Source organism: Myotis nattereri (assembly GCF_964212035.1).
Source record: "Myotis nattereri genome assembly, chromosome: 8".
Lineage (NCBI taxonomy): Eukaryota > Metazoa > Chordata > Mammalia > Chiroptera > Vespertilionidae > Myotis > Myotis nattereri.
Window position 1 is genome coordinate 23809469 of NC_138083.1, and position 72089 is coordinate 23881557.

At 41.4% G+C, this 72089-nt stretch overlaps 1 pseudogene across 1 annotated transcript; it reads right to left on the reverse strand.

Annotated features, from left to right (window-relative positions):
- Window positions 1-19525: 19525 nt before the first annotated feature.
- Window positions 19526-42635, reverse strand: LOC308523686 (RNA-binding E3 ubiquitin-protein ligase MEX3C-like; annotated as a pseudogene). Its single transcript has 2 exons — window positions 42593-42635; window positions 19526-20919 (listed from the first exon to the last, which is right to left on the reverse strand). The product of its transcript is annotated as an RNA-binding E3 ubiquitin-protein ligase MEX3C-like (transcript).
- Window positions 42636-72089: the final 29454 nt, after the last annotated feature.

The following is a 72089-nucleotide window of genomic DNA, read 5'->3' on the forward strand; positions in this document are numbered from 1 at the left end:
ATAATAGATACAGAGGCAGAGCTGCCTCAAACAGATTGTCAAACTGCAGCGGGAAGACCAGGAAGGGTTGGGGGGCAGGAGGGAGGGGGAGTATGAGATCAACCGAAGGACTTGTATGCATGCATATAAGCATAACCAATGGACATAAGACACTGGGGGGTAGGGGAGGCCAGGGGATTGTCAAGGGCGGGGAAAAAAAAGGACACATATGTTATACCCTTTGTAATACTTTAAGCAATAAAATAAAATTTAAAAAGAGAAGATATAAGCTCACGTGTCTATTTTAATGTATTGTGTCTTTGAGCACATCAATAAATCTATCTTAACATCTTTATCTACAAAACTAGAGACCTGGTGCACAAAAATTTGTCCACTCGGTGGGTGGGTCCCTCAGCCTGGCCTGTGACCTCTCGTAGTCTGGGACCCCTCAGGGGATATCCACTTGCCAGTGGGGAGCAGGCCTAAACTGCAGTCGGACATCCTTAGCGCTGCTGAGGAGGCAGGAGAGGCTCCCACCACCACCGCTGTACTGGCAGCCATCAGCCTGGCTTGTGGCTGAGCAGAGCTCCCCCATGTGGGAGTGCACTGACCACCAGAAGGCAGCTCCTGCATTGAGCGTCTGCCCCCTGGTGGTCAGTGTGTGTCATAGTAACCAGTCATTCCCAGTCTTTCTGCTGTTAGGGTCAGTTTGCATATTACCCTTTTACTATATAGGATAGAGGCCTGTTGCACGGGTGGGGGCCGGCTGGTTTGCCCTGAAAGGTGTCCCGGATCAGGGCAGAGGTCTCGCTTTGGTGCCTGGCCAGCCTGGGTGAGGGGCTGATGGCTGTTTGCAGCCAGTCACACCCCCTTCAGGGTGGGGGTCCCCACTGGGGTGCCTGGCCAGTCTGGGTGAGGGGCTGAGGGCCGTTTTCAGGCTGGTGGGCAACTGAAGCTCCCAACCTCTCCTTTTTTTCTTTTTTTTTATTCTGGGATTTATTTACCTTCTATGGCTGTCACTGGAGCTGAGAGCCAGCTCCAGCTCTGAGGCCCAGCTCCAGCTTAAGGCCTCAGCTGCTGAAAGCAGGCATCTGGGGTTTGTTTGGCTTCTATAATTGAAACACTGTTGCAGCTCCAGCTCTGAGACCTCGACTGGCTGAAAGCAGGTATCTGGGGTTTGTTTAGCTTCTATAATTGAAACATAGTTGCTTTCGGAGCTGTTGCTTTCAAGCTCAGAGGCAGGCAACTGCAGGCAGGGAATCTTGGCTTCCTCCATCACTGGAGCAAGCAAACCTCCTGTTCACTCCAGCTGTGTGGTTGCCGGCCGCCATCTTGGTTGGCAGTTAATTTGCATATCGCCCTGATTAGCCAATGGGAAGTGTATCGGAGGTACGGTTAATTACCCTATTTGTCTTTTATTAGATAGGATGGGACTATGCATCTATATTTCACAGGTTGTTTGAGTATTAAAATAGGTATTTATAGGTAAAGACTGGAGGCCTGATACACGAAATTCGTGTAAGAGTAGGCCTTCCTTACCCCGGCTGCCGGCACCTGCTTCCCTCTGGCACCTGGGACCCAGGCTTCCCTTGCAGCCCGGACTTCATCTGGAAGGTTGTTTGGTCTAATTAGCATATTACACTTTTATTATTATAGATGCTTTGTAAAATGTAATATGCTTTTGCCCTGGCTGGTGTGTGGCTCAGTTAGTTAGAGTGTTGTCTCAGGCACCTAAGGGTTGTGGGTCTGATTCCCAGTCAGGGCACATACCCAGTTTGGGGGTTCAATCCCCAGTCAGGGCACATACAGAAGGAAACCAATTGATCAATGTTTCTCTCTCACCTTGATGTTTCTCTCTCTCTCTCCCCCTCTCCCTCTCCTTTCCTCTATCTCTAGAATCAATGAAAAACATATCCTTGCACAGGATTTTAAAAAATGTAACATGCTCTTGAAAATTATAATAAGGTGTTATAAATTATTGTGCATTAAGTACAGAGAACTTCCCAAGGATATATGCATTTTAGATTAATTTTTAAAATAAAAAAATAAAGGAAATGTTTGATGCCTGCCTTCTGCATCCACCGCACAGTAAAAAAATGAAGACAAGCACTCCAAGGAAACAGCCTTGGCTGAAGATGGCACTGCTCTCAATCAGTTATTCCTCAGAACAGTTCTCTGAAGAGAGTGACACCAGGTACTGTTTAGAGAGGTGTCAGTTCTATAGCATTTTCTCCTTTTATTCTGTGAAATCAAAAGTGATCCCAGCATAAAGCATTTGCAGCTGTGTTGGGAAATGAGCTAGTCACGCCCCAGCAATTTATGGCCAATTTTCTATTAATAAGAGAAAATGGAATATGGTTCAATCACTTTACAAACCAAACACTTGTTCTTAAGAATTGGGGAGAGAGAATACAATAGTTTTGTTCTGTTTCTGAAAGAGATTTAACTCAATATTGTGTACCTTTGAAGAAAAACATTTAGATGGCTTTAAGTTGTAGGGAGGTAAGTTTTACAGGAAAATACTCATAAAGACATGGATTAGAAATACCACCTAGAGTCTACATGTGACAGAAGAGCCTGAGATCATGACCATAGAACAAGTAAGAGGAAGGGTAGGGAGAAATAGAGAGAGTATTGGAAGTGGGAAAGGAAGTTTCAGGGTCTAAATCCAGGACAGGGGCCTCAGCTAAGGAGTGATTCCTATAGTTAGGTGCCCAGAACCACAGGTAAATCAAAGATCTAGGTGAAGCAGAGCTAAGAATCAGGATGGAAACAGAAATTGGAGGACAGATAATGCCAAAGGGCCAGAATGACCAGTTTGTAAAGTTCAAGGCAAATGGAGAGTTAAAAAGATGAACGAGGGGTACAAGGACTGACAAGACACCATTCAAATTCTTGTCCCAGCCAGAAGTTTGTAACATATTCCCCAAGATGTGTCTTCCTTGCAACAAGGAAGGCAAAACGTTGGTTGCAAAGAAACACCATTTGTGTAGAAAACATGGGTGGAAATTATATGACAGTCTGAGGAGGGAGAGACTAAATTAGATTTCCTAGAACAGTGGAAGGTTTCTTATGTAGCTTCCATTTCTTCCACTCACCTGATTGATTCTCTCAGTTCTCTTTACACATATTGAGTGGTTCTTTTCAGTTCAGGTTCCCCAAAAGAAGACCTAGAGTCAAGAATTTGGATGCAAGTTGGTGATTTGGTAGGTCATACTAGGAAGACCCATGAGTGAGTGGGGAAGGGAAGCCAGAAGAAGAAGCCAATAAAGGGGCAATTAATGATCAGGTGACTTACACTGGCACTTGAGAACTCAGCAGAATCTGCCTCAGAACCATCCCCCTGAGCACAAGAAAGCTGCAGTATTTACCCATCAACCCCCATCACCTGTAAGTCTCAGTCATTATGGGTGGCTCCTGGGGTGCTGGCCCTCCAGCACTTCCCGACTCTCCTTAGGTAAAGAGGCATGGCCCAAGAGGCAGGAAGACACCAAAGCTCCAGGTGACATCTAAAGTGACCCCAGAACCAAGGTGGGCACCGCCAGCACCTGCCACAGAGCCCCAAACATCCACACCCCTCATTCAAAGGCCTCTCTCTAGTAAACCATTGCACTTCTACTGTCACTTGATTGATAAATTAGGAATTATTACCAAGAATCAGCTGTTTATGGTCAAACATGTTAGAATTATAATTGGCATTGATATTATGTTAGCAAATTAATCTTAAATAAATTAAATCTATGCAATCAGTGAATTATTGAGTGCACAAGAAGATGTGTCAATGAAAAATCAGTTGAATTCTTCAGAATGGTTTAATGAAAGCAAGCCATTAAACATTTATAGAAACCATTGAATTAGGTGGGGAGAAGTATTAACAATCAAGGGAGATTACTCAATCAGATTGCTTTGCACGTCACTTTAATTCTTGCTCCCATGTAAAGAAACTGAAGTTTAAAATCTTAGGGGAAGCATTATGAATGTGATTTCTTGAGAAACAACATATAATGCCAATTAGGAGAAAAGATTGGTACATGAATGTCAATTTATATGTTTTAAGTTAAAATAAAAATGTTTAAAGTATATATGAATCATTTTTATGACTCCTTGCTTTCAATGATTTTTTCTTAATAATCAACCAATTGCTAGCCTTGCATGTGTTGCAAAAGAAGCACCTCAACTCTACTCCAAGGAAAATACTCTGAGATTAAAACTCGATTCCTCTTACAAAGTCAGCTGCCAGGAGTTTTTAAATGTCCCAGGAAAATTGAAATACAAGGAACTAGCACTTTCTAGGCAGCTCAGAAACTAGGATTAAGGTTCAAAAAAGCTAGTTCAATCTGCGAAGTGTTTAGCTCAATTACAAAGAGTAATAGGAGAGAACAGCTAATGAAGTGAAGACTTAGGAAGGTGAATATTTGAGCTGCAGTTACAAGGGGCCCAGCATTATAGCTTCAAGGATGAAAAGGGGAAGACCCAACAAACAAGCTTTTAACTAATCCTATCTAATAAAAGAGAAACATGGTAATTAGCGTATGAATGCTACCCTTCCCATTGGCTAATCAGGGCGATATGCAAATTAACTGCCAGCCAAGATGGCGGCCGGCAGCCAGGCAGCTGGAAGCGAACATGAGGCTTGCTTGGTTCAGTGACGGAGGACTCCAACGTTCCCCGCCTGCTGCTGCTGGCCTCTGAGCTGCAACTCTAAGCAACTATGTTACAAATATAGAAGCTAAACAAAACCCCAGAAACCTGCTTTAGTCGCCGGGCTTCAGCCAGCAGGATCGCAACATTATTTCAAATACAGAAGGTAAACAAAGGCCAGAAACCTGCTTTCAGCAGCGGAGGTCAAAGAGCTGGAGCCAAGACTCAGAGCTAAAGCTGGCCCAGAATAAAAAAAAAAAAAGAAAAGAAAAAAGGAGCGGTTGGGAGCTTCAGTCACCTGCCAGCCTGAAAACAGCCCTCAGCCCCTCACCCAGACTGGCCAGGCACCCCAGTGGGGACGCCCACCCTGAAGGGTGTGTGACCAACTGCAAACAGCCATCATCCCCTCATCCAGTCTGGCCAGGCACCCCAGTGGGGACTCCCACCCTGATCCAGGACACCCTTCAGGGCAAACCAGCCGGCCCCCACCCGTGCACTAGGGCTCTATCCTATATAGTAAAAGGGTAATATGCCTCCCAGTACCGGGATCAATGTGACAGGGGGCAGTGCCCAAACCCCCTGATCACCCTGCGGCTCTATGTGTGACAGGGGGCGGGGCCACAACCTCCCTATCGGTCCTGCTCTGTTCGTGACAGGGGAAGGTGCCCCAACCCCCTTATCAGCCCTGCTCTGTGCGTGACAGGGCGTGGCGCCGCAACCTGCCCATCGACCCTGCCTTGATTGTGACAGGGGGCGGTGCCCCAACTCCCCAATGGGCCCTGCTCTGAGCCCGACCAGGGGCTGCACCTAGGGATTGGGCCTTCCCTCTGCCACCCGGGAGCAGGCCTAAGCCAGCAGGTCGTTATCTCCCGAGGGGTCCCAGACTGAGAAGGCACAGGCAGGGCTGAGGGACCCCCTTCTCCCGGAGTGCACAAATTTTTGTGCACCGGGCCTCTAGTCTATATATATAAAAGGCTAATATGCTAAGTGTCCCTCCCTCCACCCGACTGGTTGCTATGATACACACTGACCACCAGGGGGAAGATGCTCATGCAGGAGCTGCCGAGCTGCAGCAACTTGGCAGCAGTGGTTCTCGGGTGACACATCCCAAACCAGAGAGGAGGGAGCCCAATTCCTTGTGGCATGATTCCACCTTTGGCCATGGGTTATGTTGTTGCTGGGGCACTGTTGGCCCTGAATCTGGTTGATTGCACACTTGCGTTTGCTTTCCACACCCTGTACAACAGCAACTTTGCAGAGTGCGCTCTCACACTCTGGGACCCTGAGGGGGATGTTGGAAAGCCAGTTTCAGCCCAATCCCTGCAGGCCAGGCCAAAGGACCCCGCCTGCCAGAGGGACCTCACTCACTCTGCAGATGCATTTCGAGCCACAGCACCACCACAGGAGGTTGGCTTCAGGGTGTGTCCAGCCCGTCTCACCCAGTCCCGCCCCACCAGCCACCTTCTAATTAATTTACTTTCAATGTGCATGAATCCATGCATCAGGTCACTAGTTTTCAAATAAGAAAGAAACCGAGTTCCTAAAGGCCTGAGAGGCAGATGCTTAAACTTCAGAGACTCCCTGGAGTTCTGTCTTCTTGTCATTTAACACCAAAATCAGTTCATTTAAGTTTTGGCTACCTGGACACTTGTCACTTTAGAGAAATTCACTTCATGCCTCTTCAGGTGGACAAGACTGACAATCACTGAGGTTGGGTACCAAGCGGGAGAACAAAGAGCCTGCCTTCCCATCCTTATGTTCTTATTACCCTGGAAATGTTCTAGCAACATCAAAATAAGTGTAATAGATTTTGTTACTCAAAGGGACTCAAATTTTCAGGATAACTAGGTAACTGTAGTACCAAAACATGGGCCATCCTATATGTGATTAACTAAAATAAAAATGCAATACTATATTTCTGAGCTTATATGTATAAAGAATAACATTTCCAGTAAAGTTGATTAGATTATTTTATTTATTCCCCATTTTGTCTCAGAAACAATTAAAGCCAACCTATAAAGCAGTATAAAATGCAGCAAGAGATCAGAAACATCTATGATTTCATTTCTCAAAAATATCAAAGAACTTAAAGGATTTGGGTTGAAATGTCAATTAACGTTCTTTTAACTAAAAATTTAAAACATACATCCCCTTCTTCCTATTAAGTGGTATAGACTGTCCTTAATGCTGTGAGACCTTCTGGTTCATAGGCCAACAATAAACCACTAAGCCATGTCAGCCGGGCATGCTCTACCCAGATCTCTTAAGGCCAGTGCCTCCCCCTTGACTTCCCAATTGAGTGAATGAATAAATCCCTAACTTGGTTTCTATCATTTCTATATTTAAAAAAATCATGACTAATATAAGAAGTTTCTAATTAATATGGTCAGCATCCCTTGTATAATTTATTCTTTCTGTGTATTAACCCTGTCATTTTAAGGAATGGAAATTATCTAATTGGAAAAATACTTGTACCATTCTAGGAAGTATAAAGAAACACAATTTTAAAGGTTTGTATTTTTTCTTAAGGGATTCTAGAACCTGTTGGTATAATTAGCCAGGAAAAAGCATCTCTCAGTGGCTGAGATTGTGTACCCCAGAATTCTGTGCCTCCTTTCACCTTACTTTCACAATTTGATTAGACTACTCTTATGAGTCTGAGGAGGAAATATATAACTATACCCCAAAGACGCATTATTCATGATTACTTATGGTTATGGGGGCCATTTCCATGGTTATATTAGATGTTATATCATATATATTATGTGAGAATACTCTTTGGGAACATTACTGATTTTCAAAGGAAAGGTATTTTGCCAAGATTTTTCCTAGCACTTCAATGGAGTGTAATATCATTGTATTAGAACAGTTTTCCAGTAAGATACTCAGAAGTCATGTCAGAAACAAGACTCCTTCGCCCTTGGGAAAAATTGGACCAAAGGTAGATCTCTCTGAGACCATGAGCTAGGGACTTTGTTAACAGCAAAACCAAAAGAACAACTGTTTCACAACTTTTCATTCATATCACGACTTGATACAAAGTTCCTGGGTAAGGCAGCAGGAAGTACTGGGGATCTTCCTCAGGAAGTGAAATGTGCAGTTCTCCTAATTCTCACCTGCATCTTCACAGACGCAGAGGGAAATGAAGTACCTTCTCTTCCTCCTTCCTCTGTTCAGAAGAACAGCCAATAGAACTTTAACCTGAGGCTATTAGTAGGTCCTATTAAAAATGCAGTCTGAAGCCCTGAAAGCCTGGCCAGAGTGGCTCAGTTGGTTGAACGTCATCCTGTGCACCTAATGTCATCCATTGCTGGTTTGATTCCTGGTCAGGGCACATGACTTGGTTGTGGGTTTGATCTCTACTTGGGGAGCTTAAGGAGGGCAACTGAGTATGAAAGATCCCCTTCACATATAGAAACCTCTTTCAACATCTGTCCATATTTTAGGTTAATTGGGAACATTTTTTTAATACACTATAATTTTTAAAATATATTTTATTGATTGCAGAGAGGAAGAGAGAGGGAGAGAGAGAGAGAGAGATAAAAACATCAATGCGAGAGAGCAAGCCCACAAACCGGGCATGTGCCCTGATCAGGAATTGAACCATGACCTCCTGGTTCATAGGTCTACACTCAACCACTGAGAACACTGTCCAGGCTACATTTTTTAAAAATCATTGCAATATTTCCTTGCTACTGTTAATTGTGGATGGTTTACTTGCTGTCCAAATGGAAGCAGAGGGTTGGAATATACCATCACTCCAAGTCCATTCCAATGACATTAATTTGTGACAATAAGACCAGGTAGAGATAACTGAGAGTGTTCATTCTAGTCCAGTTACAATGGAACAGAGATTTGTTCACCTCACACAAGCCTATAAAATGGTGGAAAACAACACAAATTAAGTTAGAAAGGCTTTCTGACAATATTAACAATTGACCTTAACTTTGGAAAAATAAAGAGAAAGTATTGTGAAGTGTGTGTGTGTGTGTGTGTGTGTGTGTGTGTGTGTGTGTGTTTCTAGGGTGGGCTGCCTTAGATTAGGCATATATAAATGTTGGCTGAAGGAAATTCTGGCTTTTGTTTCCAAGACTTAAATCCAATGAGGGGAGACATGATTAGAAACAATAAATGGAGTGATCTGAAGAAGCAGGGTACTTTCCTATCCAGATGAGCTAAATAAAAGATTCCCCCTAAGCTTTGAAGGAAGGTAGATAGAGGTGGGTGGGTACAAGTATTTGTGAGCTGAGATCTCATTAGATTTGGGTGGGAAGCATCTATGAGGTTATCGACGTGAGTAGGGGGTAGTCTAGCCAGATTTTTCTCTACCAACATTGAAGCAAAGGCTTCAAAAAGTTGGGTTTTTTAATCCATGGTGAGAAGAAATGGGGAACCAGTCTAACATTTACTCCACCTTCTGGCCCTGAGGTGCAAACAGCTTCAGTTTGATGGGCTCTGTAGTAGAGCCTCGTCCTACTTTCTTGTTTTCTCTGTTGCACTCGTCCCCAGACCCCACTCCCGTTCCTTGGATCACTTTCCACAACAAACTCCCTGCACTCAAGCTCTTTCCTCGGGCTCTGGTTGAGGGGAGCAGGGGGAAACGCAGATCAGAACAACAGCAGAGGTAAGTTTGACTTGAGTAGCTTTCAGATCCATTTTTAAAATATCCGACTTTACCACAAATCACTCTTTGCTCTTGTTCTATATGGTTTCCCAAAACTCTAGTCAATTTGGAAAGTCCCTTCCTGGATGTCAAATTCAACCAGTTGCTCTCAATTTCCATTCTCCTTGAACCTCTTCAGTAACTGACAGTAATGACTTGATAACTCTTTAAATTGTGGTCTTCTTTGCTTTGCAGCACAGGGTAAGACTGCACTTCCCCTCTTCTCTCCCCCCCAACTCCCCCACCCCCATCCTAACATGCCTCCTCTGGCCTCTGTCTTGTTCCCATAATCCACAAGAATGGGCTCTTGAACCTAATCTCTCTTTGACTACTTTCATCCAGTTTGGCGTCTTGAAACCTATCACTGTCTTTTTATGAGTGGGTTTCAAATGCGGATTTCTCTAGGAACCCAGATATTTCTCCTTGCACTCCAAGCCCATATGAATGCCCACCTGATGAAAATTCCACCCTGAACATTATATACAAACTCAGTGTATCCAGAACTAAACCAAAAAAAATTCTAACTAGAAATGAAAAAATTTAAAACAACAACAAAACAAGGATGAATACAAAAGGAAAAAAAGACTGAAATAAATGGCACATGCAAAGGTCTAATGTTAGGAAAAGATAAGAGGCAAGGAAATGGAAAGAATTTTAGGTAGAATGTTGCAGGCTGGTAAATTGGAAGAATGGTGACATTTTTGGAGAGGGTTAGGGGAGTTGAGAGAAAAGTAATTTGAGGATGAAAGAAAAAATGAAGTGTTCTGTTTGGATTGCATTAGGTTTCTGTACTGCGTAATTTTTCAGCTCAGTTTTATATGTATCAGAAGACCTGGGCCCTTCCCTATTTTTCTTATTGATCTTGGTCACACATGACCTCTTTGATTTCTACATTCTTCAGTCTCACGGAGATTTCTTGAAGAAAATAAATGTCACCAACTTCCAAAACAGTATTTCCTTTAGTTCTCTCCTGGAGCCAAACTTGTTACTTTTGTAAACAAAACAGAAGAAATATATATAGGCAATGAACCGCATCCAGCATGGCCAGGGTGAAGCTGAGGAGGACCGGTGAAGGATTAAAGAAGACAGACAAGAGAATACAGTTGGGGCTAGGTAGGATCACTGTGCCTGGATGAGTCACAACCTGTAAGCTGAAACTTTATTTTGTCAGAGCACACAAAGCAAAACAAGGGGAGTGGTCAAGATGTTTACAATATTCTTGCTAATTTCAAATCTATTTCATTATTCAAGCTTTGTTTTGGCAGCACTTGCTGCACCTCCCACCGCACATTAGCTACCTAGGAATAACAGACTATAAGGTCAAGCTTAATTGTGCTAGAAGGGCTCTGCCTGCCAAGCTGGGACTTGTTTGTGGCCCTGCCACAGGTCAGTCCAAGGCTTGACTCTATAGCCATTCTCTACAATGTAATATATAGAATATACTAGAGTCAGAATAGAATCAAAATTAAAAATAATAAATATTAAAATATACAACATATAAAGTAACAACTAAAACTTCCAACTAGAATCTTATAGCAATCACATCTTCTAAAACCACTCCTTACTTCCAAGAAATGACTTAAATGTTTGCTTTCTATTATTTTAATAGTGAGATACACCAGTAAAATGCCATACTTTAAGCGTTTCAACTAGACAATGTAAGGCCAGAGGCAGAAAGCAGGTCTTCAAATACACATGAAGAAATTATATATTTTCTTTTATTTTTTAAATCCTTCATGCCTCCTACTCTGTTTGGAGGTCTGAAAACAGCCACCTTCCTAACAGCCTGTTTTACTTGTCACCCACCTTTGTGACATTGGAAACCTGTTCATTGCTGTCTTGGTAACAAAGGGAAACACACCATTGTGCCACTAATAAAACAGTGTGAATTGCTTCCCCTCCAAAATATATATAATGGCTTTAATTGATTTCATTTTCTTCCAAAAAGAAACAGAGAGGCACAATCTAGTGAGGTCTGCCCCCACTAATGGAGATGCATTACTGCTTTAAGATGAAAATTGAAGTCTGGTAAATATCCATCATGCAGCTTCCCAGCCTACAACATACACAGAATCTGGTGTGTGAGCTTCTCTTATTCCTCTCCCCACTCAGCTTACCCCCTCCTGGGATCCAATAAAGGACTTGGGAGCAGGTAAAAAGCTGCACATTATTCTGTAGCTTTATCCTGGCTGCACTTTGGAAAACAGATTTGCAAGCTCTGAACCAACAGGCAATAAGTCACTCAGCCCATTTACTCGGGATTGCGGCTGCACTGTTACTGTTTGCTTCCCAATAACTCTACAGCCAGGATGGTAACAAATACGCAGAGACGTTTTCTTCTCTGCACGTCAGAAAGCTGCGCCTCCATGAATATCTCTTCCTTAGCTTATTTCCTAATCTGATTTTTTCATGTCAGAGCTAGGAATTTGTGTGACAGGGTATTTGGTGCATTTCTATAAAGCAAGGATCAGCCACATTCACGCTGATTCCAAGCAGCTTGGAGTTACAGCTTCACAGGGTGAGCCTGTGATCATTAGCTGGATCCTCAGATCTGGGAGTGGTCCTATTACTGAGAGCCAGACTATAAAAGAAAACTGAGGGACAACTATTCAGGGTGAGAATCAGATACAGTCCTGTTTTGAGCTGTTGGAGTTATGTGATAGAAGTTTCATCCGTTCAACAAGTGTTTACTAGTATTGTGCACCAACTCTGTGTTTATTGAGCACCTACAATAATGCCATGTGGTTATAGAGCTGTAAACAAGTCCCTTGCATTCCTGCTCTCCTGGAAATTGCACACTGGGCAGGGAGTGAGATTAAAATTATGCAGTTAAATAAATGCATTAACACAGCGTCCAGGTAATGGTGCCATGAGGAAAATCAGAGAGGTACTGTGGTAGATAGTGATTCTGGGGGGCGGACAGGGCTGCTCAATAGGAGATGTCCAGGCAGAGCCTCTCTGAGGAGCTGACACTCAAGATGATGTGGAAGTTTCAAAATGTGGTCTCCAAATTCTTTTATACAAGAGATGGAGTCTAGCCCTAGCCAGTTTGGCTCAGTGGATAGAGTATTGGCCTGCAGACTGAAGGGTCCTTGATTTTATTCCAGTCAAGGCCACATGCCTTGGTTGCAGGCTCCTCCTCGGCCCGGGCCCTGGTCAGGGCTCATGCAGGATGCAACAAATCGATGTGTTTCTCTCACATCAATATTGTCTCTAAAAATCAATGGAAAAATATCTTCAGATGAGGTTTAAAAAGAAATAAAAAGAGATGGAGCCCTTGTCCCTTGAATCTGGGTTTTCTAACTGCTTGACAAAAATATGCTTGACAACATAATAAAGCAGAAGTGCACTGTGGGAAGCCGCCTATTGTCTTCACTAGCAGAGAGGTGTGGACAAGGAACCTGGAAGGCTGGTGACCTTTGAAGCTCTGGCAAAGGTCAGAGCTATGCACCCACTGTTTATCCAGACAATGGTAGCTGAAGCAACTTCCCCACCAGATAGTCATGTAAATCCTTACTGATAGTCTGTTACTGGAATGTGCCTGCCTAAGGGCTATGGGTGTAACCCAAACTGAATAAAAAGATGGCAAGGCCTGAGCACAAGTGGAGTCCATCCTCTTGGGATGGGCTCTCGCCTGGCTCCCCAATTTCCAAATTATTATTACTTGTCTCATCTCTTTTATTTGTGTGCGGCCCCTCTTCCAGATCCTGAACCCTGAACCACACGGGACGTGGGGGGTAATACAAGCATACACACTTACACAGTGCACCATGCCAGTTCCGGAGCCTGGGCCTTAAGAAACTGGCAGCTTCCGCTTCCTGTGTCTGGGGAGGTGCTTGCTCTTAGACGTGGTCACCGCGCTGTGAGAAAGCCCAAGCAGGACACCATGAACATTCTACCTTCTAGAGATCAGCCCCACATTGTGGTTCCCTGCCACATGTCACCTCCAAAAGCGGAGTTCACTGATTTATATAGCCTGCCATTGATTTATACAGCCCCTTCCTAACCAAAATGCCACTTATCAAAGTCGTGTAGAAATGTACTTACCGAGATGTAATTCTGTCTTCCAGCCTATTTGATACATATTGGACCGATTTATTGGTCGAAATATTTATGGTCCATCAAAATGTGTTATTCTTTGCATAGAAAAAGGACACTGTAACCCTGCCACCACTGGGTTATAAACTTTGAGTGGCAGGCAAGTGACAGGTCAGCATAAGAAATACCTTGAGGTCAGACAAGCCCTTGAGCAGCCTTCAGAGGTAAGGCCCCTTGTCAGCAAATGTGTGCTTTCCTACAGTACATCCATGCTCACCTCGGGGATAAGACAAAGGGAAGTCAAACCCAGCTGCCTCTCCTTCTTGGAATGTCATAAGTTGAATGCTTTGTCAGGATTTTAAATGGTGACTCCAGACTCTTTTTCATCTATTCTAGGATGAGCTGATTAAGTCATTTTGCTTCATGAGCAATGAAGGGTTTAGGGTTGATTTTTCTCCTGGCAATAGTTCATTCTGGTGAAACAACATCATGAAGATATTGACAGAGAACAGCAATATTAATCCATCACACATTGTTTATTAGTGATGGGTTATGTAACAAATACAAGTCATAAATTTAATGAAATGCAATGTCATTAATCATTCACCATTTATAATGAAGGCCCAGAGAACTTCATTTGAACATTCTCACAATTTGCTTATTACAAGCTCCGCTGTAGCTGCCTTTTCTATTCTGTGACAAATCCCCTTTCCTTCTTCACTTCCTAATTACTAATCCTCCTTTACAATTCTAAGGAAAGTAACTGCTTTCTCTGTTGCCATGGCTTCCCAGCCTAAAGCAAGCTCTTTATGCTGAGAATAACAGGATTATTTTTTCCCCAGGCAGCAATGCGCCCAACCTCCAAAGGACAAATCCTAATTGGTCTAAGCCAATCAAAAACCCTTTCTATTTCACCTGTGCTTTGTCTAGAAGTAAATAATGTAACAAGTTCTAGCCAATAAAATGGAAGGAAAATTATGCTGGGGCATTTGGGTAAGATTTTCCACCCTGAATAGATAATATTAGGTAAAAAAAAAAAACCCTTTTGATACCTCCTTGCTTCTTGCTCAGGGCACTATCATGGGACAATGTGATGTTTGGAGCTGAGGCATCTTGTGAACACAGGGAGAGCCATCTCTCCCTCTGAGGATGACAGATGAGAAGGAAGGAAAGTGTCTGAGTCGTTGATACTATCCTGAGTTGCCCAACCAACCCTGAGACTGCCTGACAACAGGATTCTTATCACAGAAGCAGTACTCTTCATGGGTTTAATCCATATTTATTCAGGTATTTGGACTAATGAGATTGTATTCAGCAAGCCCGGTGAGAGCAAAAAAAAAAAGGCAGGGCTATTTCTATTACTTGTGAGACCCAGGCCAGGAGAGTAACAGTGGCAAATATACCATATGCCTAAGTCTTAAAAGTTACAAATTAAGTTACTAACTGATAAATAAAATATGTTTTGTCCTCATGCCTTGGAAAATATTATGCTATCATATGACCTGAAAAGTAACATTGACATTTTAAATGTTTGGAATCCTTTAGGAGCATCGTGCTAGAATATGGTAGTCATGCTGGAACATGGTAGTCATGATAGAGCATGGTGGTCAAGTCAGCCTGTTGTAATGTACCCCTCGAATCACAGAAGGACGCCTCAAGAAGTTGAATTAAAGAGTCACATTTATTGCAATCTGAGACTATGAGGGGGCATCTTGCTTTCCCAAATCTCATAGTACCAGCTCCAGGGTTATATAGGCAAAAATCACAAAGGTATTGATTACATCCCAGGGTTTGGAATGAGGAACCTGGTTAGCAAAAAAGCGGTTTACAGAAGCAGAATTCAGCATGTTAATTATAGTTTTGGGTCTCCGGATCACTGAGTTGATAGAAACACATTATCTGGGACCGCTGGGTTGACAGGAACATATTATCTAGAGCCCTCGGGTCTCAAGACCACTGATTTGCCAGGAATTTATTATCTAGAGCCCTCGGGTCTCAAGACCACTGAGTTGTCAGGAATTCATTATCTAGAGCCATCGAGGCAATTTAGAGTAATTGCGCTGTCCTGGTCTTGGGACCACTGAGTCAACTGGAACGCATTATCGGTGGCCACTAAGACAATTTAGGATAATTGTGCTGTCCTGTTCCCAGGTACAGAAGAATGTGCTTTCTAAAACCAGTAAGATAACAATCAATGGGATAGTCATAGTTAAACTATAGTTTCTACCTGAGATGATAGCTACCATACTTCAAGCCTGCCCCAGTCCCAGAACCATGGGTCAGGCTTCTTCCTTTCCCACCCATAGCTCTGTCCTACCTGTAAGGTGTCTTGAGAGAACATCTTTAGACATTTTAAACTTACCCACATTTTCCATATTCCAAACAGCCTTCTCGTCTACCTTTGGGCCTCAGGATATGTACACTTTGGAAAGGTGGGCCTCAAGGAGAGGCACATGTGGATCTGAAAGCAAATTTCTATGGCCCTTCAGAAAGAAACTTTAGGGATCCAGGGGTCTGAAGAATGATCTAGATGTAGTCTCTGGAACATAGCAGGCATGAATCCCTCCAAAGCATGTGGCTTAGAGCAGAGACTCCTCTTGGCTAGGGCTAAGCTGGTACTGAAAAAGAGAACATTAACAGATGATGTTCACACAAACATGACAGGTAGATGGGCTAAATGCAAGGTTCAATCACTATTTTTGTTTTCAGGAGCACCTAAGATGACTCTTCTATTTTTTACTTTATTTATAAGATCATAATGTTAGTAATTTTTAGCAAATAAAAAGTAGTTCTCAGCTGGCATGACTCAGGAAAGCTGGTGGTATAATTCAGTCTGAATCAACAGGCCTAAGAACCAGGGGACCACTGGTGTGAGTTCCAGAGATTGAAGTTCCCAGAACCAAGAGTTCTGAGGTTGGAAGGCAGGAGAAGATGAATGTTCCAGCTCAAAAAAAAATATAATTTCCCCTTCCTTTGCCTTTTTATGATGCTATTTTATGCCCCAAAGGCCTGGTAATGCATGCCCACATCAATGAGGGTAGATCTCTTCACTCAGTCTATGGAATCAAATGCTAATCCCTTCTAGAAACACCCTCACAGACACACCCAGAATTAAGGTTTTACCTGGGCATCCCTTAGTCAAGTTGACATATACAATGAAACATTGCAGAGAGTTGTGGTTACACAACATTTTTAATGTTTTCAATGCCAATGAGTTGTACATTTTAAAAAATGGAAAGCTTTATCCGGTTTGACTCAATGGATAGAGCATCAGCCTGCAGACTGAAGAGTCCCAGGTTCGATTCTGGTCAAAGGCACATGCTTGTATTGCGGGCTCGATCCCCAGTAGGGGGTGTGCAGGAGGAGGCCAATCAATGATTCTCTCTCATCATTGATGTTCCAATCTCTCTCTCCCTCTCTCTGAAATCAATAAAAATATTTTTAAAAAATGGATAAATGGTAAAATTTATCTTATGTACATTTTACTACAATAAAAGGGTCCCCAAATTTATCAGCTTCAGCCCCCACAAGATTAGAGTTTTCCCGTGTTTGCCCTTCTTTCCAGTGCTGAGTCTCAGACTTAGGAGATGGTGACCGTGGTCAGGTACCCTGGAAGGAGGCAGCTAAGCTCCCTCAGCTCAATGCCTCTTAATTGCCTTCAAATATTCCTGCCTTTCTTCTTCTTTTCTTTTTTTTCTTTAATGGAAACAAGTCTTTATTAGGTAACTTTTAATATCAGAAAAATAAAACTCTTATAATTCTCTTTATGCAAATATATAATATCAGTGCTTTGGCCATCTTTAAGTTAAAGTCCCTTTATCATAAAATATATGGTTTTAAACTTTACTCAAATTGAATTTATAATCCCTATGAATTCCCTATGACATAACAAAAGAGTATAATGAAAATAGCAAATACTAAACTATATTGATAATTTATAATTCTTAATTTGTGGTTTTAGAAACAGTACCATGCATTTAATGTATAAGTTGATTCCTTGGCTTATTAGTTGTAGTGAACAATGCAACAAAATACAAAATACATGCTTGGTGAACATATGTTCATATCTACAAAATGGCAGCTAAAGAGTAGTTTTAATACTGACATTCAACTATTCTACAAGCAATTAGCATTACATCAAAATATACCATCAAGGCAATTTTTTATACTGAAAAAAATCAAAATAAAAACCATTGTTTATAAATTTTTATATGAAATATAACTCTTCAAGTGTATACACAAAATAAAAGGTGTCTATTTACTATTCAATATACATAAATTTTTTATTATTGTGATACTGAGAAAAAAAAGCTCTTTTTTTAAACAGGAATTTTTATTGATTTTTAGAACATCAATAGGCTGCCTTCTGCACGGCCCCTACCAGAGATCAAGGCCAAAACCCCAGCCTGGCATGTGCCCTGACTGGGAAGTGAACCAGCAACTTTTTGGTGCATGGGATGATTCTGAACCAACTGAGCCACACTGGCCAGGGCAATAAAAGCTCTTTTGTGTTGGGAAAATAACACTTCAAAAATAATTAGTAGAAATTCCGCCAGTATAATGTTTTGTCTTTCAATGCCAGCATGGATTTGGGAACATACTGAGGATAAAGCCATAGACATCCAAGGTTAAATGTAAAAGTATATCTTAAGGAAATCTTTCCTTGTGATTGGAAATAGTTTTGAAGTGAAGTAAACTGATCCAAGGTCATCACAGCTGCTTTGTGAATTATGCTAAGGGCAGTATTATCCCTCTCCCCCCCACCCCCACTTCCCTAAATTCCTAAAAAATAAAAACATCTTTATAATGTTCAAGGCAAATATGGATTAAACATAAAATGTTTCACATTTTTATCTAGAATCTAAAAATTAATCAATAGCTTGATCAGACTAATGAATGGAATGTTTACATCCTCAATTATTAGACAATATAGGCAAAGCCCAAATCCCTTTCTGAATTGGAAAAACCCAGTGGCCATTTCCACATTCACAGAGGGAGGCAATGAGTAGAAATTCACAATAGAAGCAGTTGTATTCCTGACCCACTGTTCATACCAGCTGGGCGAGATGGTCAATGTAGCAGTTTTTTGTCCCAATTATAACCAGAGATTGAATAAACTGCCATCAGCCCTATTACTACTAACTAGAGGCTGGATGCACCAATTCGTGTACCAGTGGGGTCCCTCGGCCTGGCCTGCAGGATCAGGATAAAGCCAGCTCTCCGACATCCCCCAAGGGGTCCCGGCTTGTGAGAGTGTGCAGGCCAGGCCGAGGGACCCCACCGGTGCATGATCAGGGTCGGGGAGAGACGGGGGAGGTTGGCCAGCCAGGGAGGGACCATGGGAGGGCTCCAGGGCATGTTTGGCCCATCTCGCTCAGTCCTGATCTGCTGGACCCCAGCAGCAAGCTAACCTACCAGTTGGAGTGTCTTCCCCCTGGTAGTCAGTGCACGTCATAGTGACTGGCCAACCGGTTGACTGTCTGCCCCCTGGTGATCAGTGCATGTCATAGCAAGTGGTTGAGCAGCCTTAACATATCATTAGCATATTACGCTTTGATTGGTTTAATGGCCAACCAGTTGACTGGACACTTAGCATATTAGGCTTTTATTATATAGGATAAGTAATTCACAATGCATTGAAAAGTTGTTTGCAACCCTGCAGAATTAGGCATGAGTTGCTGTAAAATTAAAAAAACAACAAAACCTGTTTTGTCAAAACTGGCAGTGTAAAGATGGCAGTCCTGGAAGTGTCTGAAGCATCTGCAATACCAAGTGCCCTCTGTAAACTGTGGTTAGGCTTAGGGACCCACTATATTGAAATCTTAGATGTATATACTTTTCTCATAGGCTCACACAGCCTGTGATGATCTTCACTTAGGTTTAGTGTGACCATAACAGTCATAAGAATTCATTAGGAAGTTTACTGGGGATACCATTATACCCATGCCTCCTTTACAATGATTATATATATATATATATATATATATATATATATATATATATATCTTAGAGGCCCAATGCACAAAATTCGTGCAAGGGGCTTGGCCCTCGCAGACCTGGCTTCGTTCAGAAGGTCATTTGGCTGTCTGGTCTAATTAGCATATTATGCTTTTATTATTTATATAAATATATATATGCACACATATATATGTAGTATATTATCTTTTATATATTCAGTATGTGTATATACTGCATATGGATGTGTTAAGAGTGAGTTTGGATTGCCTGAGTAATTTCCACCTGGCAAACTGGACATGATGGTGTTCTCCTTTCTCAGATCTTATTGGCAGATTCCATGAAGAAGAGGTTGTGGCCACATGGCACTAGGGCAGCAATAACTTCATTGTCAAAGCAAATCAACCAGTCCTGCTTTTGTCTTAATTCTAGAGGTGAGCTAGAGATGGAACCTCCACCATTGGAAGATGGGTAACTACTAGTATTAGTACCCTTAGAAAAAGCAGGGGTATATATTGGAACCAGGCCAACATAGTTGCCTGTACCAGGTGGGTCGCTCCTAATCCTCCAAGCAAATGGGTGTTCAATGCTCTCAGGAAATGTAGGAGATAGACTTCCTCTACACTGAGTTTTCGTGTCACCAGAAGGATGGCCCCCAAAGCCAGAGAGTGGGTTAACTGCTTCAAATGGAGTCCAAATAGTTTGCATGGATGTTGGTAAAGAGTTAAAGGTAAGAGAATCAGCTGCAAGATCTTCTGAGACTACAGAGGTGGTAGTGTATCTCCAGAACAAAAGTTTCCTGTGGTAAAAGGGCTTGTTGGATATTAGTCAGCCAGTCTATTGTTTCTAGTAGAATCTGTGGAACCCCTACCCAGAGAACTGGGACTATCATTTCGATAATTGGGTATCATTCTTGCAAGGCTAGGAGGAGCTGGATTGGAGGTGAGCCACTCAGAGCTAAGAGTGCCACTTTCAAAGCTCTATCAGTACCTTTGTAATGGAAATCATTCTCTTCTTTGAGCTCAGAGTAGTTTCCTGTATGCATGACAGTATGCATTTCTATGCATTTCTATTTCTAGGCATCCCAGTTACTTCAGAGACAGGCTCCTTATCTCTGTTCAGTTACTATTATGCGTGGGTTTGCTGCTGAATCACTTGAATAGGTGCTCCTTTGGGTCCAACTACTAATCCTACCACACCATGTGGGACCCTCAGTTGAACAGTGGTTTGGTGGGCAGATTAGGACTGATAACCCTCCCAGGGCAGGGCTACTTTTGTTTCCAGGTGCAGGGATCATGGAGAAGTGCTCTGCAGCCGAGAGGATTTCTCTTGGCCAGGGCAGCATCTATCCATTGCGTAATAACAAAAATGGGCACTTCACCACGAACAGGTATCTTGATATATGTGTTTGTCTTGGCTCTCAGTGCCTTCATTTTACAACCCTGGCAACTGACAGTCTCAGTGACACGCTCAGAACAGGTACAGGAACGCACTTGGTGGTGTTGACACTCTTCTCCTCAGCAGGTCGCCCGCCCCCCCCCCCGCCCCCCCCCTCCCCCCGTTCAGGCAGGCCACCGCCCCATAGCTGCGGGGCTGCAGGCATGGGACAGCATCGCTGCCATCATGCCCTGGGCTTCGTCCCTCTGTAGAGCAACCGTGTCTTTCTCGTCAGTGTCCATCCAGGTGCTTCACCATCCTTTGCCATGTGCACTTGAATATTTTGGGAACCTAATGAAAAAGCAAATCCTGGCTCAACACCTCTGATAATCTGTGGTTCTAACAAAGTCATTGGTGTTGATGCTGCTGAAGTGGGTCCAGACTCAGAATCGTTTGACCCGGTCCCTCAAACAGTGGTCCAGAGACCAACACCCTGAGCATCACTTGGGAACTTGTTGGAAATGCAGTGCCTTGGATCCCCTTCAGACCTACAGAATCAGAATCTCGTTGGGAGGGGGATGCCCAGGGACCTAGTTCTTGTACACATGGAAATACTGGTCTGGAACTTGTGTAACGTGTGTGTTATCAGATTCAGTTTCATTTCCCCCTGTCTGTCATGAAAGATTGAGGGAAGGAAGACATGTATGTGATAAATTGTATTAGCATCAGTGAACACCAAGAACATTTAAGGGACCCCCATGATTCTCTGTGATCCTATCAGATGAGTGAGCTCATGCATGCCAATGGAAGGGAAGGAGGACAGGGATCAATCCTAGACCCCTCCAAACCCATGTAGCTTGCAGAGCATGCTGCTTGGCCCCAGACGATACAGACACAGTCGGCAATCTGAGATGAAGGCAGGGACCATGATCAGGAGAACAGGAACTCTCACTCATCACGGCAGAAAAATAATTGTCCTGAGTAGTATATGCTGGACCTGCAGGAGGGCTCCTCTCTCTTTCCTTTAAATGACTTTTCTATGATTGCAAAAGTGACACTTTATATTTGTAGATTATTTAGAGAATACAGAAAGTCACAAAGAGAATAAAAATTATCCACAATGCTACTTTCCAGATAAGACCATTTTATCCATTTGATATTTTGGTGTATATTCTATATCCTATCTACACACACACACACACACACACACACACACACACACATAAACACTGCTATATAGATTAGAAATATTTTTTATAAATATAAATATACACATATATACATATTTAATATGTTACATTTAAAATGTAAATATGCATACAAACTTATGGTATATGGTATACATGCACCTATAAAGACACTATATTTATATGATACGCATATGTGTCATAGATATATACATAAAATATGTTTAAAATATGAAGTGTATATGTATATGTTACACATATAACATTTATATAAATATATGCATATATTATATATAAATTATGTATTTTACATGCATAATTTACACATGTATCAGGACACAGCCATGAGATGCACAGGTATCTATATATACTATAAGTATAAAATATATAGAACATATAAGATATACAATAAATCTAAATAAATTTTCTATAAATGTAAATATACATATGCAACTTTGTAACCTACTTCTTTTAGACTTAGCACTATATTGCACTTAACCAACCTAAATGGAACAGTTACAAAGTGCAAATTTAAAATTCCCCAGGTGTCCCCCACTGACCACTCCCCTCTTACCTGCCCCCCCTCACAACTAGTGGTTATAAAGATTTGTAAATTACTCAGCAGAAAGTGAAGAGATAAAACCAACCCTTCCTTCCTATTAGAACCAGTGAGGCAGGTAATTGCATTGGGAGAGCCAGCTCTGATCACAGGGTGCCGGGTCACCACCTGTCACATTGACAGCCTTCACACCCCAGCCCACATGCTCAGGACCAAATCAGGAGACAGAGCCAAAACAGCCAGCCTCGCTAATGCTTCCCGGTATGTTTCAGTTCAGCCCCCGCCCCGACCCTCCAGGACTGTGCTCAGCCTAAAAATTTGAAGTGAACTGAAATTAACTGTGAGCTAACAGGGGATCCACTCTGGAGTCCTTAAAAGGGTTAGAAATCATGGTCATAAAACCACACACAGGTTGACCGTCGGTTTGACTCTGATCTACCACAAAACCTACATTCCTCTTTCCTTTGTCTTTATTAAGTCTATCCAGGCAGAGTCTAAAATTTTTAAAATGAAATGATGCAGGCTTTCATTAAGATCCTTTAAAAATAAATTATTTCACAGAGCTCATTTCCATGTTTATTCTATTGATTCAATTGAAAACAAATTGTAACACAGAGCTCATAATAAGCCCAAGCAGTCCGGGTATCATTTTCATTTTTGGAATAATAAATCTTACTTTTTCCCCCTCTACTGCTGCAATTATGATAGAATAGAAAATTAGGCTTTAATTAATCAGCAAGTGCTTCTCTCTCAATCGCAGGAAATTTTGAGGCTGTAAAACTACAGTACAGAGGAGTAACAGGGCTCCAAAAATGGCTGGGGAAAAATGATTCCTTCACCTGGTCCTTTTTTTAAAAAAAACAATCCAAAGCAAGTTTTTCAAGCTTGGGTGAAAACCTCATGCCGGGGCCAAGCAGGCACCCATAGTCCCTCCTAAGAGCTCAGAGGGGTAGCTTAGCTGCTTTCCTTATTAGAGGAGCTTGAGCCAGCAGACTTGCCGCCCTGAGACACCTGCTTCTGTCACCAGGAGCCAACTTAGTATGTGGCAAGCATGCAATTGTAAATGCCCTTTCTCCACTTCTCAGCTCTCTCTTCCCAGCTGCCCCAATGATCTCCTTTGTCTCAGGTACTGCCATTAGAAGCCTTATTAATTATAGATCAATCTCTAATTTGAAGGTAGGAGCCAAGACTGTAGGGGGTCTCATTAACATAAGATTAAAAGCTGACTTAGGGACTAATTATTTTGTAACCAAAAAAATAAAAAAAATCAGGCTGGGTTTCTGTTTGAGCAAAGCAGTTTCTCGACAGTGAGCACATCAGTAAAGCATATTTTAAGATACACATGCCATTTTTGAGTTTTTCTGTGACTCTACTGTTTGTTTAATTCTTTCCTTGCTGATGGATAAATGAGCATACGTGTGTTTATATAGACACATGTATCAGGACACAGCCAGTGAGAGCAATTTATGGACTGGTCAAAGGAACTTTGATGGGAAGGTGTTGACCAAACTTAGAGGTCTAGTGTGAGCCAGGAAGATACAGTCAAATTCAAGCATAAGTATGAAAAGTAAGTTTTACCTATTAGTAATTATTGATGTAAGCTACATAGAGACTACTCAATAAATAAATATCTTGGCTTGCCTGAACTATGAGTCTGTCTAAAGATGTCTGGAAATCTCTGACAAGTTTTCACTCATCTTCATCAAAATAGGAAGCAAAGATGTTTTGGAAGCTACATTTAGTCCATTAAATTTGTCTACCTTTTTGTGTAGGTTACTAGTAAGATGCCCTTTATTTTATACCATGATAATGATGGTAGGTGGTAGTTTTATAGTTTTCTTATGTTGTTGGGGTTTATTTATTTATGATTATTATTTTATGTTCTAACTTAAGAGAAAGAAACCTGGTTATGTTAGGTTACTTGCTGCGGGTTTTTAAAGTTATTATTATTATCAACATTATACAGATAAGTTTGTTATCATTTAGAAGTGATATTGGCTATAATTAACAGACAACTCAATTCACTATGGCTCAAAGAATAAATATAACTACCCCGCAAAATGCAGCATCTGGGGTAGAGGGCTATTGGCATTGGCTCTGTGTTTTTAACTGGCTACTCATCCATCTTTATTTTGTTGGCCCATTGCCTTTAGGTATGTAAGTTTGTGGTCCCATGAAGGCTGCTTTAGTTCCAGGCATTGTATCTGTGCTCCAAGCCAGAGAAGGAGAAAATACAGTGCTTGAAGTGCTATTAGGCAGAGCACAGATCCGTGAAATCAAGGTTTGACTCATATCCCAATATTTTACAAGCCTTGATCCCTGAACGGGCAGCATTAGCATCAACTGGGAATTTGCTGAGAAAGATAAGTTCTGGGACACTATCCTAAACCAAGGGAATCAAAAGCTGGGGTGGTACCCAATAGTCAGGCGATTCTGATGCAGAGAACCACTGCCTTAGCTACTGCCCACAGTCATTACCTGGCAGAGATTCTTAATGGAGGGGTGAGAGCATGCCTTCCAGGAAAATGTCAAAATATTCACCTGGGGGGCAAGGGGTGTTTCAAGTGACAATTGACTTTAAGATCGCATATAGAATCTTAAGTCAGCCTCCACATCACATTCACAGGTTCCCTGATGCAGGGGGAACCTACTTACTCCTGGACCCTTTGCACAGATTGTGTTGACCACCAGCTTTCAAACTTGAACTTCAGAATCACTTTTCTGGGCCCTGCCCCAGACTCTCTATAGGGTTAGAAAACATGGTCATAGTCCAGGTTGGGGACTCAAAATTTGCTTTTCTATTAATTACCAGGTAAGGTCGATGCTGCTGGGCCCAAATAGTAAGTGTGGGCAGCAGAGTAAGGACAGTGGCATCCCCTTGAGGGCTTGTTAGAAATGCAGTTTTTCTGGCCCCAGCCCCGCCTACTGAAGCAGAGTCTCTGCGGTGGGGCCAGATATCTGTATTTAAACAAACTCTCAAGGTCCCTGAGAGTTTGAGAGCCACTGTCCTAGACTCATGCCTCTCAAACTTTCTTATACATATGAATTACCTGTAGATCTTGTTGAAAATGCAGATTCTGCCCTGGCAGCGTGGCTCAGTTAGTTGGAGTATCATCCTGTACAGCGAAAAGGTCGTGGGTTTGATTCCAGGTCAGCACATATACCTAGGCTGCAGGTTCAAATCCCCAGTTGAGGAGTATACAGAAGACAACCAATCAATATTTCTCTCTCTCTCCCTCTCTCTTTCTTTCTTCCTCTCTCTCTCTTTAAAAATCAAGAAAAACATATCCTCAGGTGAGGATTAAAAACAAATGAGGATCCTAATTTAGTTGGCATATTAGTCTATCAGGGTGCTGCCATCACAACGTGCCACAGACTGGGTGGCCTATTTAAGTTAATAACAATGTACCTACCTATATAGTTTAAGTTTAAAAAATGTGGCTCTCAAAAGAAATTTCAATCGTTGTACTGTTGATATTTGGCTCTGTGGACTAATGAATTTGCCGACCATTGGCCTAGCCAACAAAAATTTATTTGTTCACAATTCTAGAGACTCAAAGTACAAATTTAAAGTGTGGGCAGGATTGTTTTCTCCTGAGGCCTCTCTCCTTGGCTTATTGATGGCCATCTTCTTCTGCTTCACATCGTCTTTACTCTGTGCACACACACATCGTGCCCCAATTTCCTCTTCCTATAAGGACACCAGTCATACTGGATTAGGCCTGCCCTAAAGATCTCATTTTAACCTAAGAACTTCTTAAAGTTTCTTAGCTGCTGGAGATTCAATTTCAACCTACAAATCTGAGGGGGACACAATTCAGCCCATAACAGTAGATACAGAGTGAAGTCTGAAATTCTGCATTTCTACAGAGCTCCCAGGGGAGATCCATGTTATCGATCTGTGGACCGACCTTTGAATGACACTGGTCTAGGACAGTGCAGCTGCCCCTTCTAGAATGCTGCCGGTATCAACCACTGTTACTAATGGAAGGGTGTCCTATTCCTCAGGTGTGTTGAAGTGAAATAAATTGCCATTGTTTTGGAGCAATTACTCTCCACCTTTAATGTGCATCAAAGTCACCTGGAGAACTTGTCAAAAATGTAAATTTCTGAGACCCATCCCAAAGATTCTAATTAAGTGGGCTGTGAAGGGGCCAAATGTATCCTTTCTTTTACCAAGTATTGAAGGTCACTCAAATACAAATGGTCCTCCAGGCTACACTTTGAGAAGCACTGAGCTACCAAGTTTGTGTCTTGCCTCCTCAACCATGGTGAGCTCTTCAAGGCAGGAACCATTTCTACACGGATATCTCTCAAATGTAATATACATGCACTTCCCTGGAAATGCTGTCAAAATGCAGATTCAGATTCAGTAGGTCTGGGATGGAGTTTGAGATGCTGCAGTTCTAAAAAGCTCCCAGGTGTTGTCAATGCAGCTGGTCTGTGGACCACACTCTGAGTGACAGTGACAAGCTTTTACATCTCATATTATGCCTGGGCAGGAATTGGTCTCACAGTCTTGTTTAAGGAACTCTTTGTATAATTCATACATTGACCATTTATCTTTCATACATCTTTACACTTTAATGCAGTGCATAATATAATAAACCTTCCATTATCTGATCTTCTCCAAATTGATTCCTCCCAGAGTTCATATAATTCTTAATTCAATTGTCCTGGGGACTCTCCTTGACTAATGGGAATTAGAATTTTGGGCTGCAGGATCAGAATTCTAAGTAACTTTGACAAATTGGAGAAATGGTACATTCTAAATGAACAGGATAAAGTCCGAGAGGGATAGGTGCAAGACAGTGCCCTGAGGCATGACAGCTAAAGGCTACACCAAGAGGAGACCTATAAAGCACACAGTGGAAATCCAGAAGCTCAAGGTGAGAAAGTACATAAAAAATGAGCTCAAGGCAAGAAATTGAAGAGGAGCAAGACAGAAAGTGCCTCTTTTATAATGTGAAGCCTAAGTTAAGAAGAAATATATAACTAGGTATTAAAATTACTCACATGTTCCTAGGTTTTAAATGTTATACAGTGATAATTCTATTTGCATGGCTTCTAACCTGATTTTGACAGTATTTTCTACCCAGGTTACCCCTGCTACACACTTCTTAGCCTTAGTAGTTGTGAAAATCAATCCTGGCATGTTAGAATCACCTGGGCCACTTTTAAAACCACCAGTAGCCAAACCAATCTGTATTAATTTATTAGGGCTGTTGTGACAAAGTACCACAAACTGGGTGACTTAGAACATAAAAAATGTATTGTCTCACTGTCCCAGAGATTAGAATTTCAAAATCTAGGTGGCAGCCATACTCCCTCTGAGACCCATAAGGGAAGGATCCGTTCTTACCTGGCCCAGCTTTTTTTGTTTTTTTGGTTTTTTTGTATGTGTTTTTTTGTTTTGTTTTGTTTTGTTTCAGAGAGAGGAAGGGAGAGGGAGAAAGAGATAGAAACATCAATGATGAGAGAGAATCATTGAGTGGCTGCCTCCTTCAGGGCCCCTATGGAGGATGGAGCCTGCAACCTGGGCATGTGTCCTGACCAGGAATTGAACAGTGACCTCCTGGTTCATAGTTTGACACTCAACCACTGAGCCACACTAGCCAGTTGTCCCAGCTTTTGGTAGATCTAGATGTTCCTTGTGCCAGCATAACACCATCTTAACATGGTCATCTCTTTATGTCTCTTCACATAATCTTTTCTTTGTACATGTCTTGTATTCAACTTACTCCTTTTTATGAAGGCTAGTCCTATTAGATTATGGTCACCCTAACAACTTTAGTTTAACTTGATTACATCTTTAAAGATACTACAGTGGGACCTTGACTTACTAGTTTAATTCATTCTGAAACCGAGCTCGTTAAGGAGCTCGTTAAGGAGCTCGTTAACTCAAATTACTCTATCAACTCAATGCAAAAAATCTGCCTGAGAGACAGCTGGTATCTCAAAATACTCGTTAGTTGGACACTCGTAAGTTAAGGCCCCACTGTATTTCTAAATAAAGTCATATTCTAAAGCACTTGGGGTTAGAACTTCAACATAACTTTTTTTGAGAGACACCATCCCATAACACTATCCCAGACCATAGAAGTCTCTGGGTGCAGTCCAGACATCAGTATGCTGTTAAGTGCCATGAGATTCTAATCCACAGCAAGGGTTGAGAATCACTGTCCTGAGAGAAGGTCTGCAACAGCCACCATTGTCAGAGAATGGCCTGTTCCGATAGTCATGACTGATGAGTGGGATGTTATCTGTTGTCTCAGAATTTTGGCTAAAGAACCAAAGCTGAGGCAATAGGAAACAAATAACTAACATTCTGAAGCAGTGGTTCTCAACCTTGAACACACCTGGGATAACCTAGGAGCTTTAAAAGAATCCTGAATACTGAGTGCACCCCAGAGGTTCTGATGTAAGCAGTCTCGGGTGAGACTTGGGCATGGAGAACTTGAACAGCTCCCCCAGGCCACCTTACTGTGCAATCAAGATGAGAACTACTATTTACAAAAAATGACATGTATGAAGTGGCCAAACAGGCCCTCAAGGCTGGACACACTGGAACCAGAACCACAGGCTCCCAACTCCAGGACTTTGCTCTTTCCACTCTTCCTTTTTGACCAATTATCTTACAACAATAAGCTGAAGGATCTTCAAGTACCTGTCCATTCCTTATAGAATGGTGAGCAAATATTTTTCATCTAAAAATATAATTTCCCCTAACCCTACTTCCCAATCAATTACCCTTTCTCCCCTTACTATCAGCAAAGCTTTGGGAAATATTATTCTAAACTCATTTTTGTCAATTCTCACCTCCGGGTGGTTCATAAGCCTCTGTAACATGATTTCGGACCTGAGCTTTTCCCAAAATTGAACTGAAAAAGGCTCCTAGTTACCAAATACAAAGGCCATTTGGTCCTCATCTTATTCGAACACTACTATATGGTATTCAAGGCCTTTGCCTGTCCCCGCCCTCTTTTGTACTCCCCCTTTGCCTTCCATAGGCCATTCTTTTCCATTTCCTTTGGAAACTCCTCTTGTTCACCTGCCAATTAAGTAAATTTTGGTATACATTTTAGACCTATTTTTGTTTCATTGGTGATTAGATTGCAGTATACAAAATTATATTTTTTGTAGACCAAAATAGTTGAATATTGGCTAAGTTTAATCTAAAGCTGTCCTAGTACAATGTTAACCAAACTACCAATGGTTAACCATGGTTTCAGCTATTGCCTGGTATAATGCTGATACTCATAGCAGTTATAAAACATTGTAATATTTTCTACCAATTAGTAAGTAGTTGGTGCCCATTGCCCTCCCCCCCCCTCATCCTCTCATTATTCTGGCTGTCCTGCTTCTTTTCCTGGGACTCCTGACACCTCCCAATAATCCAATAACTAAGGGGCAAGGCCACATAACAAGGGACCCCTGAGACTCTGCTTTGAGGCTATAAGCAGTATCTTTTCTAATTAGTTGCTGTACTGATGGTGAAATATTCTCATATTGCCCCTATATATTCATGATTTCCAAATGTATCTATCCAGCTAAATCACTTATACTTAGCCTCAGACCCATATTGTCACCTGACTCTTCCTGCTTTGATATCACATAGATCCATCAGAGTCAATATGCCCAAGATGCAACACCAGCATGCGTCCCCCCCACCCCCCATGATGTGACAGGCTTTAACTTTGGTGGCTGCACACACTGACTCAGGGCTTGGCCATCAGACTTGCTTTGGCCAGTGGAATATTATGAAACATGATAGAAACAGAGGCTTAAGCAATGTGTATCCTCCAGGAAAACTTGCTCTTGAGGCATCTGCCAAACTCTTAAGCTCAGACTAATCTTCTGCAGATGAGACCACATTGAGAGAGAGAGGCCAGAGGGAGGCAGATTGAGGCCCCAAGGTGTCATAGAGCATCCCCGCTCCATCCTATTAAGTGTCTGACTTACAGAATTCTGAGAAGTAAAATGGTTGTTGTGTGTGGGTGTGAGTAAAAACATTTAGAATTATTTATTTGTTTGTTTGTTTGTTTGTTTGTTTAAGAAATTGGAGAATATGATGATGGAGACTGACAAGTCCCAAGATCTGCAAGGTGAGTCGGCACCTTGGAGACCAAGGAGGGCCAATGGTGAGTTGATGGTGTGGTTACAGTCCAAAGGCCAGGAAGTTTATGACCCCCAAAGAGACGATGTTTCAGAAGGCAAGAAAAAGTCGATGTCCTAGTTCCAAGGTGGTCAAGCAGAAGGAATTCTCTCTGACTCAGGGGTGGGTGGATGGAGATGATTGGAAGGAGGTAGGCAGTCAGCGTTTTTTGTTTTATTCAAGCTTTCAGCTGATTGGATGAAGCCCACCCACATTAGAGAGGGCACTTTGCATTACTTACTCTACCAATAAAGATGTTAAGCATAACACCAGAATAATGCTTGACCAAATATCTGGGCAGCCCATGGCCCAGTAAAGTTGACATAAAATTTACTATCGCAGCTTCTAAGCTTTTGGATGGTTTGTTATGCACCAACAGAGGACAAGAAAAACAATGTGCTCTTTCTACAATAGGATAAAGGACCTACCTATATAATAGAGGCTCAAATCTAATATTTATATAATAAGAATAGAATGGTGAAGAAATGATATCACTCATCCGTTACCTGAATCCAAATTCTAGGATTATTCTAGAATAATAGTTTGCCTTTATTTGCACTTCATCACCAATACTTTTTAAATTCTGCCTCCTAATTGATTTCAAAAACTCTTTAACTTCACTGCTGCTGCCCTTGATGGGACAAAGATGGCAAATATCTGGCCCTGTGCTGTCTGTCACTCCTCCCTTCAATGACCATGTGAACGTGGCCAATCCAACAAGGCTCTGTGTTCACCTCAGCCAGGAAAGTGGCCACATTATTCACCTCAACACTCCCCTCCAGGCATTCACTACAAGTCAGTCACACCGTGGATACCTTCTTTGCCATCCCTTCTGATTCACCACTTCTTAAGGCAAAAGCCATTTTGCTGGTTATACCACCCTCTCTGACCATTACCTAAATCAATCTATCCTCCACCTTTTTAGAAGGATTGCCAAATTAATCTTTCTAAAATGTAGTTAACCTTGTCTGAGTTGCCAACCTATCCTCACCCCAGGACTAAGAGGTGGATGGAGTATGTGGCAGTTAGATTAACTGCACAGATGGCTCCAATTCTCTGCCTTTCCCATATCCATGTCCCTTGTGATGTGATTTTATGACTCCTCCCAGTAAGAGAGACAATCTACTTCTTTACCTCTTGGATCTGGCTGGTCTGCTGACTTGCTCTGAGGAGGAGAAGTGACATTATAAAGGTTCTGAGCCTGGGCCTCAAGAGGCTTTGAGCACTTGCTCTCTCTCTCTTGGAACTCTGGCACTGCCTTGAGAGAAATCTTGGGGTAGCCGGCTGGAGGATGAGAGGGGACATGGAGTGGAGCCACGGGTCTCCAACTAAGCCCATCAGACATGTCAGATGGCATAGCTGAGATCAACAAAGCCACCAACTACCCACAACTGACCACAGGTAGATTCACAAGCTGTAGCCACTCAGGTGACCCACAGACTCTTGTTTGCTTGATACACACCTTTTAATGGCCAAACGCAGTCGATATAAGGTTTATAGGAAGGACTGGAAAGCAGGTCTCTTTGCATGATAAACTAAAAAAACTACCACAGGAAAACTGCTCCAATTGAGTCAAGGAATCCAAAATAGCAGCCAGCAAAATCTATAGGCTGCTATTGTAGGAAAACCTTTACAAGCTATAAAAACACAAAGCGGCACCTGCAGACCCAACAATGCTGGTGCTAGCACTTTCATCACTAGTGGAGACAAAGCCTTCATCAGCACCTGAGACCCCAGAATCTTCAAAAGCATTTGCCAGCATCAGCAGCCTTGGCAGCTGACATCCCTGCAGGGAACTGAAGCAGGGAAAATGGTAGACACCACACGGTAGCTAAGATTGTGATTGTGGGAATATTTGAGACACCTCAGGGGACTACCAGAAAGAAAAGAAAGCACCTTGGAAGGGTCTGCCAGAGAAAGAATGCTTTGTGCTAATGTTTTTAGCTCTATCTTATCCCACAACAAGTCCTGGTGTGGACTTGGAAAAAAAAAGATTTATAAATGTCTAAAATTGTTCCATAATTCTCCTTTGCCCTAAAAAAATAAATAAATAAAACTGGTTAACACTGAAATGCAAGTTTATTCATCTCTCGCCTTATGTGTGCATGCCCACACATTCACACACACGATTTTCACCTGCATCATTTCTACACATTTCTACCTACTCTCCCCACACCTCTTAAATCATAAGGTTTCTCATTTCCTCCCACATCAACTGGAGAGGCATATCCTCGCTTTCTGAAAGAGAGTTTCATAGGCCCCACAGTTGGCCTCATTGTGCAACACAAAGTTTTATGCAAGAAATGGAAGCTATAGTTCTTTCCTTCAGGCTACAGTGTAAACAGGGGGAAGGTGTTCTCTTCTCTCCAGCAACAGCAGTAATATTGAACTAGTAGTGGAATGCTAAGGGGATAGGCTGGGAGAATGTATTTCTGTTTCTATCATCAGAATCTAATTTTTAAAGCCCACAGGGGAAGAAAGACCAAAAAACAAACAAACAAAAACAGCAAAAATACAAAATTAAATTAAAACAAAACCTTCTTTCAAATCTTAGAAAATAAAACAGGTGTTGTTTTTTTGTTTTTTTTTCTGAGAAGAGTGGTTGTGCTTATGTGAACTGTGTAGCTATTCGTTTCTTCTTTGTTTAAAAAAAAATTCAAATCCAATTTATTTAAAAATAAATAAATAAATAAATAAATAAATAAATAAATGAAAATGAAAATTTAAAATATAGCCATAAATACATTGCAGTTCTTGCCTTTCATAGTAAAGTCTGAGCCAACCTTTGAATCTGAGCTTGACTATATGACTTGCTTTGGCCAATGAGACATAAGCAAGTGTAATGAAAAGAGTGGCCAGAAAAGTGCTTGCACACTGAGACTTGCTCTTTTGTGTTGTACTTGGAACTAGGAGATAGCAGTTTGAAGGAGCCCAAGCTAACCTGCTGGAGAAGCCAAGCAGAGGGGGAAAAAAAAGTTCCCTAGCCTTTAGCCTGCCGACCACCAGACATGGGAATAAAGTCATTCTCACCCATCCAGTTCCAGCTCAGCTGCCAGGTGCAGCTGCTACAAAGGTGAACTTAGGTAAAACAAGCTGAAGAATGGCCCAGTCTAGTCTAGCTCAGTTTACCAATCCCATGATATGCGAGCAAATAAGTGGTTATTTGGTGTAAGCCACAAAGCTCTGGAATAGCTTGTGTATGCAGCAAAGGCTAATGGGGGCATCACTGAATAGAAGGTGCACAATATCAGAGGTGAATGCTGCATGGGGACTCAAAACATCTCGTGTAAGATGAGCTTTCCAAACCACAGCAGTTTGCTAAGGGGATAGGCTGGGAGAATGTATTTCTGTTTCTATCATCAGAATCTAATTTTTAAAGCCCACAGGGGAAGAAAGACCAAAAAACAAACAAACAAAAACAGCAAAAATACAAAATTAAATTAAAACAAAACCTTCTTTCAAATCTTAGAAAATAAAACAGGTGTTGTTTTTTTGTTTTTTTTTCTGAGAAGAGTGGTTGTGCTTATGTGAACTGTGTAGCTATTCGTTTCTTCTTTGTTTAAAAAAAAATTCAAATCCAATTTAAGTCGTTCTAAGAAGTGACTAGGTCTTTTCAGAATTCAATGTACTGGTCATTATTTACTAGTATTATGGGGATCACAATTTCCACATATTATACCTATTTACCTCTATTCTACTGCCTATTATATTTGTCTTTAAAGCATTCCAAATGCCTTTCAAATGAAGATTTGATATATATGACTTTACTTATTGATTTGCTCTATTTTGACTGAAAAGGAAACCATACATTGAGCCAATCACAAGAGCCATTCTTTTTTGTTTTCTGCTTTTACCTTTCTCCATGAAGCCATGGATAGAGTCATGAGAAGAGAGGAGGAAGTGGGAAATAGAGGTGGTAAAACATTTCGCAATTTTCCAAGTGCTAGGTATAATCTAGGAGATGTACATTTTTTAGTGAAATAGTTTCCCCCATAACAATACACACTCTTATTAGAACCGTATTTTTGTTGACAGAGCTCAGAGTTGCTTCACTCAGCATCCTGCATATAGAAGGGGGGAAAACAAAAACACAAAAGATCTCATCACTGTGAGATAAATATACTTTGTTTCTCCGATCCCTTATTTATTTTTTAGAGAACCCCAGTCTTCCTTGACACTTCCAAAGTGCTCTGAGACCAGCTGCATTTGAACCAAGTTATTCGATTTTGATCTATGTCTTTAATCAGGCACATTTCTTCGAATACATTAGTGTGAATAGTAGAATCAAATGGGTATTGTTTTTTTTCTGTTATGTGAGTAAAGAAATTAATTGGATTTAGGGATTAGCTTGAATGTCTTCTTTTCTGTAACCTAGATAATGTAGTGTCTTATTATTATTATTGCATTCCTAACAATAAAGCATAGTGTTTTCCAATGAGTTAAAACAATAGCTATATAAATACAAAACATATTACTGGTATCTGTTGTGTATTATTGGTCCATTATTAATATTAATCATCTTTTCTTTCTTCCAGGGAGCTTACTGTCCCATATATTTTACAATCAAATCTGTCAAGAATTATAACACTACTCTATGTGATCTCTATAAAAAGAGATATAAATGCCAATCAAAAGGCTCATTGGCTGGTTCATTTATATTCAAAGTGCTTCTGCCTGTAGATGACATTAATAGTTTATAATCTCCATACCTAGTCTGAGAAGGAGCTCAAAGCATGTCCTTCATTCTTGTAACCCCTGCTTGAGAAGGAAGCAACCCTGGCTCTGTCATCCCCTTTGCCCTATACCCTTGCCACTGCCAACATGGAGAACTGCCACCCTCTGCCATAGACATTCCCAGATTCAGGGTCCTGAAGCAAGGGAGCCATGTGTGCTATTGAGTTGACTCCAGTGTCACATCCCAGTTGTTGTCACAATCCTGTCCACCAACTTGAAGATATTTGGATCCATGGCTCTTGTTTCTCTTTATTTTGGCAGGAGGAAAATATTTGCCAATTATATACATTGAAATGTCATAAGTTCATCTAAGAACAGACTCAATTTGAACTTCTGGAACAATATATCTGATGATGGGGTCCATGCATTCCAACCTGATACAACTCGTATTCTTTAGTGAATAATATTTAAGTGAAATTCAAGAACACATCCAATTTAGAGCAGTCTTTACTAACCTACCTTGAAATGTCACTACTTTATTTCAAACACCTCTGGAGAATGTACGAATAAGCTCAAGGCAGACAACCTAAGTAAAAACCAGAATTGCCCAATCAAGTTCCCAATAAAATTTAAATTAATTGTCTCCCTGCTTTCTTCCCATTTTCTAAGACATATAAATTGTGAACATTAAAGATGATTTACAGGTCAACTTCTTCAGATGATAAAACACGGAAAGATTAGGCAGATACGCAGAGGTTTACTGTCCGAGCTGTGCCTCATCTCCTGGGCATCCCCTGGGATTTTTCCTCTTTCTGTTTTTTTAATTCCTGGCTCTCACTGGAGACAGGAGTAGCATTGTGGGAACAGAATCTAAGAACCAGATTGGCTGGCACTGTTATTTTGTAGATGAGGAGAGGGGGGTCATTGTGAATAAGTGACTGTAAGTGGAATGCAGCTGGTTTATTGTTGTCGTTTTTTTCAATTGAGAAAGTTTAAAACCACTTACTTTATTTACAGAGAGTGTCTGTACCTGGCTCTGCACTCAGGACCCGAGGACCAAAGTAAATGAGAACAAATGGTCACTTACATCTTCTGAGGGCAGATGGTCATTAATTTACTCAAATAAAAATGTATTGAGTCCACACTATGTGCCAGGCACTCTTCTTGCTCTGGAAAAACAGCAATATAAAACAGACCAAATGCCTTCCCTTAATGGACACTTACAACTTAATGGAAGGAACAGTAAAATAAATAAATAAGCAAACAGCATGTTGATGGTGTCAATTCGATGGTGAAAAAGAAAGCAGGGAAGAGGTAAGGAAGTGGAGTGAGTTTTCACTTTGCACAGAACACCCAGGGAAGACCTTGCTGAGAAGAAACTATTTGAGTGAAGAACCAAAACTGTTGAGAATCTGAGCCAAGTGCATATCTGAGGGAAGAGCATTCTAGACAAAGAGAAAGCAAAGGCCAAGTCCTGGGAGGAAGCATGCCTGGCGTAACAGGAATAATCATGAATTTTCTATTCCACCGTAAGATTTCCTCTCCAGTGTGACTTTCCAGAGCCTTGCCATCCGCTGGCCTGAATTAAGAAGTGGGATCTATGTGTCCTGCTCTTGAACCTGGACAGGCCTTTGTGACTCCCCCAGAGTGTGGAGTGTGGCGAGTATGAACGAAGTGACATGAGGTGACTTGCATCTGCTCAGCTCTCTCCCTTAGGAACCGGACACCATGCTGTGAGGAAGCCAGGCCCACTGAGGCCCAGGTGGAGAGGGTCGAGGCTGAGCCTCCAGGTGACAGCCAGAGCTGTGTGGAGGAGTGGTCCTGGAAGCAGGTCCTCCAGTCCCCAGCTGAACCCTGTCAACTGACACCATGTACAGCAGCAATGAGCCTTCTCCAGTGACCCCTGATCAAACTGCGGGGCTGTAAGCAAAACCAATGATTGCTCTTTTCTTTTTAACCGCTCTATTTGGGGATAGTCATAATCAGGGCTAGGTAACCAAAACAAGGGAGAAAGGCCTTGTTGTTAGAACTAGTTGGCTTAGGAGACAGTGGGAGGGGAGGGAGGACAGGTCTTCAAGGGTTTTATAGACCATTGCAAATCCTTTACCTTTCACTCTGATGGGAAAGCCCCTGGACCAAGTAATTGGGTCCTAGGCGTCATCAAGAAGACAGCCTGCAGAGGGCACACAACTCCCTGAACACCCTCCAGCAGAGGTTTTTTTGTTTTTTGTTTTGTTTTGTTTTGTTTTGTTTTTCTAAGAGAGAGGCATTCCTTCCTTCTCCTTCCCACAGGCAACATTCTGCATTCATGGTGACAAACTCACTCACAAACTGATCTGACAAGCCCATTTCCTGTCACAAAATTGTAACGTTTGCCTCTCTGGTGAGCACTAGCCCTCAGGATGCTGAGAGAATGTTGGTTGCCTGCTGCCCCGTTCCTGGGAGACTTCCTTCTCCAGGCATGTGTAGCTCTCAGCCAGCTTAGACCTAGAAAGGACCGAATGGGGTAAGAGGAAGGGCGCTTTCCATGGAGGCTCCTGGGCTTTGCGTTCCCTTTGGATTAACAAGCCTTTAGTTTGCTGACTGTGAGGGACGGCAGCCTGGCCCATCTGCCGGGAGGCATTTGCTCATTGTGTGGGAGAACAGCATTTGCTGTCCCAGAAGCAAAGAGTTTCTCAGGGCTGAGAGGCTCCGAAAGATGGGCATTGCAAGAATCCGTCCCTGCTGACGGTTCAGCCAGGTTAACGCACCACTGTGAGGGGCCCTGTCTGCCCCCGCTTTGGGGCCGAGTTTATCTAAGTGCCCAGTTTGCCAGTTTGTCAAGCTGGGCAGCCTCCAAACTATGGGGCAAGGCGAAGCCCCATGATGATGGTGGTGAGGTGAGTCTGGAGGAAATGGGCCACCACTCCTGAGTCACAGGGATTAGGGTTCTGTCTGCCCCTGGGGCCAATGCCAAGGGCTCTGGATTGAGGTCTAGGATTCGCCTGAACAAGCATTCTATTACTCACTTGTTCAGTCTGAGGGAACTAGTGATAAATTTCCAAATGTTACATTATGTTCCCGGGCAGATTCAAAGGGAACATTTGGGTAGGTGGATGAGCAGTAGGATTTAACAAAATGCTCTTTAGATTAGGCCCAGTCAGGAAGAACTAAACACTTCTGTCCTCATTGTTTTGTTATGTTTGAACAAAACTCAGGGTCATCGGTAGGATGGCTATGTGCTAGGTAATGTCTTACAGAGGTTGACGGTCTTACAGAGTTGCCTTGAGAACCTCAATATTCTCAGCCACGATGAGATGAAGGCGAGCCGTGCTGGCACCAGACCAATAGAAGAATAATGCCATAGTTTTGGGGTTTGGATTTGCCCTCAGAGATTTAAAATCATACCATTCCATCAGAGGGATGTTTTTTAAAAGAAAGAACATTCTTTCAATATATTCTTCTCATTTCACAGATGAGAACGCTGAGGCCCAGAAGAGTTAAATAATTGTGCAAGGCCCTGCGTTCTCTGGGGTCCAATAATCATAGAGTTTACATCCTAGAGTTTAGGATCTTTAACACTATTTACTGTGGTGGCTGATACACAAGCCAGTTACTCCAACATCACCAGCTTCAGTACCTGGTATACAAAAGTCACCCAGTCATGCTGGTCTCTCCACACAAGCCTGAAAGACCTTTGATGGTAGGGCTGGATCTTGTTTATGCGTAATTCCCCACTGCCTGGCACATAGTCTTCCATATAACAGGGGCTCATTTTAAATAGATAAATAGACAAATGTTGTATCACACATCCATTCAAATGTTAACATTTTAGTTGTTTCTTATACCAAAACACCAGTCTATTAAGTATTTATTGATGGCCTATTCTTTTTCATTCATTCTATAGATGTTATTGAGCATATTCTATGTGTTAAGTGCTACAGAATGAGGCAAGCAGATGGACTCCCTGGCCTCATGGAGCTGACATTTCTGTGACTCTCTGGCTACAGCTGAGCAGACAGAACAGTTCACCTGGCTTGACCCAGACTCACAGGCCAATCAGATGAGGCAAGATGGCATTGCTAACAGAGCCAGGCAGATATTTAAGACAGAATGGTATGAGTAGGTTTAGATAATAAGTTCAGGGGATGAAAGAATTGGTGTGGCCCAAAGAGTCAAGACACATGAAAGATGGTACTGAGCAGTTTTTTGAGAACATAGTAGGATATTAAAGACCAGAGAGGAGAGGAGGAGAGAAGCATATGAGGGAGATGGAGTAACAGGGAGGCACTACAAGATCATGAATAAGGGACCAGGAATGACTCCAATCAAGCCAGATTTTAGGCCAGAGAGGGTGAGGTTAAGTAGAAAAGGGAGGGCCAAGTGATGAAGGTACCAATTCAGGAAAAGGCCAAAGATAAAAAAGGATCTTAATATTCACATTGAGGATTGACTCAAAAGTGAATGATGGGTCATCTGAAGATGTATAATCTGTTTCAATGTGTTTTTGTCCAGATTGAAAGTATACGGAATGGAAGGAATACTACGGAAGGGAGGAAGGAATACGGAAGGAATTACGGAAGGAATTACTACTCCATTACCCTTCCATCCTCTTTAGAACAACACTTTTCAGGTAAAGAAACCCACAGAAATATAGCAAGGCTCTTCTGATACGAATTGTCAAAATGTGAGAGATTAAATATCCCTAATCATTTTCTTAGCATAGGCTCCAGATCTCACTTCACAATTTATACTCCACAGTGAAAACTTTGGAAAATGAATTTTAAATATGTGTTTTTACTTGTCCATCTATCTGTTGGCCTACACTATGTAAATTTAGTCCATGCACAAATATAATAGAAGTGAATTAGGATTTTAAAAATAGGAATAGAGCCCTGGCTGGAGTTGCTCAGTGGTTTGGGCATCATCCCATGCTCCAAAATATTGCTGGTTCAATTCCTGGTCAAGGCACGTGCCAGGGGTTGTAAGTGATATCCTGTGCAAAAGGCAGCTGATTGATGTTCTGCTCTCACATGGATGTTTCTCTTTTCCTCTCCCTCTCCCTTTCTCTTTCTCTAAAAATCAATAAAAATATTTTTAAAGAATAGGGATAGGTACATATTGCATGTAAATACGTGCAGGCCATCTTATAGGCCAAAGTTCAAATACTGTCCATCATGAAGAGGTGTGAATGAGGGGAGGAACAATGAAAAGATCTGTGAATCAAATATCTAAGTCTTAAATGACCACTTTGATGAGTCCATTGTTCTAATATAAAGTTAGGGATTTAGAACTAAGTGAAAGATTGAATGCATTCTTGGCCTCAATTATTGACCTCCCTCTATCAATCCACATGGCCCTCTAACTTTTGACTCCTTTCCTGGACTGACTCTGGCCAACCTGTTACTTGCTTTGGCCAATAGAATGTGGTAGAAGGAAGCCCTACCAGTTCTGAGTCTAGAACCCAAGGGATGTTGTGTGTTTCTACTCTACCTCTTAGAACCTGCCAAGCCATCATTTGAAAATTCTGGGTTAGCCTGGAGGATGAGAGACCACATGGAGCAGAAACCAATCATCGCAGCCCCAGCCACCTTAGATCAGTTAGTCAAAAGCCAGCTGAACCCCAACCATACAAGAACCTAGCCAAGATTAGCAGAACCGCCTACCCAAGACACAGCTGGCCCCCCGATGTCTGAGTAAGCCCAGCCTAGACCAAAAATACTAGTTAGTATCTGTCCAGCTGACTCTCAGACTCCAGAGTAATAAGTGCTTGCTGTTTTAAACCATTGAGCTTTGGGTGGATTACTGAATAACATCAGAGTAGATCCTGGCTGTACATTATAGTCTCCTGGGAGTTCTAAAACAAACCAATGCTTGTCCCCTTTCTCTATGCTAAGATTCTGTTTAATCCACCTAAGTATTTTTGTTTTGTTTTGTTTTGTTTTCTTTGAGTTTCCCATGTTTCTAGTGCAACCAGAGTTAAAACTTTCTGGCTAGACAAATCCTTACCCCTTCTTCAAATATTAAAACTCTCAGTGGATGGGGCATGTCTTGTCTTAGGTCTGGCTAATGCAGAAGTGTGTTTGCTTTTGCACATGCATCACTGAGAAGAAGAAGATGAATCTGTCTTCTTACATACAAAACGATCCTCTAGATCAGTGGTTCTCAACCTTCCTAATGCCGTGACCCTTTAATACAGTTCCTCATGTTGTGGTGACCCCCAACCATAAAATTATTTTCGTTGCTACTTCATAACTGTAATTTTGCTATTGTAAACAATATGTAATTATGTGTGTGTTTTCCCATGGTCTTAGGCGACCCCTGTGAAAGGGTCGTTCGACCCCCAAAGGGGTCGCAACCCACAGGTTGAGAACCGCTGCTCTAGATGTTCATCTGTTTGTCCAGGCAATAAGATTTCTGTCCCCAAAGCCCATATACAAAGCTATTACTTATGGGATGAGTGAGATAACCTGTTTCCCAGAAGCCCCTTTATTTTCCATCCTGATGCTGGCTGTAACACATATAAGCCCCTTTGCTACTTAATATTTAGTTTAGTCTATGAATCTGGAACAGCCAGGCATAAAAAAATATGAGAGCAATAGACCATTGGAGGTGTGTATTTGGGGCGGGGGGAGGGGGAGGATTTCTGAGGGGGTTACACTGTTTTCACATTCTAATTAATATCTGTCAGAGAGTTGGTTTGTGAGAGTGAATGACCAAGGAGGGGAGAGGGGAGTTTAAAAATGAGCATTTTATTAGAGTGTCAGAAGATCTGTGTGGTAGATCGCATGGTGACCTGTCCCAATCCCCTATCCCGGGCAGGTATACCCCTCCTCTATCTGTGTCAGTGTTGGCTGCCAATGGCTCACACCTGCCTGCTTTGCCAGAGAATTATTTTCAGCAGATGCAAGCCACCAGCCTGGGAATACATACCTGAGTGTTATGCCCTCCCCCACCCTACTTGAAGGCAACCTGAAGCTGGCTAATGACTGATGGACAAAGGATACAAATGCCTGGCTTCTTTCCCTCAGGAAGAACAGTGCTTTGGTGCCATGCACATTCTATGCCCCCCCCCCCCCCAAGGGATCTGGCTGAGGCTCAGCTTCAGCAGAAAACCTGTACTTAATGATTTCTTCCCTGGCCCTACCCTGCTTCTCTCCTTCCCGTTGCACCTGAGAGCTCTATGGTGAGCACCAATGACTCACCTGTTCCAGAACCCCAATCTCAGGCTCCGTTTCCAGGAAACCCAACCTAAGAACATCTGCTCTCTGGAAAAGGCTCTAGCCACCCATCAGAAGCCCTGTCAATATATCCCTATCCCTTCTTCCCTCCCACTGGCTCTGAGGGAGAGGCACTCCTCTTCTAGCGCAATGTTAACCACTTACCTTTACACAGGGATTGTTGCTGGGCCACCGTTTTCCTCGGCATCTTTAAAGTCTCTTTCTACTAAACTTCCTCTGACTTCATGCATCTCCAGTACGTTCCATCTCAGGGAGGACCCTAATCATCGGTCTCTGCCTCCATGCTCCACTCCTATCTAGAAAGTATTCAAGGTCAAAATCGAGCCCAAATTCTTTCAGACTCCAACTCTAGCCCTCACAGATCTCTTTCACCTTTGGGTCTTAACATCTACTCATAAAGTTTAGCACTGAGAGGAATCCCTATGTGCAGTCATGAGGCACAATACTTCCCTTCATTATTTGTTTTATTCATTTGTCTCATGTCTCCAGCAAAATAGCAGGTCTTCATGGTTCAGATCTGGCTCTTTCTGATAAATCTGTGTTTCATAGCATCCTGTTCTGTAGATACACAGGACTGATTAGCTGAAGAGAAAGTCAGCTGTTACACTTGGCTTCGGAGCGCAGTGCGTGCAGTCTAACTTGCTGTCAGAGCACAACGATGGCTAAGTAAGTGTTGAGACTTGCCATGTCAGAGTATCACATCTTTACCAACTCTATTCTGTATGATAATGACCCAACAGACTGCAGTAACCAATGCCAGTTTCATAGTTAATTGTAAAGATAGGTACTTTCTCCCCCTTTGCAAAAGCTACTGTTATTTCACATAATGATTTTAACTGTAATGCAAATGAGGCTGGACAAATCAACTTTTAGCCCTTAGCAAGTTAAATTTGTCAATATAGAATGTGAACATGAATAGAGATTGGTAGTTAATACTACAGTTTTATTCCAATATAATAATACCCCTCATTTCCCCTTCCCAATTAAATTCAAAATCTTTTGTAATTACCACAAGTTATATACAACTTTTCTATACCATATACTAAGGTATAAAGGCCTTTTATAATCCATGTTTTCTACTTAGGCCTTAAGTTCCTCCCTCCCAAAATGTTCATGTTATGTATTTTAAGTGATAGCAATTAAATTCCAATGAACATTCGTACCTTGGCCTTAAATATATTTCTCGGAAATGAAGATACATTGCAGTAATAAAAAAATTAAACTGTAACTGAGTTGTACTCATCTGAAGGTTAGTCTCCCACCAAGAAACTCAATTCTAGAAAACAGCAGTCATAGCTGAGTAATCCAAAGGCAGTTTATAAAGAGAAAGAGAGAAAAAAAAGGGAGGAAAGAAAGAAGGGAGGAAGGAAGGAAAGGAAGAAGAAAGGGAGGGAGGGAGGAAAGAAGGGATAGAGGGAGAAAGGAAGGGAGGGAGGGAGGGAGGGAGGGAGGGAGGGAAGGGAGGGAGGGAGGGAGGGAAGGGAGGAAGGAAGGAAGGAAGGAAGGAAGGGAGGGAGGGAGGGAGGGAGGGAGGGAGGGAGGGAGGGAGGAAGGAAGGAATCACTCTGAATCATTTAAATAATTGTGATCATGGTTTAACAGATGAACCCTCAGTACAGCATCCTCAGCCTGTTGGTATTTTGCACATAGTTGTTACATATTTGGTTATCTAACTTGCCGTCCCCAGCCAATTCAAGTCAACACATTGTTAAGGCGGGAGAGCTGCAGGAGACTAGCGAGCATCTATAAAGCCATAGCCTGAAACTTAGAAAGGGACAGATAATCACTGTATGGCACAAAATATACTTTTTGTATATTTGCAATGGTACTCGTGACTTATTAAAAAAGGTTACATTTAGTTCTGAATTTTTGTTTAATATGAAACAGAAATGGCTAATAGGTTTTTGAAAAATTTCGGCAAACATTTCAAAAATCGGTCATGCTTTCAAAAGAAAAGCTTTGGAAACTTACATTTTCATGAATCTTGATAGTTACCTTGATTCTGTAAATCAGTTTCCATTTCAGCTGCTCTGATCTCAGTCCTCATAAACTAAAGAAATGTTACCCAGATGTTTGAGCCTTCCCGTTAGACCAAAAATGTTTTACTTATAAAGCACGATGGCCATAATTATTAAAAAGAGCTTATTACTCAGGATGGGGGGAAGGCAGCAAGAGGTGCAATATAGGAAAGAAAAAGATTACCAATGTGGCGACATGTCCAGTCAGTCCATATGGATGACATATGGGTCTCAGAAGCAGTTGGGTAAAGATGAGAAAATAAAGGAAGAAATATACCCTTATGCCAACTTACTCCAAGAATTTCCTATCTAAATAGAAGTAGATTATTTCAGATCTCCCTTATACATCTACCTTGTCATCGTCTCTAAAATAATGCAACTGTGCTCTCCAGCCCATGAGTGGTGGCCATGGTATAAGTGATAAAGAAGGAGATAGGCTGAAGATGCAACACCTTTAAAGACACAAAGGCATTTTAGTGCTTCATATGGTTGTAGCCAAATCAAGGAGTGGGTGGGTATGGGACAAGAACTTCCAGAACTATAGAAGTGTTTGTGCTGTGAGGTGACTATGAGAGACTGATTAGTCAAGCTCTGCTGGATTTGGTACCCAGTGGAACAAAAAATAACCAAAAGGATGAGAGTGTTGAGCAAGTGGACTGTGAGGACTCAAGTTTGGCTACCTGGGATAAAGAAGGCATTATTAGTAGGCACAGGAAGGTGAGGAGATGGGGTGGTAGTTGTGAGCTCAGTCTTACACCTGAGACTCTGGTAGGAACAACTTTTTCCACCAGCTTGAAGGGGTGCTGTACCTTGGGCTGCATCAGGGGCATTAGAAACATCAGTTTTGAGCTTTTGAGAAAGATCTAGGATGTGGCATCATCTATTTAGATATGATCATCTGAGTTCCAGAACAGTGCCACTCCCACCATGGCCCACAGAACATCTGGAAGAATATTAGAAATGCATCCAGAACAGTGCCACTCCCAGGGTGGCCCACAAAACAGTCACAACATCTGGAAGAATATTAGAAATGCATCCAGAACAGTGCCACTCCCAGGGTGGCCCCCAGAACAGCCGCTACATCTGGAAGAATATTAGAAATGCATTTTCTTGATCTTCACCCCAGAACTACTGAGTCAGAGTCTCTAAATTGGGAGGTGCTCCATTTTAACAAACTCTCCTGATGATTTTATGGTCACTAAAGTTTGAGAAGCAATGGGCTAGAGAATAGTTAAGATCATAGAAGAAAGTATGTACCCCAAAGAAAAGAAGTTTGTACATTGGATAATTCCTTTAGGGGCTGAAAAGCAAAAGAAACAAGCAACAGCATACGAAAACTCTCAAAGGAGTATGAAAAAATGTATGGTGTAATTCAATGTAAATATCAAGGGAAAATATAATATTTGTGTACTTGTTTTAAGCTTCCTGATGAATTGTTAAATTCTTTAAGTGGTGGAACTAGTTATGGATTCAGGGAAGAGTCAGAGTCAGTAGCTCTAAGAATAGTCTCTTATTGATTATTGACAAATCATAACTGTCCTATACAAAATAGGGCTTTGGTCACCTTTGGATAAAATATACACACTAATATTGCAATATTCTAGCCAAGTGTCAAATCCTTTGGTTGTATTTTTGCTCTTATGCCAGGAACATGTCATGTGTCTTTAATCCCACACTCAAACAGATAAATCATTCATGTAAGAAGCCACAACACAGGAAACACCTAGAATCCACAGTGAGTTCCAGAAGGAATAAACAAAAGAGCTCCCTGGTCTTGCTCACCTGTAATTTATCAATTTTATTATTTCTCACACAAATATTAAATTACAGTGTTTTAATAACTTTCCTCCAGCAAATGAATTCTCTCCTGTGTAGACTAATAACAGGCACAGAACAAGTTTTCCGTGGTCTCTGATGCTGAGAGAAAATTGCTTCCAGCCATTATAGCTCAGTAATGACAGCGTTGAGTGTATACCCCGCCATCAAAGCCATCACAAGATCATCCAGAAAGTACCTATTTTCACAAAGCACTGACCTAGGCTCATGCTTCCGGAGTGAAGGTGTCTGGCTTTCATGTACGGCAAAGGTTTGCATGCTCCAGGCAGACTAATTGCTTCTCTAAACTGATGTGGGTAAAGGACGTGTCATTTGGGAGGGAGGCCACGCCCAGTGTATTTTTACTCTATCACAGAAACTTGTAAGTTCCATTTCCAAGGCTAAAGAGGTCTTTGTTCAGTGAGCATGTTCTTTCTAGCAGCCTCTGTGCTCGCTGGCTCAATATCAGTTATAAAAACCAAGGTTGGTGAAATTTCCAATTAAATACATAGACTGTTGGCTCTAATACCTAAGGAAATAGTGGACATACATGTTTTAAATATATAAAAAATTTTAAACGGATAAATAAACTCTCTGATTATTTACTTTTTTCCCTACAAAACATTGTTCTTTCTCCTACCCCGTTCAATACTCCACACCAAAAAGAAAGTATAAAATTAGAGTCCAGAAATACAGAATTTTAGGTGTATAAAAAGACAACAGCAGAATGTTAGGAAGGTGAGGTCAGGGGTCAGAGAGACCTGGTTTCCAACCCCAACTCCGACACTCACTGTGTGGCTTTGACTAAGTCACTTATCTAGAGAAGCCTCCATGTTTTGATCTGAAAAAGGGAAATAAAAATTCCATCTCCAACAAGAGTATTTTATGGATTAAATGAGAATATATATATATATTGTCCAGCACAGGTTCCATATGTTACCACACAGATGGCAGAGTAGAAGAGATGGCCCTAGATTCAAATTCTGCTTCTACAACGTCTTAGCCAGGATTTACTGATTAAGTCACCTGACTCTCAAGACCTCCTCTTTTTCACCAGCAAAATGAAGGGGATGGGTTATCAGATTCTTAAATTCCTTTTATATCAAATATTTCACGTACCCAGATACTTTTACTAATTGCTCTGAGACTTTCCTGCCTTCGCAATTAATAAAAAATAAGCAGTTATTTAAATTATGTAAAGGGATTTCATAGCTGTATCTTCATTTCTCTGAGTTTTTAAAGTAAAGCCATTTTATTGAAATGAGACAGTCCAACAGAAAAAAATGACAAATTAAACTTCAGTAGTTTGGATGGTAACCTGTATAATCACCATCCAAATCAACAATAGACCTGGACCAGCACCCCAGGGCCTCAGACCATTATAATCTCTTCTACGTACATACAAGAAACTGTTGACCTAGAGGTTTTGCTTCTAATTAAAACAACAACAATAAAAACTAAGTTTAAAGAAGAGCCAGCTGGATAAAAAGCATTCTAGAATTCTGGATGGGGCGGGGGTGGGGGTGGGGGGATGGATCAAAATAAATAATCTTCACATTGAAACCTACTACAAAGCTAACCTCTAGGATCTTGTTATGTCCTTACGGATTGGCCACCTAGAAAAAAATCCAACAGCAGCATACCATTCAGAATAAGCCCCATTTCTTTAAGTGACTATCACCACTGCTGGCTTCATGAGGTCCCTCCCTTGAAACTAAGCTGTTTGCATTTTACAGTTTGCTTCTCAGATTTGCAGCTTTTCCCCCTGGCTGATGGTGGAAAAACTTTCAGTACAGACAGACCTGCATGTACTTGGAAATGGCAGTCAGCACATTGAAATAGAGCTTCCTTCCGGGCTCATCATTATCTCTTCAATATACCCATATGCTGAGTTCCAGATAATGGTTTTCAACATATTCACTTTCCCACTATCATATACTAGCTTTAAACATAAATGGACTCCATTAAAGTCACAATAATAGTCTCTCATTTGGTAGAAAGTGCAAATGTTTGTTTTAGCTTAAAAAGTTTTTTAAAAGAGAAACTTTTAGATGCTGTTGACAATTGAGCAAAAAAAAAAAACAGAAAGAAAGAAAGAAAAAGAAGAAGACAAGATTATGGGTTTTCTGAGAATGTTATCTATTTGGATTTGGGGAAGACAAGATGAAATGTTTGAGTTTATTTATCTTGCTTAATCCCATTGTCCCTGCTGCTAGAGATATAATAATGCAGGGGACCCAGAATATTGGAAGAGATGGAAGAAAAAGAGAAAGGAGAGTGAGAGGAGGAGGAAGAGCAAACCGGATGTGTATAGGGGCTCGTCTAAGAGTTATATGCGTTCATTGGTCTCGAGCATGCACTGGCCATGATAGATTGAAACATTATCCAACATGTTTTCATTCCTAGCGATTCTCACCACACCCTTGATCAATTTTCCTCCCACTAACATTGAGGAATCCATTGCTGAAGGTGGAGTTGAACCCAAGGAAGAGGAAAAAACTCAGAGCTCAGATCCTGTTTCCAAAGTTGCCTCTGGAAGTCCATTTTAGGGAGAGAAAAGAGTAGTTGTTCAAACCAAAGCTTTCATTTGCAAAACCAGAAAAGTAAAAAAAAAAAAAAAAAAAAAGCTTAGCGGGCTCAAAGAAGAAGGGGAGTATTTTTATTTTTGTTTGTTTTGCTAACTGAAAGCCATACAGTAGGGAAGATTCAGGACAGGGTGTGGCTTGGGGACATTTCCTGAACCACTAGCTCTAAAAGGAGCCTTCCTCTGCTGGGGCTGATGGGAGGACCCAGGGAATCTCTCAGCAGAGGAGAGGCACCTGAGTTTCCGTTTGGAAGTTGGAGGAGAATCTCCTAGGAAATCCCACTGACTGTAGGGCAGCCTCTGAGGTGGCAGGCAGACCCTGTTTGGGCAAAGGTCATGATTTCCCACCTCAGCCTACCTCACTTTCCCCTACTTATGGCACAAGGAGATCCAGAAAGCCTTGAGAGAATGGATTGAGAGCTGACCCTCAACCAAGCAAGAAAGGCAGATCCTCCAAGTGGAAGCCAGGGCCCAGGACCACGGCGATGAGCAGTAAATGCCAGAGCGCATCCAATGGCCAGAGGAGATGTGAATGGAGGTGAAGGCAGTCCGACCCCCCAAATAGAAGGCAGAGAAGACTAAAGGATAAGCATGTACTAGATCCTTTCCTCTCATTCCAGATGCATCCCCTGAACCCAGTTGTCCTCCTTGGTAAGAAGGGAAGGAAGGCCCTGGAGAGGGGAGAATGGCCCTGCTTGGAAAGGAAGGCGTAGAAGCCTGAATCACCTTATTTACCTCCGAGAGGTTCCATTTTAAATCAGAGGATCAGAATTACCTTAAATGGGGGCCTGATGAGCAAGCTGAGTTCAGTTACTGATAAAATGAAAGCTGTGCTTCTGCATATCTTCACCCTAACATGTCTACACCACAGCAACTTTAAAAGCCTTTACGGTAACTGCTTCTTCTTATCCCTACCTTCCTAGGAAAGGCACCCCTGGGAGGCAAGAAAGCTCAGTGGTTGTAACTCAGCAGTCATGATAGTCCGATCAGCCCTCCAGCCAGGGGAGGGGAGCAGTCCCCATAGAAGCTGGAGATCACCCTTTAGACTGGCAACAGTTGGCCTATCACCCACCATCTTCATTCATACAGCTGAAGATGTTCAGGAAGCCCCTCTCCCAACTCAGCTGAGGACTTACATAAACTTAAATTTCATAACTTGTGGGCCAACACTGGGACTTGTTTGCAGCTTGAGCTTTGAAGCTGCTTACAGAGCAAGACGTTTCCCTTTTGGGCTTTGAAACTGCCTGCAAAGCAAGGGGCCCCCTTGTGCTGATTGTACTGTTTGAAAAATTTGACTCCTTGCGTCATTGTTAAATAATACTCCCTGTACTGAGATTGTGTGATCAAAGCCAGCCTTTTTGTTTTACAGGCCAGGGTTGAAACCAGGATGTTGATAAATGCTTAATCATATGTTATCCATTGTTCTCACCTCACAACTGCACTTGTTGATCACTGAGTCAGAACCATTAAAAGTCCAGTAGCCCCCATTAGTCAGAAAACTAATGAGAAAGTTTATGGTCATTTTTTCTCTAACAAACCATCTCTTTGATCAGACGCTCCTTGAAAATTTTGCCTTTATAAACACTGCCCTATCCGCTTCATTTTGGAACATATATTGAGGGCTACATTTCCTGATATGCAAGTCATTATCTGAATAAATGCTCCTTAAATTTATTTTTAAAAAGGTATCCCCAGGCTTTTGTTTACACACACCTGCACCACAATATCGTGCAGAGCCACCCTCAATTCTTCTCTCCATTTCACCTGGGGGCTGAATGGAAAAGAAATGACCTGACCCTCCCCATGGCTCACCCACCCTTTCACCTTTTCCCAAACGAGCTTTGCAGCAATCTATGAAGTCTATGGAGAAGCTCCCACTCAGATGGTCCTTTCCTGGCTTTTAGAAGGGTTCTTCCCAAGGTGCGGTCAAACCCAGCAACATCACCTGGTTAGATGCTGGTTAGAATGCAAATTCTTGAGATCCCACCCAAACCTACTGATCAGAAAACTCTAGGGTAGAAATATGTTGGAACAACTATCCCACTCTCAACCCCAACCTATGCATGTTCAGCTTGAGATGCACTGTCTTTAGAGACCTAAGCGGCCCTGTGTATTGAGCTTCATTGAAAGTTGAAGCTATCGTCTGACATGAGCCTTAATTTGCAGCATCATCTCAGCAGGCCTACTTCAGGCCTCTAGCAGGAACCTCTGCTCATCTAATAGTCATTGAGGATATGCCATGCTTCAACTCTGAGTTTTTTTTCTGTGGCTTCCAACCTCATTACTATGGCTTAATGATATGAAGAAACAGAAGAGGCAAAATATGTGGGACATTCAATGCAGTCTACTTGCCTAAACTTTTATTCCAGAAAAGGGGTAGCCCACCAGAGCTTGGGAAGCTTATTCAGCTTCCTCTTCCTTATTGCAAACAATGTTCCTGTCCATGGGTAATCTTATCCCCAACTACCTAGCTCATCTTGTGACACAAAGTGTTGTCCAAGGAACAACAGCATCAGAATCATCTGGGAACTTGCTCGAAATTCAGTATCAGATTTCACCCCAGACCTACAGAATCAAAATCTGAATTTTAGCCAGGAACCCAAGGGATTTGTATGCTCATTAAAGTTTGAGAGCAATAGTCTAGCTTGGCAATTCTAGGTCCAGGCTGTACATGGGAGTCACCTGGGAATATGTTACAGAAGCACTAGTGTGCTCCAGAAATTCTTATTTAACTGATTCAACTGGTCTGGGTGATTCTTGGTCATATATATATATATATATATATATATATATATATATATATATATATATTTCCCCCAAGTGATCCTGGGTGGAAAACTTAGGCACTGACTAAACCAAAATCTTCATGGGGCTCAAAAAAGGGGGAGAGGTGGGTGGACTTGCCAGACACGTTACAAATATTAGCCCATTTGATTCTGTGAATAACACCAAGAATGTGATCAGTTGATCTTTTTAACCAATAAAGGAAACTAGCTTAAAAGTTTAACTTAGACAAGACTTCCAAATTAGCAAGTTGTGAAGCCAAGATTTAAAAGTCTGAATTGAAAACCAGCATCTTCTTTGCTAAACACAGAAACTAAGTGATACGAAATGAAAAAAAAAAAAAAATAGAAGCATGAAGCAAAATATCCTGAAATAAACCAAGGTTCTAACATGTGGGACTTCCCCATACACAAGATTCCAAACTAGTTCACTCTACAAATAACACAAAATGTAAGACTAAAGGGAGTTTCCTTGAATTCTTCACATAAACATTTCAAGATATGTGTTCTCTCTCCAACTCTCCTTCTCAGGCATAGCTCAGGGGGTACCCTCACCAGTGACAGATGTATAGGCTCTGGGCTTACAACACCACTCCGGAGGGCACTTGCAGTGGAAGGGATGCTGAGCAGTAGGACAATGCACTTTTTGATACAGCGCAGTGATGGGTCTCCCATGCCACCTTCTTGCACCCTGATTCTCAGAGTTGAGTGTCTCCCCGGAGGCAATGGGAAGGCAGTCTGGTTAGCAAAAAGAACATATACTCCCCCTCAATTCTGCTTGAAGCCCCAGGCCAACTCTTTCACTTACTATGTGACTTTGGACAGGGTACTCAACCTTGCCATGCCTCAAGTCACTCATCTCGAAAATGGAGGAAAGGACATAGCAACATCACCCTCCTTACCTGGCTGTTGTAAAGACTGTGAGGATATATATATCATGAAAGACAATGTCAATGATGGAGATTTCCTTGCCTTAGTCCTCAAAAAAGAAGCATAAAAAAATCCTAGTTACTTTCCCAGTCCTTTCTTGAAACTAAGACATAGGAATATGTCACAATTTTGACCAATGGAACCTGAAGGGAAGTCTGCTAGGGAAGGGGTAGGGGATAGGGAGAGCTTTTTCACCTTGATAAATACAGATGCAAGGAAGAAACATTATTCTTCAGCTGCATGTTGTTATGGCTACAGGTGATACCTGGGATGGTAGCAGCAATCTTGCAACCACAAGGAGAAAGAGCTAAGCACCAACTCAATATGGTAAAGATGGGGAGCAGAAAAAAGTCCTTGATGATACCATTGTGCCACTGTCCCAACCCTGGGACCAACTATCTCTAAGCTTGTTGCTATGCGACAAAATAAACATTCTGATTGTTTAAACTACTTTTAGGTCTGCATTAGGTTTACCTGTAGCTGAAACATTCTACGTTTGTGTGGACATGAGGACGTGAACATGAGAAGCCTATTACCTTGGCCAAGAAGACCACCTTACCATTAGCAAAAGAAAGGAACTAAGATAATAGCAGAGGAGAGAAACTAACATTATCAACCCATCCTGAGCAACACACTCTATCAGGGCAATAAACATATAAAAGAAAACTCAGAGAGAGCAGTTAAGTAACATACCCATGGTCAAGTAGGAAGTGGCAATTTTGGTGTTCCAACCTAAGCTGGAGTCATACCTACGTCATACCTAAGCTGGTATGACCCCAGCTTAGGTTGGAACACCTAAGTCAGGAAGGATTTTCCATGCTACCTGCATGCAGAGTTGGTTTTCCATTCGCTCATCTTTTTGTTGTGTGACTGTGCTCCTCAGATGTTTTCTTATAAAATAATTTTTCTAGAAAGAATTTAAGGAATAAGAGGAGGCAATGGTGTCCTCAGGAAGACAGAGAGGGCGGGGGTAAAGGGATAATGGTAGAACACTGAAAGCTACCTGGGAAGACTTCAAACTTTACTCATAGCAGACCAGATAAACACTGCCTTTTCACTGTAAACTATGCATATGCACACACATGCACACACACAATAAATATTTTGCAGTCTTTATTACCTATATGTTATTTGCTATAATTATGGCATAATTAAGAAAAACTTTCACAAGTGAATTGGATCTAGTTATGGCTGAATAATAATATATCTATTTACTTTTGTTAGATCTTAGAAATTTCAATACACTGTAATTGTTTTTCTAATGACAGAAGATTCAACTCGGCTCACAGTGGATGCATTTCATTATTCACCGCACATTTATATTTGAGTAAATGAACTTGTTCATTATACATTGCGATCTTTTTGTTGCACAATGTTTCTTTTTTCGAAAGCCATGTAATCACTTCACTGTGGTGCTGGCAATTGTCACTATATAATATATAAAATTTCAAAAGGATGCAATTTAAGGATTTTTATCTTGCAGCATAAATATATGCATGACACGTAATACAGATACACTTACTCCAGATGGTTGCTTAAAACAGATAAATCAAATTTCCCAGTGTTAACAAACTAAATTTTCACCAAATATAGTTCTTTTTCACTGATTAAAGGGGCCGAACATTCATGTCACTCCAAAAATAAATGTGACAAAATAGGGGAAGGTCATGCTAAAATGAAATTAGATTTTCTGGTCATTTTAAGAGTTCCTTGGGGGCTACTGGAAATGAGGGCTCTCCCATTTGAAAAAGTCCAGGTTTTAGTTCAGCTCCTGCCATATTTCAAAAGAGAGCAAGCTCAGCATGTTTGGGTTTCATGGGAAAAGAATTGGATGCAGTGAATTTAATCCAACAAGATGAAATTGGCAATACATCTCCCTTCTATGACACCTTCAAGCTGTATTTACAAGCCTTTCAGACATAGGCAAAAACAGAAACTACAGAAAATGTTAACTAGAAAAAAACACATTGGCTCAGTAGAACAAATAACCCTCAAAGCCAGGGAACTGCGTGTTTATTGACGCCAGCCCTGCCTTGCGTAGTTCCAGTGTGGCCCAGGCACACTCACAAACAGCCTAGCTCTTTCTGCTCTGTCACTAGCGACCTTCCTGCTTTCAGCAGCTAGTAAAATTAAACCTCTTCCGAATAATTCTCATGTGCACAGACTGTAAAGGGGATGTAAATTAAAGTAATACATTACCCAAAACTTCAACTTCTTTAGAGAGCTGCCTGCTAGTCCCACTTTTACAAATATTTTGCATTTACTCTTCATGCAAATGCAGAAACCCATTTTTTGCCTCCCAACCCTCATCACATAACCAACTTACCTGGCCCGATGTGTCCCCAATATGCATGCTGCTGACATCATTCAAGGACTGGGGCTCAACACCTTTTGTATATAAAATATTTCTAATAAATTAGGAAGAATAGCAAAAATAACAATGGAAAAAGAGTTAATGTTCATGAACAGGTCAGAAAGAACAGAGACACAAATGACAAATAAATCTAAGACAATAATGTGGCATTTAAATTGTGATCAACTAAATGTAAACAAAAATAGGTAGGTGTGATTTTTAAAAGCAGTGAAATTAAGATTTTTTCGAACTGAAAAACATTTATTTGATTAGTTGAGTAAGATATTGATTTTTATATTATAAAAATCATACTATTATTGATATTAAAAATTTAACAGAACGTCTCTAAGAAAATTCTACATGTAGAAAATAATGGGCCCTAACCAGTTTGGCTCAGTGGATAAAGCATCGGCCCTTGGACTGAAGGGTCCCAGGTTCGGTTCCGGTCAAGGACATGTACCTTGGTTGCGGGCACATCCCCAATAGGGAGTGTGAAGGAGGCGGCTGATCGATGTTTCTCTCTCATTGATGTTTCTAACTCTCTACCCCTCTCCCTTCCTCTCTGTAAAAAATCAATAAAATATATTTTTTAAAAGAAAATAATGGAATTTTGACAGTTATGTTAATACTGTTCTATCTTGAACATGAGGAAGAAAAATGGATGAACTTCAAATATCACTGCTGGTGGTAGTGTAAATTGGCATCACAATTGAAAATAAGGGAAACTCACTAAATGACCCATTAGCTCCCCTTCCATAACTAAATTCTGCCCTTACCAGTCAGAGTTACACACAGCCATGACCACCCACCCTAAGCCATAGGGCCCCATTAATGCAAAAGCCTGGACTAAATTTTGATCATCAATCACTTAGTCCAAACCAGAAACACTAGGGACATTAAAAATTCTCAGTTTACCAATAACTTTAGTCAATGCCAAATTATACCATCTGGTACTTACTATATTCATTAATCCTCATATAGGATTATATTACAAGGAGCATATTCAATCAATTTCTCATAGCATATCTAATGGGTATTGTAACAGCATAAATATTCTGCATAGGAGGAGCCTATTCACCCACTGATGCTTGACAAATGTTTGCCTGTGACTTTCATTAATGCTTAACAAAGTCACGTTTAAACTCCAGCACACAGTGAAAGACTATAATCCTATGGCTTTTCATGCAGAGATAGCTAAAGCAAATTCAGAGCGCACCCATCACTGATGCAGAAAATAAATGCTCATTAGATTGTCTCCCATAGCAATCCCAGAAGTAAATATGATTACTGTATCACATCCGAAACATCTGCAGAGATACACCGGTGGCCAACATAGGCCCTGATACACTAAGGAAATGTTTAACACTGTCATTTGCAAGCCATTATCCTTTCTCACCAGCATCTCTGCTGAGGTGAGTTCTGTAAATTGAATAGAAGCAAGATGTGCGAGTTGCTTGGTTACATGAAATCAGGCTGCACAGTGTCCCACCTGTGTCTGGCTGGGCCTCATCACCACCTTTTAGGAAACGTCATTTTTTAAGAAAAGGGAGCTGCTATTGCTGGGCAGCCATGACTGTTATCTGCATGACAGGTCATGGCTGAGCCACGTTGGCTGCTAATTAAATTCACTGTGGGAGATTCCTAACGTGTGTCTCCATGGAAAGTGGATCTGAAAAGCTGGATGATGCCGCTAATTGCTTCTGGTAACAAGGTTACGAAACCTGGGCTGTCATACCTAGAGAAAGCGAAACTCAGCTAAGTGGGCCTACTCTCGGACCATATGGGCTTCTTCAGCATGCAGCTAGAAAAACGAAACTTGGGCTCAGCTGCAACAAGGCACTTCCCAAACAAGGCCTGTCGCTTTGCATTTTTCAGTTATTTACCTGGAAATGTAGCAAGCAGGCAAGTGTGACAAAGCACAATGGCAAACTGGCAGGTGCTATCCCTAACCTAGGCTGGGAGATCAGCTCTGGCCTCGTCTAAGGTGGAGCTATTCAATGTTTAGTCAACAGATTGGCAACATCAGCATCACCTGAGGCCACACCTATTGAATCAGAATATTTGAGGATGGAGCCCAGAAACCTGGGCAATCTCTCCAGGAGATTCTGAAGCCCGCTGAAGTCTGTGAAGGCCTGGTCTCAAGTACACTGAAATTACAAATCAGTCCAGAAACATGTCTCTCTTTCTGGCCCTGGGGGAGCTGACTTAGACTCCTTGATCTCAGTTTCCTTGTTGTTCTGGTTACGTACTGCTGTGTACGTAACCACTGCAAAATCTAGCAGCTTAAATGAGCAAAAAATGGTTCTGTGAGTTGGCTGAACTCAGCTGGGAAGGTTTCACTGGGACGGGGCGGGGGGGGGGGGGGGTCTCTCATGTGGTTGAAGTGAGGGCGAGTCATCTGAATGACCTACTCAATTGGAAGTCCAAGGTTTTTGCTTCACTCACATGCCTGGCATTGAACTGAAATGGCTAGCAGCTGGCTGGGTATCTCTACGTAGCCTGTCCACATGGCTAGCTGGGGCTTCCTCCCAAGCTATTCATGGTCACCTCAGAATAGCTGTACCTCTCCAGATGGTATTCGGAGAGAACCAAAGCAGAAGCTGCCAGGTCTTTGAAGGCTTAGGCCTGTGTCTAGTACAACACCACTTCTGGTGCATTCTTTGGGTAAATGGCAAGTCACAGGGCCAGCCTAGATTCAAGCAGAGGGTCTTACAAAGAGTGGGATTGCAAAAGATTGGGAGTGGGTGGGACATTTTAGAGACAAGTTTCTGCACTGATAAAAATGAAGGAGGTGGTCTAATGTCTGTCCTTCATGTTTTTATTTTTAAAGAGATTTTTATTGATTTCAGAGAGGAAGGGAGAAGGAGAGAGAGAAACATCAATGATGAGAGAGAATGATTGATTGGTTGCCTCCTGTATGCCCCCTACTGGGGATCAAGCCCACAACCCAGGCATGTGCACTTGCGGAATCGAACCCAGGACCCTTCAGTTCACAAGCTGATGCTCTATTCACTGAGCAAAACCAGATAGGGCAAGTCCTTCATGGTTTTTTTAAACAATTCTGTGCTACAGGTAACAGCCATATTTCTTAGACTCCATTACATCTCTAGGAGGCCCATTTCTCCATAAGACCATTGCCACTCATTTAGCACCAAGTACCTGCAGTCTTGCCTTAAGATTTACCTTTCAAGGGTAGTTTATCTGACTTCCCAACTTGATTATAAGATCCTTAAAACCTTTATATCTTCTTGAAACGCCATTACCTGGTGCAGTGACCTGTATTTCATATTAGGCTCTCAATGAAGATGTGATGATGATGATGATGATGATGATGATGATACAATCACTGCATTAAATTATCCTATCTACTTGGATGAGTACAAAATAACCACTTATGAAGTTGAAAATAACACCACATGCTTTTTGTAGTTTTTATAGGTTTTTTTAAGATAGACTTCTTATGACAGACAAAATGAAGCTGTAAATATTACTTTCATTGAGCTACAGTTTGTTTTAAGTGCACACCCTCCCTTTTTAAAATCCCCAAGTACAGAGGGGACAGGATTCTGGGGTCACGAAAACTTTCCATTTCCTCCTAGCCATACAGGAAGGCTACATTTCTTTAACCTCTTGAACCTAGGTAGGACCACAAAACTGAATTCTGATGCATAATCTTAGTCAGTCATACCCCACCAAAGGAAGACAGAGAGTGAAGGTCCCATGTGAATTGTCATGTTCTCACTAACTCTGCTCTCAACTGGGTGGTGACAGGTGACCTTATAAGGCAACCTTGAAACTTAGATAGAAACAACTTGATCTGGGATTCACTGCTTGAAGCAGAGCCATCCAACCAAAACTATCCTCTTTGCATTTTGCATGAGCGACAAACTTCCACGGGGTTGGGACTTTGGAATTCAGTGTTTGTTTGTTATAGCAGCTAACCTACATTGACTGATATATCTAGTGTATTCCAAGCATTAATCCTGTGAGACATAGTTCTACATCAATAGTTAAATTGACATTTAAATTAAATGTTTTTTTTATCAATAAGTACATTTCTACAAAGCATTTTAATGGAAACCTATTTGTTCAAATGTTTTACATTTTATTCAATCAAATTCATAATATTGTATATTTAGGGCAATGTTTTAGTACTAAAACAAAGCTGATCTCTTCCATCTATCACATCACTGTATCTCATCACATCCCCAACAAGAATTCGTAAGCAAGCTCTGCATATTTGACTCACTAGGTTTGTTATCCTTGCTCATTCCATCCCTTATCTCATTCAAGTATTTTTCAAAAACCATTTGTGAGCACTTGCTATATGCAGACATTATCCATGTCCTTGGGATGCCAAGATAAATAGAACATGATCAGGAGAAAGCAACGTAGTGAGCTCTAGAAACTGGGTATACACAAGCAATGAGAGTACAGGAGACAATTCTCCTAATGACAGTGAAAGGGCAGAGACATTTTTACAAGGTGGTGATATCCATACCGAAGTTTGAGAGGTGAGTAGTAGATCACCAGGTAAAGAAAGAGGAAATGAGTAGATATGAAATAAGGGGACATGCAAAGAAAGACCCAAAGGTGGGAAACATTGTGCCTTCCAGTATGGTCCTTATAGCTGGTCTAAGGATTTGGGTAGCATGGCTCCAGAGGTGACTGAATAAACAATGCAAGTTCAGGAATGATTTTGAGTCCCTGGGCAGCATTAATTTTGAAAGCACAAGTGTAATAGAAGAAGTTTTGTACATGACTGAATGTTCTGAAATTTACAGTTTAACCCCAAGATTTATGTGGACTACTTGGCCCAGGTAAGGTGATTCCTGACACATTTTTGTCTAAACTTAGAGGAAGAATCCTCCTTCCCGCCCCCAATCTTCTATAAGTATTAGTGGGCCTAACAAGGGGTAGTCAGGCTTCCTAAAGTTCTACTGTAAGGCTCCCTTATTTATACGTTATCCTTCATTGTGAACCCTCTTGGTGAGGATTTTATAACCCAAAGATTGTACCTCTATCTGTCTTAGAGAAGGTGGCTAGTCTCTTTATCTTGAGTGCTGATTGTGCGTGACTTTTTTTTGTATTCCATATTTACCCAAATTGCAATGGTGTCTGATACCTCTTTCCATCTATGCCAAAAACTACTATTTGCCAGTTCAGTGGCCGTGCACAGAACACATTGTGTTGGGAAACTACAGTTAGCTTGATATGGTTTGGAATATACTGGTGCTTTTTAAGTGATGATACAAGAAAAGAAATTCATGGGCCAGGTTATGAAGAGTGTTATACACCATGTTAAGGAATGTGGATGTAAGCTTAGGCAAATGAAAACCTGAGATACAATGTAATAAAAATAGATTTGAAAAAAAAAATACTTCTGACAGTAGAAAGGAAAATGTAAGTAACCTAGCAAGGAAATGCTTGGAAAATCTGCAGAGATATTTGTCTAAGACCAAAGGAATAGAGAAGAGGGCAGAGATTTCCAAGATTCTGAAGGAGTAGAATAAGCCAAATTTAATAATTTTTAGGTTTAAAAAGGGAGGAATCTGGGATGACCCACTGAGTTTATTCCCTTACATGGACAATACAGTGTCATTAGCCACAATTACAACAAAAACTTGAAAAAGAGGAAGGAGATAAAAGTGGATAAAATGGAGTTTAAGTTTAGTCTATTAAATTTGACAATCTTCCTAGCTGTCAGTTGGAAATGTGGTCTAGAATTCAAAACTGATATCTTGGCAGGAGAAATGGATTTTGGAATCATTTAAACACAGAAATGGTAATAAAAACTATGGCTGTTGATTGAAAAGCTAGAGAGCATGATGGGAAGTCATCCAAGCCATGAATCCTGAAAAAAAAAAAAAAAAGCATTAAAGAATCAGTGGTCTCAAGATCCATCCATGTTGTTGTAAATGATGCTATTTCATCCTTTCTTATGGCTGTGTAGTACTCCATTGTGTATATATACCACTTCTTCTTTAGTCCTCTATTGCAGGGCACTTTGGCTGTTTCCATGTCTTGGCCATTGTGAATAATGCTGCAATGAACATAGGGGTGCATATATCTTTTAATATAAATGATTTCCAGTTTTTCAGGTATATACCCAGGAGTGGGGTTGTTAGATCCTATAGTAGCTCTATTTTTAGTTTTTCTGAGGAATCACCAGACTGTTTTTTCATAGTGGTTTTACCAGACTACATTCCCACCAGCAATGAATGAGAGTTCCCTTTTTTCCACAACCTCTCCAACACTTGTTGTTGCTTGTCTTGTTGGTAATGGCCAGTCTAACTGGTGTAAGATGGTAACTCATTGTAGTTTTAATTTGCATTTCCCTAAATGCCAGTGAGGTTGAACATCTTTTCACATATCTATTGGCTGTTTGTATGTCTCCTTGGGAAAGGTGTATTTTCAGGTCTTCTGCCCACTTTTTGATTGGATTGTTTATGTGTTTGGTGTTGAGTTTTGTGAGTTCTTTATATATTTTGGAAATTAAATCTTTGCCAGAGCTACTGTTTGCAAGTGCAAAGTGAAATAGTCAGACATAAAAAGCTAAGGACTATGTGATTTCACTTATATGTGGCATATAAAACTGAAACTTATAAACACAAACAGCAGTGTGGTGGTTGCCAGGGGGAAGGGGTTGGGGGGGGGGCGGAGAAAGTGGTCCTAATATGAGGTGACAGGAAAATATTTAACTTTGGGTGGTGGGCACATGGTGCTATATACAGATTTTGTAATTTAGTAATCCACACATGAGACCTATATGTTCACATTGACTAATGTCAACCTCAATAAAATTTAATTTAAAAAATAATAATAAATAAATAGGCATTTAAAAAAGAATCAATGGAACAGAATGAGGAATCTCAGAGGGGAAGGAGAAGGTGGGCTGCATAACTTATATGCATACAGCATTGCCTATGAACACAGACAATAGGGTGGCGAAGGCCTGGGGTGGGACAGGAACTGGGTGGTGGGGAGAAGGATGAAAAAGTGGGGCATCTGTAATACTCTCAACAATGAAGATTTTAAAACAAAAATCCGTGGTGAACAAAGATACACAACAGAGTCCAAAATGTGTAAGGAGTGTAGAATAGAAAGAGAAACAAATACTCAATGAGGATCTTCTCTGGCTCTTCAAATCCTCTTCATTCATGTTCTCCATAATGTGAAGCCTTCACAAATGACCCTTCCTCATAGGGATATCTCCTACCCCACATTTGTCTCATTGCCCCGTAGATCAAACAGGACCTAGTATTATTGTCTCTACTGACTAGCTCTTAAGAGGAGAAGAATAAGTCTCATTCAGTTCCAAATGACAGAAAACTCAAATTGACTTAAAGAAAAATGAAGGAAAGGTTAAAGGTAGATTATGCCATTTGGTGTGGTGATCTAGGGATTCAAAGTGTGCCTCTTTCTCCATTTCTTGATTCAGATTTTTCCTGAGGTAGCTTCATTCTCAAGCAGGCTATCTCCATAGAGGGTCACTCACTGTTTCAAGTCTGCAGTTTACTTTTCAGCAACTCCAGTGGGAAAAGAGGTCCTTAGTCATGGTCATTCTCAACTCTGGTTATCAGTTTTTTGTGCATATCTTTAACCAATCACTGAGGTCAGGAAGGTTCTAAGATTCAATTGGCCAGTCTGCATCATATGACCAGGATGTGGAAGCAGAATCTTGTAGGAAAGGAAAGAGGAGCCTGGGAGGGCATTGTCATAAACCAAATGACATGCACCAAAAAAAAAAAAAAAAAGGAATACCAGAAAAAATAGATATTGATACTCAGTAAACAAATAAGAGTTGTACGTAGGGAGCACTATGTGTACAATGGGCATTCAACAAATATATCTTGGTTGCCTGGTCACAAGCCATAGTTGCCCACTTTGCTCTCATTAAAAGACAGGAAAGTGTGTTATTGTCAAGAGAAGTTTATGTGATGAAGAAGAATCAGATAAAAAAAGAAATAGCTGATATTTGCACCCAATTTTATCAGAACTAGTGAAGCTAGAGGGAATTCAGAGTAGGTGAGAAAGAGAAAGGAGCCAGACTAGTAAGAAGGATAGTGAGAGAGGCTCGGGTCTTCCTGGGAGGCTATGGGTATATGAGGGTGAGTGGTGAGGGCATGCCTTGGTTTGAAACCCTTCCAATTCTGAGCCATCTCAGTAATGAGAATAACAAACATAGCTGTATAAATCAAGTCTACATTAATAGAAAAGTTTGACATTTGCTAAATTACCTTTGAAAACTTAACCTGGTTATTAATAAGAAAGATAAACAAGTGTATTAATTTCAAAGGTAAATGTCAGGCTCCCTTAAAGATCTCCTAACACCTACAGATTGAGGCAGGGTGGGAGTGAGGGTGGGGAAGGCTATGCAAATTAAAGGCAATAAACTTTCCAGACTTCCTCATCTCCATAACTACTAGAAATGTCTCCTGGTATTCTTAACTGAGTAATTGTGTCTGTTTATTGGCCACTGATTTTTTAATGGTATGCTCATAGAGCAGCATTTAAAAACTAAATTGAAACACTGGAATATAGACACAGTAAAATTGACTCAAATTTGCCCTAGCTCCTTTGGCTCAGTGGATAGAGGGTCGGCCTTTGGACTGAAGGATCCGGAGTTCAATTCCAGTCAAGGTCATATGCCTGGGTTGCAGGCTCAATCCCCAGTAGGAGGTGTGCAGGAGGCAGCCGATCAATGATTCTCCCTCAGCATTGATGTTTCTATCTCTCTCTCCCTCTCCCTTCCTCTCTGAAATAAATAAATATATATTAAAATGGACTCAAATTCACTTTACTTGCAGATGTAGCCATAGGTATGCTTGCAGAGAAGCTCACCAAACAAATGATTCCAGAATATTAAACTACCAGTTCTAGAACTGGGAGACCCCGGCAAATAACCAAACAACTCTTTACAAAACTAGAATTAAGAACCCCCCATCCTTAATATGCTTTAGTGAATCAATTACCTATTACTAAACTATACCATTTATTAGAAATAAAGTGGGAAAAGTAAGTATACTTGAAATATATTGATGAAATGGCTCATGTAAAATATTTCCTAGTCAATACTTCTTAAGAAAATTGTGCCTACTAAAATGTTTTCAAATCAAGTATATCAGTTTTATATAAGGATGGTTATTCTTGAACATTCACAGATGACGGCCACACTATGTCATACTTATATTGGTCTAAAATCCCCAAAAATACATATATGTGTAATGCTGCACATGTAAGTACACATACATATGAGTGTGCTATATGCAAACACATGTAAAAGTGTCCCAGAACGCAACACCAACCTTAGACTTACATGGTGGCTTCTTTTTATTTCCTAATGTATGAAGGGCTAATGTAGTGAGAACCTGGTATTTACAAGGGAGAAAGTGGGGACATTCAATTACTCAGAAAAACTCTAGGAAAGGAAAGAGGAGCCTGAGTGAGTCTAAGAAATGATTCAAAACTTCCAAATACACTGAATACATGAACACTCACTCTTCTAAACCATGTGTGTGACTAGACACTTCAGTTCTTGAGCATTGTTTAAATTTATCTTTTAAATATTTATCATTTAGATTCTGGGTAAGATAGAAACCATTTGCACACATATCTAAACCCACATAGTACCTGTATGCTTTCATTTTTAAACACAAAACAAAACAATATTCTCCAGTTGAAAAAAAAAATCTCCTTAACTACCCATGGGACTTCTATAATCTAGAAGCATATAACTAAAATGTTTGAGTGCAACCATAAGTGGCTGCCTCCCACACAGAAAAGGTGTGGGTTTTAAACCAGTGCTGCAGAGCTATTTGTATAGACACCTCAGAAAAAGAGCATCAGAGGGCCACCCACGGTCAGGCCTCACACCTACCATGGGGCACCCAGTGAATGTGGGTGGAATTAATATCATTCCATGGCCCCTATTTAAATTAATCTGCCCACTGAGATCTTATTAAGATGGCAATTCTTGACAACAGAAGGGGTATACCATCCTTCCATTCCCTCCCAACCCCTTCAAAAAAAGGATTTGGTTAAAAGGAGAGAAAGAAAATGATACCGAGGTTCATGGCAGGTTCTTCTGCCCACATGGGGACTTCTGTGCCTCTTCGTCCAGCCGCCCACACTCAGACATATCTTTGCTACCTTCCTGGCATTTGAAGGATTTAGGAGTCCTAATGCCATTACATATGTGATCATTTCAGTTCCCATGAACAACTGTCTCTAGTAAAGACCAAAGACTCCATGGCAGCGGTTCTCAACCTGTGGGTCACAACTCCTTTGGGGCTTGAACGACCCTTTCACAGGGGTCGCCTAAGACCATCGGAAAACACATATATAATTACATATTTTTTTGTGATTAATAACTATGCTTTAATTATGTTCAATTTGTAACAATGAAAATACATCCTGCATATCAGATATTTACATTACGATTCATAAGTAGCAAAATTACAGTTATGAAGTAGCAACTAAAATAATTTTATGGTTGGGGGTCACCACAACATGAGGAACTGTATTAAAGGGTCATGGCATTAGGAAGGTTGAGAACCACTGCTCTATGGGAGAAAACAATTGCTATCATATGGCTACAGCAGTCTTGATTGCAAAGAGCCAAGTGAACAAGGCGCCAAGGAAGGTTGGAGAGTGGATCATCTTATTCCTCATCCAATACTCAGGTTGTGACAATTATCTCTCTGGCTTTGGCTCCTAAGGCCATCTTCTTTTGGAGGAATTCCTGGTAGAGCTGGATGGTCACTAAATGTGAAAGTATTTTCTTTTCTTTTTTTTTTTTTTTTTGGCATTATGTGAAGAGCTAGCAAAGGCTGTGGAAAGAAATCCATTTTATTTTTCCTCATACTTTCATGATTTATGAAAAATTGATATACTTCCTTCAGTTAGATACCCATGAGCCAGAGAAATACAGTTACAATAAAGTGGCAGTGTCATTTCTAAAGGAGACCATGCTCCAGCTCACGAATGATGACCAATTAAAATAAGTTATTCTGTGATGGAGCTGTATGAGATGAACTATCACCCAAGATGAATTAAAGCCAGAGCTTGGAACACTTCCTATCGACTAGCCTGCAGGATAATTTATAATTATTTCTGTTTTTGTGAGAGGTGGAGAAGAGGTGCCAGGAAGAAAACTGGCCTGGAACTCACCTGGTAGGAGTAAGAGCAATGAAAAGGACATCTTCTTACTCGTGTTTGGATCCATAAATATTTTTGCAGTCATCACAGTGTCAGGCAGCTACATGACTATAGATATATGGGGTTATACATAGAATCTCAGCAAAGAGCTCCTAACCCAAAATATCCAGCCGATGGCTTGCCTGTCAGGCCTGTCACCTGGACCCAGCTCACATTCTTGGAGCCTGGGATCCATCTTGAGGTACTTTCTGTGCTTCTGAATAGCAGCTTTGTCGTTTGGTCATGACAGGACCCTTATCAGGAGAGCAAGTGTGATTTTTTTCTATTTTATGAGGGTGAGTTTTTGCTTCTTTTTAAAATATCAACTTCTCTGAACTTTCTAAAATCTAACATAAGTAGATCCCTGGAATATCAGTTATTAAAATAAGAACTACTCTATCCTCACTCATGCCAGCCATCATGATTAATTGGGGAGAGGGGGGTTCAATAGGCCTACCTCTGACTCTTTCTATACTTTGTTTTTCTTGATCTCTTCTGTGTCTATTTAATCTTGTATCTCTTTATCTCACTGTCTCTCCATACCTCTGTGGATTTCCATGTGTGGTGTGTTTCTCTAATCCCTACTTCTGTGCACTCTCTCTCTACCACAATTCTCTCTTAGCAAACCTACGCAAACACCCATACACATATTGTCACTACATACATCTCTTAAGATTAGGAGGCACACATAGCAACACAAAATCTCCTTTCTTGTCTACGCCCTTAAACATGGCCCTGAAATGTGAATTTTCCCAGAGCCTTGTTGAATAAAGGAAAACTGACTCCTACACCTTTCAGATTTGTTTAGCTGAGCCTTTTGCACCTGCCTACTAATTCCTACCAAACAGCCCTGTGTCAAATCAGCAGGAATGAAAAGGCCAGAGACCTGAAGATGGGCCATTCAATGTGAAGCCAGCCTTGAAGCTAATATTTTTTTCAGTGTGGCAAGAAGACTTAATATGAGCTCTTAGCAAATTTTTAAGGGCACAACACAGTATTATTAATTACAGGCACTATTGAAAGGAGTTTTTAGGGGTCAAATAGGCATGTTGAGGGAGTTTTAGGAATTAGGGGGTCCATGGGGGAGGGAGGCAGAGTTGGTTGGGGACTTGGAGCTGGCAAAAGGCATACACTCACAAAGAACAAAAGGCACCACAGGATAAGGGGAGAGGAAGACACTATTCACAGAAGATAAGGGGAACGCCACAGGGAGTAAAGAAATAAAAGGGAAAACAGATTTTCTCAGGGGATAGAGAATTCTACCACTGAAGGGGGGAGAAGAAGCGAAGGACCTCATGTGGGGTTTGTGCTTTGAAGCTGCTATAGTGACCAATCAGAAAGGAATATTGGGACACAAAGAACTGCAGCCTTTATAAACCTTAGGAAAAAAGAGCTTAGTGAGCTACCATTTTTGGGACCCCCTTCCCACATGCAAGTGTGCACTTATCCTATATAATAAAAACCTAATATGCTAAGTGTCCAGTCATCAGATAGGTCATCCAACCAATCACAGCGTAATATGTTAATGATATGCTAAGGCCACTCAACTGCTCGCTATGACATGCACTGACCACCAGGGGGCAGACAGTTGACTGGTTGACCAGTCGCTATGATGTGCAATGACAACCAGGGGGCAGACTCTCTGACTGGTAGTCTAGCTTGCTGCTGGGGTTGGGCCAATTGGGACTGAGAGAGATGGGCCGGACATGCCCTGGAGCCCTCCCTCAGTCCCTCCCTGGTTGACCAACCTCCTGTGTCCCTCCCCGGCCCGATTATGCACCAGTGGGGTCCCTCAGCCTAGCCTGCACCCTCTTGCAACCTGTGCTGAGTGACCACCCACCCGCCCACAGTGCAAAATTTTCATGCACCGGACTTCTGGTTTCCAATAAGTTTCCACCTTTTCATATACCACCTTTTGTCCATGGCTTCATTCTTTGAATCCACCTGGACAAGGACCTGGGAAAGAAATCACCTTTGCATCTTGCCCAGGAGAGAAATCACATGCTTCAGTTTGGCTTCTGCATTTCACTATGTTGCACAGCAGATATCTAGAATTTTACTCATCTTGTACAACTGAAATTTATACCCTTTAAACACACCCTCCCCCACCCAACTCCCAGGCCCAGCTCCAGGAAACTACCATTCTATTCTCCTTTCTATGAGTTTGAATATTTTATGTACCTCATATATATTGAATCTTGAAGTATTTGTCCTCCTGTGACTGGCTTATTTCACTTAGCATAATGTCCTCCAGGTTCATCCATGTTATTGCATGTGGCAGGATTTTCTTCTTTTTAAAGGCTGAATAATATTCCACTCTTTGTATATACCACATTTTCTTTGTCCATTCACCCATCAGTGGACACTTATGTTGTTTTCACCTCTTGGCTTTTGTGAATAATGCTGCAATGAACATGGGATGTAGATATCTCTTTAAGCTCCTGATTTTAATTCTTTTGGATATATATACCCAGAATCTCAGCACATTAGATTATAACCCATCTCTTGTTCCAAAAGTAAAGCCTTGCCTTGCCTAGGGCCAGCAGTGGTACAATGTCCCTGCTCTATCAATAGTATCTCTGTCTTATTCCCTGGCTCCACAGAACATATCTAGATATATTTCCTAGCTCCACCAGCTTCTACTTCATTCATTTATTGGTTCATTCAATTAATAAAGATTTATTGAGCATTGACTATATGCTGGACTCTGGCTAAAATGGTATCAGAGAGCAAAATGGTAACATCATCCATTCTCTTAAAGGTTGCTGAGTAGTTAAGAAACTCAAATTCTACCTCCAGTCCAGACTACAGTCCTGTGATTCATCCCTGCTCTCACTCTTTGTGATCCTGACTCACTTTGACTCAGTTCCCCTGATGTAAACCTAGATGGCCCAAACCACTTCCTGCTTCTGTGACCATTCCATCCTCCAAGTATGACCGCTTCTCAGATGTTTTCCTATCTTGCCATCTCACTTTCTAAAGACACTGATACCTAACAGAGGTGGAGGGTTAAATTTTCTCATGAAGCATGAAGGTCATTCCTTTCTGAATTTAATTATAAGCAAGGAAATGCCTTCATTCTAGATGTGTTGTGGTTCTCTGTGTGAAGTGGAGAGCTCTAGTGTTAGATTTTCTTCACACATTGTAATAGGGGCAAGAAGGCTCCAAGCTCAGCTGGGAGAAGAGATGCTGCTCTTAATTCCCAAAACTCATAAAAGTAATTGGATTCCACAAGAGACTGGATAGAGACCCTCAGAATTCACGTATCTGCTTAGCCTCCAGAATAACGCCTCTTCTCACTGTAAAAAGACAGTAGCTATTAACTTATTGAACTCAAATTTGTGTGTGTGTGTGTACTAGTATGTTCATGTGTGTGTATGTGTGTGTAAGTGGCATCACTTATTTCTTTCCATCTCCTTAAAAGCTGAAATCTTTACTCTTCGTGTCATTTTATGTCCCTAACACGTCACTGGGAGCCTCAGGATTCACAAAATTCCTTGCACCCTTGCTTGTGACATCTATTGCAAGCGGGTCTTTACATAGATTCATGTGTAGCAGTGGGAAAGGATCTCCAACTCCCCTGGGAAGCTGATAATGAAATCAGATTCATAAATCTGTTCACTCTTTCCACCACTTTGCTTTTACCAGAATTCTTGTAAATATGTTCTCTCTGACTTACAGTTAATAAATTAAAGGATTAAGTAACAAAGGAAAAATGAGGGCTGGGTCTCAGAACACATTGCAGAGACTGAAGGTGAGATGGTTGCTGCTGCTGGACTCTGGGGTACGGCTGCCGCAGCTGTATGGGTGAGCGGAGTGTTCACAGGGCTCCACTCCCTCCCTGGGGTCTTGATTCCCTAGGCAAAGCCTTCCAGCAAAGCAAGGGAATGTAACATGTGTCAGCTACCAAGTCTGTGGTTTATGTTTCACACAGTCCAACTCAAAGCAAATAAATATTTCAGCAAAAGAAATGGCCCTTGATATATGTGAGCGTCATTGAATTAAGAAAGCCACTAAATTCACTGCAGTTACAAAGAAGTGGGGGAAAGGGCAGGAGAAAATGGGTTGATTCATTCCCTCCTTGGCACTTCTAAGATCTTTGCTTTGCCCTCGTGTTTTGCTCTTGTACTTCTCCCTCCCTCTCCTTGAATGTTTCCCTTGATTTGATCCTCGTTGCTCTTATTTTCCTTATACAGATCCTGAAACAGAAATAAGAGTAACAAGAGAAAGAATTTGTGTGCCTTTTTTCCAGGGAAAACCTGGGCACTGAGCAATAAACATGTTCCCCTGCCTGTCTCAGACACCCCCTACCCTCACCCGAGGGTTTCAGACACCACAGGAACTTCAGAAAGCTTTAGTTTATCTAAGCGGAGATAGGCAGGGCACTGTGACTAGATATTGGTAGTAAATTCCACAATTAGGGGCCAGAGCAGCTAAAAGCTCTTACTCAAAGGGACCCAAGATTATACTGTGAACGAATTAAATTGCCTGCTGCTTCCATTCTCACCAGGTGACTGGGGACATATGGTGACAAAAGATCGAGCAAATATATTCAGTCTGGTTCCTGTTGGGTTTTTTTTGGTTTGTTTGTTTTTAATGTTGAAAAGACTTAGAATCCAATATGGAACTTTTAAAAATTGGAAGGGAGGGAGTATTGCTGTCTAATGCTTTTTCAGAACATGCGGACATCCTTTGGGGGACCTGCAATTGGTAACAGCAATCTGACAGTCCCGAGAGTGGGGAGTTATAACCCTTGAGCTTCCAAATAAATAAAACCTTAATGAATCTCTCCAAATCTTCTGTAAGGCTGAATTTTTAAGTGATACAAAGTTTGAATGGGAGAGCCAGGTGAAAGGAGCAGCTGACAATGGGGCACAAGGTGGCTGTGCTGGAGATGCTCTCCAGGCTTCTGGATCCTGTTGCACTGCCAACAAGAGCTCAGGCCTAACAATAAAATTCCCACATCATCACATTAGACAATCATTGTGCAGGAAATTCATAGGCTGAAAGGGAGCCCCAAAAGAAAGCTAATCCTTTAATTAAGGAATTACATCACCTTTGCTTGGACAACAGCAGAAAACTCCAGTATTGCATGCACCAAGCAAAACTGCCCAACGGAACCTGCCAATACCCAATGCCATGTGGACAAGGTCATACAATAACATAATAGTGAAAGATATGGCTGCACAGACTAACTAGACCAGCACAATGCAAGAAGCAGGTCGATTCACAGTAAAAGATGAAGGTTTTACAATATGGGTTCTAGTCAGAGCCTCCAGGAGCTGAGGAGAGCAGCCCACCATCAGCCTGTCAGCCATGAATTCTTACGGTCACACAGACCGGTTTCCGTGTCCAGTCCCTTTCTGTTGAAATCTACTTTTCCCACATAGCGTCTTTCCAGTCCTCGGAATGGACTATGGTTTCTCCAGAAGACACCCACCTCCACCGCATTGGGAGGCTTACCTACTTCTATAGATCACTGCAGAAAAACTAGAGTACAATAAACTGAGTTGTATAAGTGAGCAATTTATACAATTGTTCAAACCCTATCACCATCTTCTCTAATGTGCTCCATTCTCAGTTGCTCCTCCAAAAGGACTTTGCATTTTCCTTTTTCATTTAGGTCTCTAACCTTCATCCCTTCATACGCATGATTTGTGGGTGGTCACAGTAATCATTTCTTAAAGCACAATAAGCATTAATTGATGTTTTAGGGCCCTTTTCTTGATCAAGAAGGCATTTTAGGGGACAGCCCACATGAATATACTCCTCAAAATGGCATTCAGGTCACACCCTCACATGCCAATAAAGCAAAGTACACCTTTGTTGTACATAGGTAGAAATGGTTGGAATACTATATATAGGTAAAACTTCACTCTAAATTTTAGGAGTGCTCTATGGAAATTGATTCATCATGCAACCTTAAATAAACATTTCTAAACCATAGAAATAAGTGAAT